The sequence below is a fragment of the Nelumbo lutea genome, chromosome 2, assembly GCF_056320005.1.
Source record: "Nelumbo lutea isolate HS-2025 chromosome 2, American lotus-T2T, whole genome shotgun sequence".
Lineage (NCBI taxonomy): Eukaryota > Viridiplantae > Streptophyta > Magnoliopsida > Proteales > Nelumbonaceae > Nelumbo > Nelumbo lutea.
The window spans coordinates 99286775-99357148 of NC_142685.1; the positions used below are offsets into that span (position 1 = coordinate 99286775).

The 70374-nt window shown below is 37.6% G+C and overlaps 1 protein-coding gene across 1 annotated transcript; it reads right to left on the reverse strand.

Annotated features, from left to right (window-relative positions):
- Positions 1–6887: 6887 nt before the first annotated feature.
- LOC148872271 (eukaryotic translation initiation factor 3 subunit E-like) lies at positions 6888–28121 on the reverse strand. The gene is made up of 8 exons (XM_088968241.1): positions 27806–28121; positions 27528–27682; positions 26313–26540; positions 26105–26226; positions 24705–24924; positions 15869–16011; positions 7437–7574; positions 6888–7353 (listed from the first exon to the last, which is right to left on the reverse strand). Exons 1-8 carry the CDS (start codon positions 28011–28013, stop codon positions 7254–7256), a joined length of 1314 nt encoding a protein of 437 aa, XP_088824367.1. The 5' UTR covers positions 28014–28121; the 3' UTR covers positions 6888–7253.
- Positions 28122–70374: the final 42253 nt, after the last annotated feature.

A 70374-nucleotide genomic window follows, 5' to 3' on the forward strand; every position in this document is an offset into this window, starting at 1 on the left:
TTTAAACCCTAAATGCTTAAATTTATCAAGTACTTTCTCAATATAATGTGATTGGTTTAATGCATAACCCCAACTATGCTTTTTAACTTTTATTCCCAAGATGGTATCTACATCTCCTAAATCTTTCATCTTGAAGACAGAGGATAAGTAGTATTTAGTTTCATTTATGCCAACCATATTTGTATCTATAATAAGCATATCATCAACATAAAGATATATAATTACTCCATGATTTTCAATGAATTTTGTGTAGATCCATTTATCAGCACTATTATGTTTAAAACCAAAAGCTATAATGCAAAAATCAAATTTCTTATACCACTGTTTAGGTGTTTGTTTTAATCTATATAATGATTTAACCACTTTACAAATTTTTTCTCATTTCCAAGAAAAACAAATCATTCTGATTGTTCCATATAAACATCCATTTGATGAACAGATAAGTGATAAATGGATGCTAATGCTATGAGTGTTCTAATAGAAGTTGTTCTAGCCACTAGTGCATAGGTGTCAAAGTTATAAATCCCTTCATTTTGACTAAATCCTTTAACTATCAATCTAGCATTAAAAGTTTGTACAGTTTCATCAGTGTTGTATTTTCTTCTAAACACCCATTTACATTTTATTGGTTTTGATTCTAGGGGCAGGTCTACTAGTACCTATGTGTTATTTGAAATTATTGAATTCGTTTAATCATTTATAGCTTCCTTCCAAAAGGCATCATCTCTAGAGGTCATGGCCTCACTGTAGGTTTTTGGATCATTTTTAATATTCAGGACAATGGGTATCTTATTTAAAATCTTCTCTCTATCTGCCTCAACCAAAAATACGATTGACTGAGTAGAGATAAAATCTGAACCTAAGTGTTCCTCTGTTCTTTGTCTTTGACTTCTTCTAGGTTCCTATTTTAGAAGTTATAGTTGTGTCATTTCTTCTTTCAATCTCATTATTATCAACAGGTATTGAGATCTAAGTTTCTCTTTCAGGTTCTCTGTAATTTTCTATGAATTCATTTTCTGTATATTCAGAACACAATTTATTTTCAAAGAATTCAACATCTCTAGTTTCAATTATTATGTTGAACTCTAAGTCTATAAGCCTATAGGCCTTGATATGTTCTGCATATCCAACAAACATGCTTCTCTTAGCTTTGAATCATAATTTGGTTCTTTTAGGATCTAGAACTCTATAATATGCTAAGCGCCCTCACACTTTTAGATATGCTAAATTAGGCTTTCTTCCTGTCCATAATTCATATGGGCATTTGTTATTAACTCTATAAACAATTATGTTATGTAAATGGCAAGCTGTTATGAGTGCTTCCCCTCACAAGTTTACGGGGTGCATTAGCTTTTAACAACATGCAGTTTATCATTTCTATAAGTATTCTATTTTTCTTTTCGGCTAGGCCATTCTTTTGAGGGGTATAGGGAGCAGAACACTGATGTATTATTCTAAATTCTTCACAGAAAGAATTAAATTCATTTTTAAATTATTCAACACCCCTATCACTTCTAAGGATTTTAATTTTCTTTTCTAGTTGATTTTCAACTTCAGTCTTGTACAGTTTAAGCATGTCAAAGGTTTCATCCTTAGTTCTCATAAGGTAGACATAGGTGTACCTAGAAAAGTCATATATAAATGTTATGAAGTATCTTTTACATCCTCTAATTAATACACCATTCAATTCACAGATGTCAAAATGAATTAGTTCTAAAAGTTGAGAATTTCTCTCAATGCTAAGGAAATGTTTCTTAGCCATTTTAGATTTTACACATATCTCACATTTTTCAGTTGATTCATTACTATAAGCAATTATACCAAGTTTGCTCATATTCTTTATGGATTTAAAATTCAAGTGTGCTAATCTATCATGCCATAAAGAGACAAATAAAAAATATAAGCAGAAATTTTTCTTTCATTAATACTTAATTTGAACATACCATTACAACCATATCCCTTTCCAACAAACATCCCATTCTTGGGTAGGATTAGTTTGTCGGATTCAAAGACAACTTTGAACTCCCTCTTACAGACAAAATTTACTGAGACCAAGTTCTTTCTAATGTCAGGAACATTGATAACATTCAGGAGAGTCAGTGTCTTTCCGGATGTGAAGTTCAACTCTACGTTGCTTCTTCCAGCAACTTTGGCACATGTTTAGTTTTCCATCTATACCTCCTGGCCATCAGTCACTTCTTCGTATGTCTTGAATAAGGACTTGTCCTTGCAAACATGGATTGTGGCGCATGAATCAAACCACCATCCAAAAGACGATTCCACCATGTTGATTTCAGTAATCATGGCCACTAGATTGTCTTCTACCATGTTTGCAGACTTGGTTTCGCCTTTCTGATGTCAGCAGACTCTGGCATAATGCCCCTTCTTTCCACAAACATAGCAAGATCCTTTCTTATTGTTGCTCTTCTTGAATTTCGCATGCTTCTTCTTTACTTGTAATGTAGGGTTAGTCTTCTTCGATCCGTTTTCCACAAAATTGACCTTAGAGTTCAGCATACTGGCCAGGGTCTTATCCTTACTGTCTCTAATCTGGGACTCTTCTTCAATACTAAGGTGTTGCTAAATTTGCTCCAAGGTAAGTTCTTCAGCCTTGTGCAAAAGCTTCTTCCTGTAATCCTTCCTAGATAGTGGAAATTTGGCAATGATTGCTCCCACTTGGAAAGATTCAAGAATGATCAAAGGATCAAATTTTGCTGACTATCACCTGTAGTTCATGAACTTGCTCCAGTATGGGTTTATGGTCGTTCATGGTGAAGTCAAAATATTCTGCAATAAGATACATATTCGTACCTACTTCTTGCACCTTGTATTTGAATTCCAAGACCTTCCAGATTTCTTTTGGAGATGTAAGTTTCTTGTAGAATTTGTAGAGCCAGTCTGATAAGGCATTTAGTATGTATCATCGGCACAGAAGTGAGTTCTCTTCTCATTTTTCTCTTTTCTTCTTTAATTTTTCTAATCTTTGTTAGTGGGTTTAGGAAGTGATTGCAGATTTGGGTCCAGCAAATAGTATAGTTAGTGTGGTCAGAAAGAATATCATCTTGTCTTGCCATTGGCTGAAGTTTGTTCCATCGAACTGGTTCAGTCGAACAAGATCTTGGTTCATCATCTTGATCGAAGTCATGCTTGCTTCTGCCTCCATTGCAGAATAACGTTCTAAAATTGTTGGGAAATGGGGTCACTGTAACTTTGGAGGAGAAGCTCTGAAGCGCATCTGAAGACACTGTCTTTAGAACGTTATTTGCCCCCACTCAGTTTCACTGAATTTTCTGTTGGGTTACAGGCAAATCCGTTCCCATGATACAACAGAGCCTTGGGCGAGAATCTACAACCAGCAAAGTTGAAGAATCTCCGAAGAAACCTTCTGTGAGACTGTAGCGGACTGGACTGAGAGAGAGAGAAAGAGAGAGAAAGTGGATTTTGAAAATGTGTGTTTTTGAAGTATGATTCATGCTCCTTAAATAGTTTATGAAGAGGTATGAAGAAAATGTAGGTGCTAATTCAGATAAGACACCTTGAACAGTTACAATTTCAAACATTGTGACCGTTTAAAAAATAGTTAACAGTTAATGACTGTTAACTTTGAATTGTGCCTCTTGATCACACCGATTGAATCGTGGCCATGGTCAACATTGCACCAAAAACCAAAGCCGCCCTTCGCGAGCCACGCAGGTGCGAGCAAAGTACACCCCTAAAGCACCTCATTGTGCTGCACACACGTGCGCATGCATTCCGCAGTATCAAACCCCCATACTCTCCTCTACTATTTTCTAAGGAGTGTAAATCAGCTCCTATTAAAATACTGAAAACAAAGTTTATAATTTTCCAATGTGGGACAAGTTCAAATCTGGGTTTTGTAAGAGAAAAACCAATTTTTCAATCAAGTGTGCAGGTGCAGTTTCTCATGTAATTGACCAATCAAACCCATTGAAATTAATCTCTTATGAGATTAAAATCCAACAAGGGGGAGTATTATCATTCACGTAGTATGCATGCACCATGCACGCATCAACTAGAGTCCGAATAGGACTCTCCCACTATTGTAACTAGAGTCCAAGTAGGACTCTCCCTCTGTTGTAACTGATGCATCTCTATCCCTTTTCCCTCTCTTTATCTCTTATCTCTATTTCTACTCTTCTCTATCTTGTATGACAGCTCTTGTATTTATTTTCTTTCCCTCCTGTACAGAATTCACAACAAGAATTATTCTTTTGTTTCACCTTTCTTCCTGCTAGAGTTTCTCTAATGCCATACAATGATTTAATCCGAAATAAATTTCTCTATTCCGCTCTCAAATTTTAATCCGAAATTACCCAATTTTCTTGCTTTACAACTCACCAAAATAAAATTTCAGGGTTTTTTTTATGTTCTATACATGTCTTCCTACAAATGAGCTTGAATATCCATGCATCAGGCTCAATTTTTCTTTGGGTCATTTTAGCCTTGGTTCAATGGAAAAAAAAAAAATCTAAGAACATACATGGAGAGTTTCAGTTATCTAACATACCTAGCAATGAAAAATAAAATAAAACTTAAAAACAATCATTAGTAGTGCATCAAAATTGCACGATGGGGTAAAGCCCTGTTTTCACGATGGGACGGACACTGTTTTGGATGCCAATGGGATTTAATGATGTCATTGCTCACTATGTCCATCAAAACTAACCCACATAGGTCAGGAAGAATTACCTAGGATAGTGCAAAAATGCAGTGCTCTACCTTCTCTGTAGAATGCCATGAAAACAGGGAAGAGGGAGGTGCTTCGTGGTGAGTTGCTCTGCCCTGTTTTTTCGTCCAAAATGTGAGGGACAATGGGAATGAGAATTAAAAAAAGAATGAGGAAGAGTAGAGAGAGACAACGTTATACCTATTTTGCCTCTTCTCTATAGAATGTGAGAAAATTGGGATCCGCCTCTTCTATCGGTTCTTTGTAGAATGTCATGAAAAGAGGGAAGTATGTGATGAAAAGAGAGAGGTGTGTGAACGGTTAGGAACTTAGAATATAGTTCGATAAGGATGTGTGAATGGTTAGTTTCCTATTATATCACAATTCACAATTGTGACAGATTTTATTTTTGTTTCTTTGGGGCCAAAAAAGGGAGATTGTCATGCTGAATGGCAACTTCAAAAGCTTGGAAAGGGAATAATGCACCCCTTGGATTGCATGGTTGGGGTAATGGAGAATGGAGACCATCTGACGTGGCCAGTCCTATTTTAATATATAGTATTATAGTAATAGACTTTGAAAGCTTTTGCTAGTTTTGATGATTTATCTTTCCATTATTTACATAGGTTGTGCTTTCTCACACATTGGGTACAATATAAGGGAGGGGCAGTTCACCATATTTAGTTTTGCTTACTCCCCTCCCAATGAACTCGTTGACTTCTTTAGTAATTAATATTTGATTTCAGCAAAAAAAATGGAATATATAAATTAGAAATATTAAAGGGATTAATAAAGACCTTTTGCATTGTAATCAACAAGAGGGTGTTTGGGACTTTGGGTTATGGTCATTGTGGTGTTGCAATGTTTTTAGGTTTTGATTGATTAGGGGTTCAACTATGATGCGAGAAAACCAAAAATACTCAGCCAATCAACCGGGATCATAACAAGGAAACTAACCAATTGGGTGGGTTTTCAATCTTGACGACCAGGAGGGGGTGTTTGGTATTGCCATTATGTAATGAACTTATGATGTTTGATGTTTCATTTCTTTTTAAGTATTACAAATGTAAAAAAGAAACAGGTTCAATGATAATATATAATGTTATATTTGTTTATTACTGTTTAATACATAAGCACCACTAGACACCCGAAATGCCCCCCATAAGACGATGGTGTTTCTTAGATCCCGTTCGTTTTCTAGGAAGCAGAGGCGAATAAGTTAGTGAGTCCCATAGAAAATAACAAACATGCATTCGTATTTTGGTATTAGGTCATGCTGATGATAAGTTTTTTTTTTTTTTTTTGAAAATGAGGTCATGCTGGTAAGTGATTTACCCATCTTTGGCACAACTTTACCTGTACAAAAGAACAATTTTCGAGCAATTCATTTATCTAAACAAGTAATACGAATACCCTCCTAAGACTTAGATAATCACTTCCAAAAATATATACAAAAAATCGTAATACGTAATAGAAAAAATGACCATTTTTGGATAAAATGGTCATTTGAACAAATTTACCTTACCTGGTAAATAAAAGAAAACTGCTAAGTACACTTACTTGGGTTATATTTACCCAGGTAAGTGACTTTCCGAGACATGAACGAGGCCTTAAAAATAACATTTTCACATGACCTGAAATAGCGCAATACGAACGGTTGTACTCAAACCAGCCAACCAAACAGAAATATGTTTTGGTGAAATCATAGTGCATGTGGCACTTAAATGGGAATGAAATGGCTCTGCAACACCAAGACAACAAATACCTTGTGTTAGGCATGATAAAATGTGGGTAAAGTTGTGGCAAAAAGCTAGCAAGGCATTGTCGTCTTGATCTTGATGGCAAGAATTGAAGCATCTCCCATTTCCTATTCTCCTACAGACTGATGAATACAACCGTCCAGCCTTCTCCAAGAAGCGGTTTGGCCTTGGCTAATGGCAAGAAAATCCACATCTATTCATAAATTAACCAGTAACCTATAATAAGATGGACGTTCTGCTAACAGCTTTAAACGCATACAGGCATATGAATATGATTAGCAAGCTTGCATCCTATGACTAGTTTTGTATAGCTTAGAGTTGTCTGTGTCAAGATGGATTCCCTGAAGCACCGAGTTCAAAAAAATACATTCAGTATCTATGTTCTGTTCTGCAAATCATGTCTAATGCACAGATCCACATGTACCACCTGTTCACGCATCTTTTCAATCCCAATAAAATGAAGTATGAAACTAACAATGAAATAAAACGGAGAATCATTACAGGGCTCAATGTTATGCTTCTGGCACCTACGGGATTCAAAACAAACAGAACTAAATAGTAAAAACAAACTCGGTTTCTTTTGACAATATTTTTAGAAGCATCGCCTTGCAAAATTTTTCTTTTCTCCGGACTGGTGAGAACAAAAAGATTTCACCAGTATGCTCTCTCAAGATCCTCAACTCAGAACAACCAAAATCTTTTAAAAACCAGCCTAGAAAAGATAATGAAACTTCTAGGTTTGCTCAAAACAGGAAAGGATAACATCCAAGCAACTGCAAAACCACCATAGTCCAACTTCTTACCCCTCATCGAGCAGCTTGACTGTGTGTAGCTTCAAGAAACTGATTTGCCAATTTGTATGTACGCATGGAGAGTGCCTTCGTGTTCTCTATGATTTGTTCATACCTGAAAGACAATGAGTGGCAAGAAAGTGGTTTTTTGAAGTACAATATTGGTGGAATTCTCACATCTAACAAATTTCAACTTACACATTTAAATGGTTGGGTTCCATAACAACAGTTCCTGACTTGGAATTAATCTTAGCATCAAGCTTTGCATTACGAATAAGATTCACAATCCATCTCTCAGCCTCGTCATAGTTTAAATTCAACTTCTCAGCAAGCATCCTGTAAAAAGCAGGAGACATTACATTACATCAAGCTTTCTAGCAAACTTCAGTTCAACCAAGATCTACAAGAGATAATGAAGATTAAAGCATGCATTTCACATTTGGTACAAAATAGTCACAGAAACAATATACACATTCGAGGGCACCTTATGACTTTGAGTGGACATGGATTCTAGTATGCTTTTTTATTTGTCTTGTATTCTCAGCGCATATATGCACTGGTTCAGTTTTGCAGGTGTTAGGTAAAAATGTATGTGTATTCATAATGACAGAAAACATGGATTCCGAGACATGTTTGCATTCAAATCAGAGATAAAGTTTGCATCTGCACTCAAGTTGACCAATGTAAAAAAGATGGGTTCCAGTCTTAGGATTCATGTACATGTTGTACTATTGCCAAGTTTGCAGTTTTCTGAACCAGACATTGACCCAATCATTTTTTCATTTGTACTCTTCCTTCCCTCCCTCCCTCCCTCCCTCACCCCCCCCCCCTCTCTCTCTCTCTCTCTCTCTCTCTCAACTAAACCTATTTGGATAGACTTCTACAGTACTTTTGTACATAAAATACTTTACTTTGGTATATTTGCTTTGAAGCGTTTGGGTAAAAAATTTTAAGAAGCATGCTTTCCAAAACAGAAGTACCATTTTCTGTTCCTCACAAGCACACCCCATTCGTACTTCTGGTGACAGTTTCCAGTGGTTATGCAGTTTGAGACCGGCAACAGCGGTCCAACTCTAGCAGTGACGAGTAGAGGTAGGGTTAAGAATTTTAACGAAGGGTGGTTACATGTGACCCACCATTCGCACAAAACGAAAGCACTATTTCACCAAAAGCACGAAGTATGAAAAGCCAAATTCATGCTTTTGGTGTTTTTCATACTTTCAAAAAGTATGAAAGCAAAAGTAAAAAGTATATGAAACAAACACTATATTGCGTTTTTTTATAAAAGTCTATCCAAACAGGGCCTAAAACTTTATAGCGGTATCAAAGCAAGATAACTATGCTATAATGGCCACCATGGAAACAAAGAACTTCACCATACTCTCTTAAAAGTTTTCATCAAATGGCTAGTTTTTTTGGTATTGAATCACACACCTTGGACCCCCATAGAGGCCGTAATTCATTTTCCATGGGCATAGTACAGCACTTTTTTTTCTTTTTTTCGAACAATCTAAATACTCTTCTCCAAAGTCGGTGGGAGTGATAGCATGACTCGAATCCACATCTCTTTTGGGACAAATCCATTTACAAACCAACTGAGCCACCATTCAGTGAGCATCAAATGGCTAGTTTGGTTTCAATCAAACTAAGCAAAGCGAACTTACACATAATTGACCCACTAACCCATTTCCCACCCATGTTCGGGGGTCAGAGTCGGTCACAACTCAGTCTGACCCTAACCCACCCATTTGACACTATTTTAAATTACATTCTTTTCTCTTTTTTTTTCTCTATTCTAATTGCATAAAAACATAGAACTATATATTTCAACTAAAAAACATAAAATACCAACTGATGGTGGCTCAGTTGGTAGGTTCTCTGACTCGTCGGAGTAGAGACCTAGGATCAAATCCAGCTGCCACCAGGGGCTGGGGAGGGGGGAAGGGTTAAGGGAAAGGGGATGGGCTAGAAATTGATTATATTTCAGTTATTCAGTAAGCATAAAACAGAAGTAAATTTTGAAGAAAATATATAAAACAATAGAAATTGATTATATATATATATATATATATATATATATATATATATATATATATATATATATATTCGAGGCAAATAAAAACAAAAATTATAGAAAAAGATGTTTTTCAGAAAAATAAGAAGCCAATTATATATTTTAGAAAAAAAAATGAATAAACCGAAAAATTATAAAAATCATCAAAACGATAAAAACAGTTTCAATTTTTTTCCAGACTAAAATCTCCATCAAGTGAAGGAGAGGCAGAGAGAGAGAGAGAGAGAGAGAGATTCTAATGATTTTCCAGAAGAAAAATTGGATAAACGGTCTACATTCTGGATCAAGCACAAGAGAGCCCCTGTTTTTTAAGAAACCAAAGAAGAAAAAGAAGAGAGAGGCTACCCTAAGCCCCTTTTCCCATGGAAGAAAATAAACGTTGTAGACAAACCTTTGAAGTTGAAACCCTAACTAGAACGAAGAAGAAGAAGAAGTCAAATGTCGTAGACAAACCTTTGAAGTTCAAACCTTAACTAGAACGATGGAGAGGCTACCCTCACTAGAACGGCAGAAAGGAAGGAGTGTAGAGAACCTCCAAGTCTATGAATGGAAAAAGGGAATCCTTTGAACCCAAAAATGGTTATCCTCTCTACGACCCAACCCCACCCTGAACCTTTTCCACTGACTCTAATGGGTCACTCAACCCATATTGACCCACCAATAGAATGGGTGGCCATGGGTGGCCTTCAAGTGGGTGGATTGGGTAGGTCAGATGGGTTGGGGTCAGAATTGCCAGCCGTAACTGAAGTCATCACCCTTGTTATAGGATGCAGCACAGCCAAGCAAATCTAGAAACACCTGGAAGAATATTTTCTGGCTGCTAGAGAGAGACAAAGAGATGCCTCTCAAAGATAAGTTTAGAACTCTTCAAAAGGCTCCTTGTCACTTGATTATACGAGTAAGTTCAAGAATTTGTGTGACAGTCTGATGCTATTCAACAACCTGTTCCTGAACAAGAAAAGTTTTCAGTGCTTTTTTTATCAGCAGAAAAAGTTTGTCAATGTTACTCGAGAACCAAGTATAACATGTTTTTTTTATGATTTTTTTCTTTTATGTTTTGATTCTCTAACAATGTTTGACCTGTATCTGTCCACAGACCCCACACAGTAGGTCTCTTACTGTGCAGTCATCAAAAGTCATAGAATCAATCTAGGAGCATAAACTATGGCAGCATCCACATTTAGGAGAACCAAGTATAACATGTTGGACATTGCAATGTTTAAAAGGTTTTTTTTTTTTTTTGAATGTTTAAAAGTTGAGGAGCAGTTGAAGATACAGGAGGAAGAATGTAGCAAGCTCGTGAACCATGAAAATGTCTTCTTTATTTAAAGAGGGCAAGGAGGAGATCGTAGCAACAGTAATGGAGGGACAAGGTAGAGGTCAAACTTATAATTCTCAAGGAGGGGGTTTCATACCAACACCATGAAAAGTCATGATATATGTGGCTAGTTTACTCACACAACTTCAAGTACTGGTACAAGTTTGATGATGACCGTCAAAGTGAGGAATGAGGATCTTCCTTGACTTTTCACTACTGTAAATGTTAATGATTACAATGATACCACTTCCTATGCTAACACTGGTGCCACTTCACATATGACCCCAGAACTAGGTATTTTTGTCTAATATTAAATCATATCATGGTCACTCTACTATTTATGTTGAAAATGGGTCTGCCCTTCCTATCACTCATAATGGTAATGCTATTATTGGAACAATAGAATTTGCATGGTGTTCAGGTAGTTCCAGATCCAAAGAAAAATCTTTTATTTGTTTCTCAATTTACAAGTAACAACTTCTGGTCATCTGAATTTCTGCCTCATGGTTTTGTGATCAAGGATTTTCATACCAACAAGGTAGTGGCCACAGGAAAGGTGTGGACAACAACATGCACTAGATGCAAGAATCATGCAAACTCTTTCAGCTATCAAATCCGTGATTTCTATTCATACTATTTGTCTGCCAATGGGTTGGCAGACAAACTAGCAAAACAAGGGGTATCAAGGGATCAATGGCACTGGGGAAAAATTAGTTAAGTTTTTCTTCTTTTTCAGAGGTTAGCGGAGGCTGGCCTCCTTAGTTGGAATTTTACTGTCATGATGAACTTATAGTTCACTTTATAATTAGAAAAATTCAGTGCTATTACTCATAAAAAAAGATAAAGATTTTCTAAGAATTTCATCTTGGATCAAGGAACCTCATTTTGTGTTAGTTGCCAGATGGTAAAGAGTGGTAATATTTGTGGATGATTTCACTCAGTTTACTTGGTTTTTCCCACGCAAACACAAATCAACTTCTTTTAGTATTTTCTCAAATTTCAAAGTATGATTTGAAATCAATTTGGATGGGAAACCAAAATCTTTTAGTGAATTCCAGTCAACTAAATTCATTGAATGCTTAGGCAACTGCCATATTGTTCAGCATATTGCTTGTTTCAGCACACCTGAGCAAAATAGTGTTGCCAAGAAAAACATAGACATATAGTAGAGATGGGACCTCCCAAGATGATCAAATAAAGTGGTGCATGGACTAATGAATTTCCTGCACTTGATGGTTCCAATTCTAAGTAGAGATTATCTTTTGCACAATTTGGGTATAATATTTAAGAATTTTCTGAGTGAAACTCAAGGCCCTTATACCCAATTAAGAAATCAGTACCAGTTCTAGACTTTGTTCATGTAGCCTTCTACTTCATAAATCTCCTACATTGGTTATTTCACATTAGAGAAAGTTGGAGAATAGCTTTGGCTAGGGATGAAAATGGATAGGATTGGATTTGAATCAGGTTATATACGAATCCGATCTGATATTATAAACAGTAGATCCAATCCGATCGGATCTCGCAAACATTGATCTGAATTCGAATCCGATGAGGATGTCAAACATTCAGATCCGATCTGATTTAATTTAAAAAATAATGATATTAAATTATTAAAAGAAAATAAAATATAACGATTTAAATAAAGAAAAACAAAAAAATACAAGTATTTTTTCAACTATTTTCATCAAATACATACATGTTTTTATAAAAAATAAATAACATAGAAAATTTACATAAATGCAATATAAATAACATATTTATAAATAAATAAATAAATAGCATACATATGTGTCATATATATTTATATAAATAAATAATTAACATATATCAAATCAGATAGGAGGTGATCCAAATTCGACAAAATAGGATTGGACCAAGATCTGATCCATTGGCACCCCTAGCTTTGGCCTGAAATCAATTCCAGATCAGGCTCTTGATCTTGCAAAGTTAACTGTGAGACAACCAATCCTTGACTAAGCTAGACACCAATAATATCAAAATGACAACTTAGCATAATGGATAAACTAATCCTACAACCCCTAGCTTTATTCACATGAACATTCACACGAATGCGCGCACACCCACACACACCAGAGAGAGGGAGAAGTCAAGACTCAATAGCTACTTCAAATTTAAATTTTTCAAAATTTTGGAATTTGAGATTATTTTTTTGCAATAATTTCTTATTATTTTTATTAATAATTTATATTTAATTATTTAGACTAATGGTTTTTAAATTTTTAATATTACATCTAAATTTAGAGTTGAATAAGTAGCCAACATAAATTTTCAAAATTTTAGATGAAATAAATCTGCCCAATGTGCTCATATTTTATTAACATTTAGAACCATCAACCAAGGCTACCAAAGAAAGATTCTTCTTCCAAGTAATACATTGAGATCAAGTAGGTAACTCACTGTTGTCATGGAAAGTAAAAGCTATACCAATGAGAAGAGCAAGGGAGAATCTTGCCACAGATGCACTCATCAAAAAAAATGTCTAGCCACAAATTCCTAAAAATAGTCTTGCATTTATAATCCTAGGAGGTTAGGGTCCTTACTGAGGCAGACTGAGTTGCATTTTGGTCATTAGTTCATTCTGTTTTAAGGTTAAGTATCAGAGATCAGTTAGGTTATTGTTGCTTTACTGGAAATTTTGATATCTAATATTATATCCACAATATGTAGGGACTAGGGGTATTCAAAAGGTCTTCATATTTGTTTCTTCTAAATGTTAATAGGCCACTGCTAGTGTACAAACAACAATGAAAGTGGTATTGCTTGGGTTCTAGCAAGGCACGTCTTAAAATGCGTCTTTCCATCCATTCTACAGTGTAAAATTTCCTGCCGGGTGTTTAAATAGAAACTGGAGGATGATTGCAGGGTCCTCCTCCTCCAAGAAAGAACTTTGCATCAGCGGGATCCACCATCCACTGATTTCCTCAAGCTGAATGTTGATGAGAGCAGTGTTGGTAACCCAGGCCCTTCTGGAATAGAAGTGTTAAGAAATGAGAAGGGAGAAATCTTGGGGTTGTTCTCGGGACCAATTGGGGAAGAGAACTCTATAAGAGCTGATCTGGAGGCAGTTCTGTTTGGTCTACAAAAAGCAATGGAGTTATCAAAGGGGACTCTAAAGTGATCCTAAGCTGGTTGAGCAGAGAGGATAAGAGTCCTTGGTGGTTCAGAAATGAGATCAAAAAAATCAGAAATCTGTCCAAAGATATGCAGATTTCAATCTGGTAGGTTCCAAGATTGGCAAACAAGTTAGCAGATCAATTAGCAAAACAAGGGGTTAAAGAGAACAGACTTTCTGGGCATGGTTGTAATTTAAATAGCTTTTTCTGGGTTTGTCTTTCTGTTTTTCTCCTGTCTGTGGCCGAGGCTACTCTCCATTCTAAATTTCTTCTATATTAATAAAGTTTCTCTGCTTTTACTGATAAAATAAAGTATCCACAACTTTCAATTTAAAAACAAAGGAGAATGGTGCAGATATTAAAATACAAAGAATTCAAATGGAAAATGAGTCAGATACCATTCAAACTGGTATCCAACAAACAAGTATATATCATACAATGGAAGAATATAATTTTAAGTGTATACATCATAATTTTATTTTTTTTTTAGCAAAGGTAAAGTATCATTGTATTGATGTAAAGGTCCTTTGTACAATGAGAAGCTGTAGACATCAAAACAGAAGGACCTCAAAGAAAGTCCATCCTCAAAAAATTACAATCAGAAGTATCCCCTTTAATTTCAGTAAGTATAGACAACTAACTTCTAACAAAACCTACATCCGAATTGGTGACTTCATCTGCAATAGAGGTTTTAAGATCGAAGACCCTGCTGCTATTCCTTTCTAACCACACCGCCCACATTATTGCTAAGGGAATGGAAGACCAGCAATTTTTTCCTTTCTTAGTCATCCCTCGGATCTGCCAAGCCTCCATACAGGCATTAACTGAGGCTAGCATACACCAACTTAACTTCAGACTTCTTAAGAAATGGCTCCAGATCTCTGAGGCAAAAATGCAGTGTAAAAACAGATGGTTTACTGGTTCTGTTTCCCCACCACAGAGACTACATCTCTGGTCACTGCAGTTAAAACCTTTTCTTACCAGCATCTCTTTCGTGAGACATTTCTCTAGCGCTGCCCCCCATACAAAAAACTTTACTTTAGAGGGAACCACTCTCCCCCAAATGGCCCAGCTTGGGAAAGGGGTTTCAAAGCCTCCCCTTTTGGCATTGTAGAAGGATTTAACTAAGAACTCCCCACTTTTGTTCCCATTCCATACTAGAGCATCCACAGATTGCATATTTAACACCTGGGACTGAAGCAAAACCAAGAGATTCCCCACCTGCTGAATCTCCCAATCATTGAAGTCCCTTCTAAAGGTAGGGGCCCAGCAAAAAACATCCTACCTTAATACAAATGTATCTGCTACCACTGCTTCTTTATCTTCAGCCGCATTGAACAGTGTAGGAAACATATCCTTCAGGGAATTCTCCCTTGTCCAGGCGTCAAACCAGAACTTAATCCTTCTCCCATTCCCAGCTTTAAATCTGACTTCCCTCTGAACAGGTTGGAAGCTTTGCTTATCCCTTTCCATAGACTGCAGCCATAGGTTGACATGGGTGGACCACTGCCCCAACCCCTTTCATCCAGCCCATATTTTTCTACTATGAAGTGTATACTTCATAATACCACCATCTAAAATGTACATTAAAATTCCACTATTTCCAGCCAGTTTAATAACTCATTCTAAGCAGTCTTCTGAAAATAAATGTCAAATATGTATTATATATCAAACAGTGAAATGGCATATATGCAGTGTACTAAAATCACTATCAACAATCCTACCAATAGAAAAAAGAACAAAGAGAAATGACAGAAAAATAAAGCAAATGCAAAATCTAAAGAACATGATTGAGAAACATTAGTGCAGCCCAAGTCTCATTTTCCTTTATATGTATTTCATCATTATATCTCTATATCTGAGGTTCATCCTAAATAAATTATTTACATAAACATATCAAGGAAATGCACAATAAGACATTCCTAGCCTCAGTTGAGACGATTTAAATCAAGACGTCAAAGCTGCACTACATAAGTACATCTATAACAGAAAAATAAATAACAACCAACTGAAACCAAAAGAGTCCACAGATCGAAATTGGAAGGCAACAATGATCTCATACAAAATTTAATTGCACAAGATTGAGGAAGCAAATACAGACCCCATATCAATGCACTGATGTATTCTGCAATACGTCTCAAAGATAAAGAGACGTGCATTTTCAAGAAATTCGTCCCGCAATGGTACTGTGGAAAAATTTCCTTCTTCTACCCGTTTGCCAAGGAAGGGATCATTCAATATCACCTGCAGAATAATTCAACATGCATCTGAACTTAAATCATGATGGTAACTTATCATGAAGAAATTCTGTACAATGCAAACAAATAAACAGAATATGCTGAGAACACAGTAAATGATACATGCAAGACTGAGTAATGACTAGACCGCAAGCAACCCTTAATCCATCTACACCACAGATCTCTAAAACCACAAATTCTTTTTTTTTTTTGAGAAAATTTAACCAAAACACATTCTCATAATATCAATTAAAAAATTCCAATCCACCAAATCATAGGCTTTCTCCAAGTCCAATTTGAACGCCACTCCCTTTCCCTTTAATCTTTTTTGAGCCTCCACACAATCATTAGAAATAAGAATTTGACCAATGATCGGCCTATCCTGGACAAAGGCCCCTTGAGACTGAAATCAGAGGGGAGATCACTTTCTTAATCCTCAAAGACAACACTTTTGCTATAATCTTGTAAATACTGGTGACTAGGCTGATGGGTTTAAAGACACCAGGCTGAATAGCATTGTTCTTCTTTGGGATCAATGCTGAAAAGGTAGAATTCATCCCCGGGCTGATTACCCCTCTTCTGTAGAATTCACTAAACACTCCGAGGAGATCTCCTTTAATTATGTCCCAACAATCTTGATAAAATGCCATTGTGAATCCATGCAGCCCTGGAGCTTTTCATCTATTCATAGAGAAAATTGCTTCCTTGATCTCATCCTCTTCAAACCTTCTCTCCAAAAATTGCACTTGCGCCTCCCCCAAAGTATCCCAATCCAACCCTTTAGCCGACCACCTTTCACTTAGAGGCCTTCTATAAATAGACCCGAAATGCTCCGAAAAAGCCTTAGCAATCTATATCTGCCCTATAACCTCATTTTCCCCCACCATTAGAAAATTACTCAAGTTCTTCCTTCTCCTTCCATTTGCAATGGCATGGAAAAATTTTGTGTTACCATCCTCTTCTTTGATCCACCTCTCTCTTGATTTTTGCTTCCAACTTATTTCCTCTCTTAGCAAAGTTTCCCCAGGCTCCTTCTTCAAAGACCACCTCAGTTCCCTATCACCCTCACCAAGAGAACCCACCACTTCCTTGCTGTCAGTTACCTAAATTTTTTAAACCAATTCAGCTTTTTTCTCCTCCAATCTTCCAAACTTCTTCCTACTCCACTCTCTAATTTCCTTTTTCAGCAACTGAAGCTTTTTTTAGGAATTTTTGGCCCTCCCACAATGATGTTTGTTCTAGGCTATTCCACCAAACCTTAACCTTCTCTTTGAAATCTGAATAACTGAGCCACATGTTTTCAAACCTAAAAGGGATTGGGCCGCCCTCATTGTTCCTCTGAAACAGACAAATGGGCCAGTGGTCTGAGGTGATTCTATGTAGAGTTCTCCCAGCTAGACTTGTCCAATGTTCTTCCCAATCTAGAGAAACTAGAAACTTGTCCAACTTGGACAAAATGGGGTTTTCTTGGAGGTTTGACCAAGTAAAACAAGATTGTCCCCCAATTGAAAATCTCTCAACTCGAATTCCTCAATAAAAGAATTAAACTTCCCCATGCTTGATGTAACCCTTTGCCTTCCTCCAATTGAATCACCCACACATCTTATAACATTGAAGTCTCCCCCAATACACCAATAAAAGAATTAAACTTCCTCATGCTTGATGTAATCCTTTGCCTTCCTCCAATTGAATCACCCACAAATCTTATAACATTGAAGTCTCCCCCAATACACCAAGGCCCTTCCTATAAACCCCTAATGTCCCCTAGCTCTTCCCATGGTTTACTCCTTTCTCTATAAGAAGTTGGCTCATAGACATTTGTGAGAACCCATTCAAACCCATCTTGCAAGTTCCTTAACTTGATAGACACTGAGAATTTACCCATTAATTCTTCCATACACTGAACTGCCTCTTCTTTCCAGATTGTTATTATTCCCCCCAAAGCACCCCAAGAAGCAGCAAAACTCCAATATATATTCCTCTCTCCCCAAATGCTTCTTATCCCTTTCCTATCAACTACCTGAATTTTTTACTCTTGGATCAGCACAAAATCCGGTCGTTCCTTCCCCAACACCTCTTTAACTGCTCCCCTTTTTTGTGAAACTCCCTAGCCCCCTTACATTCCAATTGATGATCTTCATAATCACAGCAAGAACTGAACCTAATTACTCCCCCCCATAATCCCCACTTTCTCCTACCTCCTCTAGCACTGAACTTCTTATCTTTTTTTGATAGATAATGATAATGAAAATTTTATTAAATAAAGAACTAAGTATTCATCATACAATTCCCCACAAAGAGGCGCGAAGTGCAGCCTCCAAACTACATCATAAAGCTTACAATTGAGCCCAAAAGAGTTGATTCCTATGTACTCCTTGTTTAGCTAGAAGGTCTGCCAGCCCATTTGCCGATCTTCTTTCCCATTGAACTGTGACTGAAATATTTGAAGTCAGCCACTTAAACCTTCTCAAAGCCCCCCTGTACGGCCAGGCTGCCGTCTCTTGTTCTTTTAGCCATCCAATAACCAATTTGCAATCACCTTCAATCATTAAATGTTCCACTGCCTACTCTCTTGCATATTCTGCTCCTTGGAACACAGCTTGGAATTCTGCATTTACAGAGTCTCCCCACCCTATAGGACCAGAAAATAGAGCTACAATCTGACCCTCATCATTTCTGAAGACTCCCCCCATTCCAGATGGCCCCGGGTTGCCCAAACTACTGCCATCAAAATTTAGTTTAATGACGCCTGCATCAGGAGGCTTCCAATCCACCACCAGCTTGTTTCTGATTGCAAAACTTTTAGCTAGTTATTCCCAATTTCTTCTTATGTCATCGAACATGTAAGTGGAAAACAGATCCAAGGATTTTACCCAACTTATGGCCCTACATAAGATACTTTCTAACACACATGTTTGATCCCTCTCCTTGTCATTAAAGATTCTAGCATTTCGTTCCTCCCACACAGTCCACACCAAAGCAGTCTAACACACCTCCACAAAACTCTTCCTCTTTTCTTTGGCCACCTGAAAGTTGCAGGATCAGAAAGATTGCAAATCTGCCCTGGTTCTGCCCACCTGCACCCAAAAAGATCAAAAAGCTTTTCCCAAAGGCCTACAACAAAAGGACAAGTGATTAGTATATGGTAGCAACTTTCCTCATTAGCTTTGCATAGGGTGCACCAGTTAGGAGAGATACAAAGACTAGGTCTTCTTTTTTGCAAAACATCCAAAGTGTTGATTTTCTCGAGGGAGACTTCCCAACAAAGGGCTCCAACTTTAGGAGGGACAGGTTTGGACCAAACTTCCTTATTATGAAAAGGTTGAGGCAATGGAGAGGAGCACAAGGAAGCAAAGGAGGCACAAGAAAAGGAACCCGAAGGTAATGGCTTCCAGATACGGGAGTCTACAGAAGGAGGGTCCAAGCAAACAGAATCAATAGTTTTGAGGAGAAAAGCAGCCTGGTCAAGCTCAGAATCTCTCAAACCTCTTCTAAAACCCAAATTCCAGCTTATGCCAAAAGAAAATGATGATGATACAAACCTTTGAATTGGCTCGTTTTTAAAACACGAGATGGAATACAAGGAGGGAAAGAGGTCCTTGAGGGCACAATCACCAATCCAAACATCCTACCAAAACAAAACCCTATCTCCAGTACTAACATCATACCTGATCAGGTTCAAGAAAACAGGAAGAATATTATGAATAGCCTTCCATGGGGATTTCAGCGTAGCACGCCAAGATACACCATCATCCCATCCATTGTCTGCAACACCATGCACACTCCTTACCACTTTATGCCAAAGCCTCTCCCTTTCTAGAGGCCACCTCCATAGCCATTTACCTAATAATGTTGTATTTTTCTTCCTTAGATTGCCTAATCCCAATCCCCCCTGCTCCTTCCTCCTACACACTATTTCCCACCTAACCACATGATCCTTCCTCTCTTCCCCCGACTCCCACAAGAAATCCCTCATGAGTTACTCTACCTTCAAAATCACCTTTTGTGGCATTCTAAAGACAGATAGAAGGTAAGTTGGCAAGTTCGCAAGAGTAGCACTAATTAAAGTGATCCAACCTCCAAGGGAAATGTAGTTTCTCTTCCAAACTGCCAGTTTCTTTGTGCATTTTTCTACGATTGAATTCCAAAATCTTCCTTCACTTGGATTATCTCCTAGAGGCATACCCAAGTACTTCAAGGGCCAGCTAGATGTAAGGCAACCTGAGGACTCTGCTACCTCAGTCAATTCCTCCATCTCCAAATTTACCCCCACTACACAACTCTTTTCAAATTTGACCTTCATCTTCGACACGCATTCAAACAACTTTATTACTCCTTTCAAGTTTCTAGCCTTTGAGGGATCTCCAGACTCGCAAAAAATGAATGTGTCATCCGCAAATTGCAAGTGACACCACAATACCCTCTTTTCCTACCCTCCATCCTCTAAACATATCCAACCCATCAGCTCTCGAAATGAGCCTATTAAATACATTGGCTACCAAGGTGAAAAGGAAATGAGCAAGAGGATTCCCTTGTCTCAACCCTCTAGAGGCTGGAAAGAAGTCTCTAACCACTTCGTTAACTAAAACTGAAAAATGGCAAGTTTTTAAACAAGCCTCAATCCAGCCACACCATTTCCCTCCAAACCCAAAATTCCTCAAGGCTTCCAACAGAAAAGACCAATCAACCATGTCATACGCTTTCTCGAAATCCAGTTTACATACGAAACCTTTCTTCCCCCTTCTCTTGAAGTCACCACACATTCATTTGCTATCAAGATTGATCTATGATCTGTCTACCTTGAATAAAGGCCCCTTGTGATTGGCTTATTAAAGTTGGCAGGGCTGATTTTAACCTTAACAACAACACTTTGTCCAAAATTTTATAAATGCTAGTCACTAGACTGATGGGTCTAAAGTCTTTCGGTTGAACAGCCTCTCCCTTTCTAGGGATCAAAGCCAGGAAGGTGGAGTTGACCCCTGGACTTATAAAGTGAGTCTTCGCAAACTCCTCAAATACTGCCAACAGATCTAACTTGATGATATCCCAACAATCCTGAAAGAAAGCCATAGTGAAACCGTCAGGTCCAGGAGCGTTAGATTTATCCACTGAAAACACAACTCCCTTTATTTCTTCCAATTCAAACTCCTTTTCCAACTGATTTGCCACCTCTAAGTCCAATCTAGGCAACTCTAACCCATCCACTCTAAGCCTCACATCCTCCTGTCTTTTGTAAACAGCCTTGAAATGATTCGTGAAAACATTAGCAACCCCCTCTTGATCATCCACTACTTCGGCATTAATCTCTAACTTTTCCACGAAGTTTTTTCTCCTTCTTCCATTAGCGATTGCATGGAAAAAATTAGTATTACCATCCCCTTCCTTAATCCATTGGTGCCTTGATTTTTGTCTCCAACACATCTCTTTCCTTAGCACTATCTATCTCTTCCAATTCCTTCTTCAGATTCCATCTTAAGGTCCTTTCTTCTTCTGAGAGAGAGTTGTGTCCTTTTTCATCCAAAAGTTCAATCTGGGAAATAACACTTAATTTCTTATCCTCCACTCTCCCGAAATGCTCCCTATTCCACTCTTTAATTTTACATTTTAACCTTCCACATCATTTATAAGTTTCTCCACTTCATTCAATTTTCTTCTCCACTTGCCTCCCTTATCTTTGGCCATTTTATTTCGAGGTTTCCCTTCCTTAACTTTCTCCTTTTTCAAACCCATCTTGTCAGCCAGATCCATCACTGAGTCCTTTACATTCTGGGTTTCCCCACTTCCTGTATTCTTTTCAGCCTCATTGGTTTCGTCCTTCTCTCTGACTAGTTCTTTCCCCAACTCCTCCCCTCTCGGTGTTCCCTCAGACTGATTCTCTCTTGCAGGCCCTAATTCCCCATGCAAACCCAAACCTGTAGTTACTTTGGTTTCCTACAACCTATTCTCCCTAGTCTCCAAAACAACCAACCCTCCTTCCTTGTCTCCCATAGTCCCACTGGTACCTTATCAGCATGTTCTTCTCCTAAACCTTCACCCAATTCCTTTTCTATAAGCACTTCCAAAATCACATCATTGTCATGGATGGGAGCTGAAATATCTGTGGAACAAAAGGAAGAGGGATTAGTACCAAAACCTAAACCCATAGAGTTACAGAGGTTACCAGAGTTTGATAGAGGGACAGACAAAGCAAGCATCAGAGTAAATGAACCTTCAATATCCCAGTTTTGTTGTTGACTCACCACACTCCTTTTCTCAATTCTAACATCTTGGGAAGGTAAAAAAGTTGTAGCCGAATTAACCAAATCTAGTGATTTGCCCTCCGCCAGCAAATTCTCTACAATTTCCTAGTTCCCCTACCAACACACCAACTGCTCGTCTTGTCTTTGTCGCTTGTTTGGCCTGGAATCCTTATCGCTTTGGAAATCTCTATTCCTCTCCTGACTCTTAGGAAGGTTCTTTAACCGCTCCCTGAGAATAGCCGCACTTCGCCTTCTAAATCTTTTGTTGCGTGGAGTTGACCCCCACTTTGTAGGCCCGAGTTGAAATCAGCAGCCTTTCCTTCATCAAAAAGAGGAGCTAACTAAAGGTCGTCCTCGTTCTCCAAACAGATCTGAACTGTGCATTCAACGCTACCAATGCTTGACTCATCTTCAAAGGATAGATTACCACCAGAATCTTCGCAATCAACCCACAAGTCATCCTCTTTCACTTCCTTCCATTCCGTTTTGGTCCTGTCATAGCAAGAATTAGGTTTGTCTCACTTCACCCAACTTATCTTGGAGGATGACACTTCTATTTGACTGTCAGAGTTCAAAGGGGACAATGATAGACTGAAACTATCGTCCCCCATCCACTCACAAGCACGCCTGCACGTGCCCGATAAGACAGCACGTAGGGTGTTCTTAGCAAGTGAATGAATTTGGCAATTCGAAGCCAGTTCAGCCGTTGGCACTTCTTTAGACCCTTGCCTTAATGCTTCTACGTAGAATGACCCACCTCTCAGTTCAGCCGGCTTCTTAAATTCAAAAAATTAAAAAATCAAAAGACCCAACTTTAAAAGCAAGTTGGAGGCGAGTGAAATGCCATTTGACGGTCCTTCTTCCAAAAAAGGGGCGACATGTGGTTTAAAATAATCCCCTATGGTTAGTCCACTTGGCACCTCATCATCATCTTCTTCCTCTCTACTTTTCTCCCAAAGCAATGATTCAGCTTCCAGCACTAACCAAGTTCTTTGCCATCACCTTTCAGAGAAGATCTCCATTGACCTTGGAATCTGATCTAGTTTATGACATTTCACTTTGATCCTGGTCACTCTGAGGGACGAGGTGTTTGTCGCTACCAGGGATCCCCCGCAGAGAGCCGCCAATTGGGAGAAAATCTCCTGCTTCCATAGATTGAATGGAAGCCCTACCAGCTTTATTTGCAGCACTTCTTCCTCCCATTCGAGCTCATTGCAAGACGGATTCCAGTTCTCTAGCATCACCCAACCCCAACCTTTGCGAGTTTGTGCTCTGGTTACTTCCTCAAACCTGCAACCAAGGTCAAGAATAGCTTCCATCCCACTGTTCTATCTTTGAACTGAAATTTTTGGAGGGTCCCCTGCACTCCCCACTGCAGGCTTGCTGCTTGTAACAACAATTAACCTTCCCATCTCCCCAAATATTTCAGAATACTTCTGCATCCATCTTCTCCAGCTTCAGCTCCTACAATAAAACTATATCCACCCTCCAAAAGATTTTAAGCATTTCACTATGGATAACATCCTCCAGAATTGGGTGGTGCAGCTGGTGCTATAGGAAAGTGATCAGCATATTTGAGGTGTAGGTTCAATTCTTTGCACTTTTCAGGAGGCAATGGATTATCTGCCATCTATGACTTTCTCCTGTCCAGTAAGAGGCCTCCAGAGGACCCCCCCCCCACTCAATATGCTAGAGTCTACAGAAGGAACAAAAAAAATGCATTTTCAAAAGGAAATCAAGCTCAATCACATACGTGATAGGGAAGATTGGGAAGCAATTGGTATTGTGGGTATCAATCTGGAAAGATTTACATGGTTTCCAATATGAACACTTTTGTTCACAAAGGGACAAAATCAATTTTCATTCTTCTTTTGAGTTTTGATGTATAAATGACCATACCCGTATATCTTGTATATGGTTTACAGCTCACGCTCATCATCCATGTAGCGTCCATGTATATGGACTATGTCTATTGCTCATTATAATACATATTGCTTCAAAAAAAATATGCACTATCATTCTTTATTATATTAAACAAAAATGGAGAAATCCCGCATTGGGAATTGAGAATATTTCAAACCAATTCCAGAAACCCCATGTTGTAGAGTTGGTATTAAGTGATACTAAACAGTTCAAATCTCAGAAATCACTGAAACTAGAACGTGTTTTCTAGGACCACCGTAGTTATATGATACCTTTTTTTTGCAAAAAAAAAAAAAAAAAAAAAAACACCTTAGTTATATTATATTATACATTATGCAGTCTTACGAACAATTTCTTCTTTGTTGTTTAATAATGCACAACATTCCAAGTACTCATACCCAACTTGCAATCAATCTTAGGCAAGTAAACATGTCCAAAGATTTTCAGCTTAAAAGCACTCAAAACCTTGTCCCAAATCCATGTATTGTACTATCACAAACAAGCATAAAGCACAACATCTTGAGGCCAGGAAGCTCACATCCTCACACTCCTGCAACTTCTTTTGAGCACCATCTAAGTCGTAATGCACGTATAAACATTCTAAGAATTCTGTGATGGGATCTTTATAAGAGTACTGCTCTTGCTGGATAACTTTGATAAACTCTTTCAACTGGGGCCGTCTTCTTTTGTTAACAACAAAAGCAGTTGCCAAGTAACGTAAAAGATGAGGTGCATTAGTCTGAATGGCATTTATATACCTGTAGAAATAAGCATTCATATGATTCTTAATATATTTATAGGCTAACCTACAAGGTGCAAAATAACATTCATCACCATCATCGAAGCCTTATCCCAAGGCAATGGTGCAAAATAGCATTGACAACATAAATTATATCTTCATGTTGGTCTGTAGGAATATCTAAGAAAAGTGGCTATATGCATAAAGTCTGAAATACATCATTTAAGGATTTGGGCTTGAAACAACAACATTATGTGAAAGCAGCATATCAAAAAGTTCAAACAAAATTATAAATGGACAAAGTAATTGATTTTAGTAGTTGGATTTAGGATAATTTTGATAAGAAGATGAGTAAAAAAGAGAAAAAAAAAGGGAAGAAAAAGAATGAGTGGCAGAAGAACTTGGGGCCTATGCCCATCTCATTATACTTTATAATAAGGTACATAGATTACAAAGATAACCCTCATTAATGAATGACAAATATACTCCTACACCTACAGAAACAATTGGAGCATCTCAACAGACTAAAATATGACTCTTCACAATGCAACAAATATGATGCAAACAACATCACAATGTAATAAAATCTTACAAAGTTAGTTGGCTTAACAATGCACAGCTGTGGAAATTGAATATATTTGAATATAAAGACCAGCAAACATTTATGCATACACACTATCCAAAGAAAGGTTAAATAGTGATCAACTATTTTCAAGAAGGTTGGAAACTGAAAAATGTAATCTAGAAAAGCTAGTTTAGGTATCAATTACCAGCCTAAATTGGGGCTGATTGGTGGCTTCTACATAAACCATTATATATTCTTTTTAGTAAATTTACGCATAAACCATCAAAAAAAGTTGCATAAAGATCCCCTATAACAACTTTCCTCCCAATTGCACTCATATGAGTCAAAAATATACACATGGTGAGAGAGAATTTGTTTTCCCATTATATAAGGAAAAGAAAACAAAGCCATCAATCATAAATAAAAGAAAAGATTCGAACATACAAAAACTGGTTGTGGGAAAGAAAGGGTCCAGGCTACCTAAGGGCTTGGGTCGGGCTAACAACTACAAATATAAATAAGAACAATGTTATGTATCTTCAGGTCTGAAAAAAGAAGTTTTGTACAAGACATAGAAAAACAACAAAGCAAAAAGAGGAAGAGAAAACAGGATTGAAGTATTCATATGGTAGACCTGTCGTAGAAAAAAAGATCAATGAGCCCAGATTTTCCACCGTCATGGTTGAAAAATATGAAAAGACTCCAATGCATTAGCCATATTCTGCTTTGCAACTGACTCAACGGTGATACAAAATTCTGCAGAAATACCAAAAGAAATAAACAGGATCAAACAATGCACTATCACTAAATTCTTGTCCATATAAGAAGGTACTGGCACAAACCCTTGAGTCAATTATCTCCCTTAATTGGTTAAGCTCTTCAAGAGCAATATCCCAGTTTTGCATAAGTATCTCAGCTGCTAGTTTTCCCCATAATGCACTTAAACTCCTCTCACTATTTGTGCACAATGCCCTATACTGATACAGATAGTCGGCGGCACCAGAGTAGTTACCACACTCAAACTGAAATTTTGAGTACTGATACAAAGCCTCTATCTGATCTGGACCAATCTGCCAATGAAGTATTTACGTCATGAGTAAAATTGTATATAATAAAAATCAATCTTCCAAAATAATGCTAATGAGACAAACAAGTAACTACAATGTGGAGAAAACATGTCAAAAAAAAATTAAAGAAGCCTTGTCAATCAAAGATAACATAGTAGATGCTGGTACACCCATATAAAAAAATAATAGATTTGAAAAGAATAATAGACAATATATCCGACCTCAAGTTCCTTAATGACAATAAGTGTTATCATGCTCATTTCCTTCCGCCTTCAAGTTTCCGTAGGCTCGGTTTGGAAACAGTACAAATACAAATATGCACAGTGCAAATGCATACAAAATAATACAAAATACAAGGTTTTGCACTCTAAATTTTGTATTTGTACTCCTTCCAAACTGATCCTTAATGACAATAAGTGTTGTCATGTTCGTTTCTATCCACCTTACAATGCAGCTAATTCAACATCTTTTTTTTTCCTTTTGGGAGACGATAAAGGATTACGTACAGTTGAACTTACGAAAGTAAAAAGTTAAACTTGTGTCACACAGAGAAAACACCATAGCTCAAAATGCAAACTACGAAGGCAATAGGATATGCTTTCTCCTTTTAATAGCAAACACGTTCAAGCATCATCTCTCTTTTCAGCTGCTGATAATAATTCTTTCCATGATCAGTAATGCCTCAGTGTTAGACTTTAGAGAAGCAAGCGGTAATGTCTTGCCAAAGCTGGAAATTTCACAAACTAAAGCCCAAAAAAGGCATGTTGTAAAGTCTTCTTTTCCTTCTCCTTTTACATTCGTTTTGTTTTTGTTGCATAAGTCATTAACAGAGGTAGCAGGATGTACTTTAAGGATGAAACATTTGAAAGTAATCGTAATAAAAAATAAGAAATAAAAGACGCTTTGTTCTGTTATTCCAAAACGGCAAATCGATAATAAAGAAAGTTCAATGTGAAAAAGAAGAAACCGAAAATAAAAGAGATTACGAACCTGGTACCTATCGTTCAGCATCTGGAGATTGTACTGTTTATCAGGACGGAGTTCCTGAACCGAGTTAGGATTCTGAAGAAACGAAATGAGCAGCGCAGCAGACTCCTCAAGAGATTTCAATCTCGCGACGACCTCTACTCGCCTATCAACCATATCTGCCACAAGAAACCCAATTAAAAATCCTAAAACAGGGGAGAGAATAGCAATTCGGAGAAGCTGCAAATAGCAATAACAACAACAGTAAAGAGCTCAACCACGTTGATAGAAAAAGGTCGAACCTTGAGGAACTTCTTCAGTATGGTAGAGGCTCTTGTGGATGTCCATAGCGTAATCGACCATGTTCGTCTTGTTAAGGAGCTCGATCTTTGCTTTCAGGATCTCGTCGTCGGGATAAAGCTGACGCTCTTGCAGAAATTCGAGTAGAGGGAAGACGAGATGACGGTCCAGATGAGCAGCAATTCTTCGAGTGAGATCGTAGTTCGCCATGGCTTCAGCCGCAGAAACCTACTAGACCTTAGCGAAACGTCTCTCTGTAAAAGAGAGGGACAGTATGTATGTGTTTGGCATCGATGCTGCGTAGACAGCACCGTTTTCTCAACAGGAAACGGTGTCTTTTTTTTATTTGGAAATTAGATCGGGTTGGATTGGGTCATGGGTTAACCCGTTGACCCGATTATTATGTCTAATTAGGGTTATTTATGTATTGTTAGAAGTTTCTACTCTTTAATTTTTAAAATTTAGTCTTTACTCTTTATTGTTTACCTAAATTGTTAAATGTTCAAGTTTTTGCATTTTATATTTAGAATTTTAAAGTTAATTCATTTCATTTTGGTAATTTTCAAGTATTTATTCTTTATTTTTAAAATTTTAATTTTTTTTTTATATGGGTCAATCCTAACCTGAACATTTAGGGTTAGGGTCTAGCATTTGGCAACTCAACCCGAAATCAACCCGAAGTGTCTTAACCCAACCCAATTGCCACCTCTAACACCAACACCTTCTATTTGGTATGGCTGCTCTATAACTATTTTCAGCACTAGTACCCATTATTGCTTCTACTATGTATATATTATCTTACATGCAAGATGAAAAAAAAAAACACCTATTTCATCCAATGGTCCCAATTGTTGAATAGAGTATTAAAAAAAAAGAAATTCAATAAATTGAGGAAAATGACGTAAAATCTAAAAATTACATGAAAAATTTAGAAAAATGCATATATTAATATAGAAAAATTCTATACAAATGAAAAAATATAGAATGCCTTAAAAATGACATAAAAATGGAGTAAATTGCTGAAAAATGTAATAATTTAAAGATAGCACAATTTCACAAAAAAAAATGAACAACAATTAATAGACGTTGCATGGATTAATAACATTAGTTATATAACATATAAGTCTAATAATATTCAATTGAATAAATATAAAACAAAAAGTATATCCAATTATAAATGCACATAAATGTCACTAATAACACACGGACAACCAATAATGATTAAACACCTAAGATAAAACACTAGCTAGATCATCTTTTATTTGGAAACATTGATGCCAAGTAGGGCGTTTCTTGAAACAACCGCAACACCTTCTATTTGGTATCAGTGCTCCATATCTTTTTTAAGCACTAGTACCCATTATTGCTTCTATTATGTATATATTATCTTACAACGGTGGAAAAAAAAACATTTCATCCTATGGTCCCAATTGTTGAATAGAATATAAAAAAAAAAAAGAAATTCAAGAAATCATGAAAAAATGGCAAAAAATCTAAAATTTGCATGGAAAAATAGGAAAAAACATTCATTAATATAGAAAAAATCTAGAAAAATGGAAAAATATAGAACAAGGTATAAAAATAAAAAAAAATTGAGTGAAATGCATGGAAAAGGCTAAAATAGAATGTCATAAAAATGACAAAAAGTGGAATAATTTGTTGAAAATGTAATAATTTAAAATTAATATAATTTCACAAAAAAAATTGAACAACAATTAATAGATATTGCATGGATTAATAACATTGGTCATATCACATAGAAGTCCAATAATATTCAATTGAATAAATATAAAAGAAAAAATATATCCGATTGTAAATGCGCATAAAATGTCACTAATAACACACGGACAACCAATAATGATTAAACACCTAAGATAAAACACTAGCTAAGTTATCAGTGATTCCTTTGATATCGCTCCTATAATGCATTTGCAATATTGTCTTTAATAACATTCATATCAGTATTAGAGGTGGAAGAGCTTGCAATTTGTTGTCCAGCTCTATGACCATCATTATCATTAGTTGATGTCATGCCCTCGTTGGCCCAACAATTGATGTCTACATCTTCACATGCTTCTCTTTTTATAAAGTTGTATGTTATAAAACATGTTGCTATGATGTATGGTTGAATGTCTAAATCATAGCATGGCATGTTTTTCAAAATTGGAAATTTACCCTTCAATATCCCGAAACATCATTCAATGACATTGCACAAAGAAGAGTGGGTGTAGTTAAAAAGATCCTCATTGGATTGAAACCTACCATCGTGTCCATGAAACTCACTAACATGACACCACTCTCCAATATATGGAGTTAAGAATCTTGGTGCATTAGGAAAGCCAGTATCAACGAGATAATATTTACCTACATTTTTAGTATGTAGTTAGTTCGGGGAAAAATAGAGCAAATGTGTAATATATGTAAATTTTTATTTTGAATCACTTGGAGAAGGTATTGGAAACCCAATATTCGGCCTAGTCATGGCTTCTAAAAGTATCATCGAGTCATGTGCAGATCCTTCCTAACCCGTGTATACAAAGGTGAAAAGTATATCAAAGTCACATATTGCTAAGACATTTAATGTACAGACCTTCTTCCTACCCATATAAGATTTTCTCAGCTTGCAACACACCAGCATAAACATGTGTGCCATCTATAGCACCAATGCATTCTTAATGGTATAAAACAACTCAGTAGGGAATCGTAAACAATAACATAACAGTAATGTATTTAGTATTGCAATTATCATGAACATCGGGTAAAATCTATTTGACTCCCTAATATATGTTGAAACATGGTCGAAGGAAGACAAAGTCACTAGTTCTCTTCCTACTTGACATATTGCCATAACAACCTTCTTGAAGTGTGCATTAATTGTCCAATAAGAATGTTGAAAACGCTTTGCCATCAAGCGATTTCTATCATTCTGGCAACTATTATAATAAAAAAAAATGCAAAGGCTTCCTCCACAATGATATTCCTCATGTCTTTTAGATTTCCCCTTTACCTAAGTAGATTTGCAAAATTCTTGAATACATGTCGTTCCATCCTAAATGATTTATAGCATCTATCCAAATTCTCTTAGTCATTTAGGATTTTATGCCATATATATGTATGTCCCTTAGAGTTGATGTCCTACATGGTTGCTTTGGTTTTCGCGTATTATACGCATTCAACACCAAAGGTACTACAACACCCCCATCATCATCATGTCATCTGATGATGACAAATCACCATCATTCGCACGCTTCTTACACCAAATGTCGCCACAATGATATGTTCCACTGTTATTGACAATATTTACCCTATAATGGCTTCCATAAGCAAGAATGAAACATAAAATGAAATAGAAAATAAAGTAATAGAATGAAATCTAACATGGTCAATATATAGTTGCCCAAAAAATTATCAAATTCATTACTAATCATTCTCACATATTTGCCCCAAAAATAAAACATAGAACAAAACCTAACATAATTGATACAAGTGTTCCAAAAAAGTAGCATAGGAAGCATATCAAAATGTCAACAAAACTAAACTACGAATTCCAAAATAACAGTGAATGCTAGAAAATGTCAATTCTATCTCAGTGGTCTATTCCCGTCTATGAGAGCAACAAGCCAAGGTCTCCTAAGATCAAATCTCATTGTCATGAAAGATTTCCTCCATTTTGCATCATGGAACAGTTCCATCGCCTTGAAGTAACAGTAGTATGGGGAATGCAAAACGATGCATCATACATGTCATTAAGAATGTTAATGCATTGTTGTATTTTTGCCATCTCTTTCATTTCCTTTTTTTCCATCTCCCTTAGCCTTTCCTCTTTGTCATTTTCTCTTGCTACTTCCCTTTCGTACATTCCTACATCTTATTCCATTCATTTTTTCTTCGTCTCCACCTAAGTGTGAATGGCACGCTCAATCCCTTGAAGGTTTTGAATTTTCCCCTTCTTTGTGGTGCTTGGAGGATCCCCAACTCTTGTATAGCGTTTAGTGGTCTCCATTGGAATTTCCTTGTCAAGATCATCGATGTTGGGAGTTGACAGTGATTCTCTAATGAATGGGGTTCCTTTGTCATTGAGATCAACTACTAGTATAGAATTAGACGACTATTGGGACTCAGTAAGGTGATTTGGATCCATGTTGGTTGAATAATTCCTATTTCCAATTGCTTGTGTCCCCTCAAAGATGTATTCTAAATCATCACAGTTTTGATATGTCTTTGTCCTATATTTTTTTGCCCAATTGTATATTTGCATGTGTTTATGTATAATCAGTATTTGCAACTTTTAAACCATGTCAAGTTTGGTGATTCACTGACCTTGTAAACATTTTGCCAAACATCTTCATTGGCAACCGACGTCTTGTTGATGGGATCCATCGTGAACCCAGTATGATTTATGAGTTTGTTGTAATGTTGGTGGTGTCTCCTAAGTATGTTGTTTTTGTTCATGAATTGCACATGCACTTAATTCTTGTTGTGGATTTGATTAAAATGATTCCTAATATAGTTCCACCCTATGTTATTAAAACTTGATGTAGGTCTATTCTCGTCCATCACCATCTTAACCATAAGCTTGATGAATGTCTCTTCTTCTACATCAGTCCATGTGGCGGATTGGTCGATTATCCTACAATCATCATTAATTGACGTACTTGCATCCATCCTACTTGTCACATGCTTGTGCATTAGAATCCTAACTTCGGTCAAAGCAGTAGTACTTGAAACTAAGTTTCAAATCCTTGTCAATGTGCAAAATAGAACCACATGTATTTAAGTACATAGTTTGCAACAAATATGAAGGAGCAGCTAGGGGTTGTTATTTCAAATGGGTTAGGGTGTGGCTATTTCCAATTATTTTGAGGAAAGAGTCTTAATGGAGGATACAAGTACTCAACTAATCTATACACAAGGGCACACTTCTCGTGAAAGAGAGGACAAGTGGTTGATGGTCATTGAGTATACACTATACTACAATGACGACAGTTTTTTGGCCATAGTAAATCAAGACTCATTGGAGTGGTTTGGTGACCTGGATTAACAACTAGACTAATACATCTATTAGTTTAGGAATTTGAATTGTCTCAAATGATGTGTTGATTAATGTCTTAACTTCACATGGACTAATGGATCTTATCATTGTTGTTACCACTAGTCGCCATCTAAGGTCCTTAATTGTATCAATCATACCATGTATGATGCTCAAGGTTTTAAATGGAGTAGAAGACACAAGGAACATTAGTAGATCCACCATATGGAGTAGAAATAACATGGTTTTAAATGTTAAATTTTCAACATCTATAAGACTAAAACATATCTTAAGTTTCCAACATTTGATTTAAACATACCCTAATGCTTTAAATGGACTTAAAAAAATGGTGTATCGACACACCTATGAATATCAATCTTCTTGGGATTATTTATTGTAATGGCATTATTTATAATTTTTAACATGAATAGGCCCAAAACTACTATGTTATATGGTCCTTATCTTATATTTAACCATTATAACATTTTTATACTTTTTTTATTAAAATTACCTATGTTCTAGTAATATTTAGTCATATTTTGTAAAATAGTAATATAAACTTTATTAGCGGGGTTGAACATGTTTCCCACTTATTAAATCCATTTTTATTATTTAATTAATAAAAACCTGCATTTTAGTGGAATTGATCAAACATGTTCTCTGATTCAGGTTTAAAATGCTATTTTCATTTGCATAATAAAAACATTAATGGCATAAAGTATGTAATATACCCATTAAATATGCTGATAATACCCATCCAATCAGACCAATTCTACTTGCCAAAAGAACTAGTTGGCCTAGCTCAGAATCTTCTAGTTTTGAAATCATGTTTAGTTCTAATGGATATGATTTCTATTTTCCTATGGTGTCCTTAAAATTGCCTTCTATTACATTAAGGATCGTGCCCTATCAAGGGCAATCCTTATTTACTTTTGCTTTAATGTTAGATTTTGAAGTGGACAAGGGTGTTGGTGGGAAGAAACCCATGTCTTCAAGGGATGGGGAACCTTCTCTAAGTGAATTGAGTGGCTATAATCCCAAAAGGTAGGAGTCTGATCCTGAATATAATAATGATGTTGTGCAATCCCTGGCAGATATGGAATTCAAGGATGAACCACTAGTTCTATCCCAAAACCCAGTTCTTTTATCAATTAGTTTCTATGTCGGACCAACATCCTTAAATGGATGAACCACTAGTCCTTTACTTATTTTGTGCATTTTATAGATCTATGCCATTAGATATCATACTATTTTTTCCTGTTTCCAGTTGAAATATGTCGTGCTTATTCTTGTATGAAATAATTATTTCTTCTATTTTTCTGAAATCTTCTTCTTAAATCTATGCTTCCTATATTTTAAGGTTCATGGAATCCTGTGCTTTGTAACTCTTTGAGATTTGGGTTCTCATACCAAAAAATTTCTAACATTAGTACTAATAGAATGCAGCTTCTTGTGGCTGCAATAAATATATCCTCAACCTTGGTTAATGAACTATTTTAATTTCTCAATGTATTTTTTATTGAACTTCTATCTTCGTGCATTATGGTTATTTTAGACCAACTTCTATCTTCTTGAGGTTTATTGTCCGGTCCCTGATTCATGCTCCAAAATTCCTATTTGTGTTCTCTTCCTTTTATATTAAAAAACATGTCTACATTATTGATCCCCATGGGATGAAAAATCAATCAGGATATAAAGTTTCTTTTTCTTTTCTTTTTTTTTCTTTCCATAGTAAACATATTTTAGTCTTCTTTGCATCCTTGATGGGAGGAAACGTAGGAAGGATTTTCTACTAGAAAGAAATTCACTTTGTCCTAATCGACCAAAGTAAATGCTTGATGAGAGGAAATGTAGGAAGCAAACACCGCACTGTTTTTCTAAGTGAAAGAGAAAAGTAAATGTTTTAACAAAATATCACACTAATCAACCAAAACATGATGATTAGAATACAACAAAAACTAGAAAAAAATAACTCGGAATGCTCGAAGAATACAGACCTAGTATCCAAGAATTTACTCTTCCAATGAATGAAGAAAAGAACTCTAGACCTTCGATGAGCGAATAGATGATAGAACTCTAGATCTCCGTCAATGAGATTGAATCTCTGGTGATTGGATGCATAGGTAGACCTCTGTTGATTGGTTGCGCATGAGACCTCTAATGAATGGGAAAAAAGACACTATACTCGACCTCCAACAAATGAAAAAAAACACAAAAGAATAATAGGATTCGTTAAAAGGAGCGGAGAAGCATTTTACAATATGGTGCATTGCGAAGGACCATATCAATTCACATAACATCCATGTTGGATGCCACATCATGTCCCCATTGGTAGCAACGAGCTCTAAATTGAGAAAATGTTGAATTCGGCATTTCCCAGACCACGCCTTCTCGATTTTCAAGGAATGGTTTAGAGCACCAAATTTTATGGAAAAAAACGGTTCCAAACATGTTACCATTTTCTAGAGCACCGATTCTTCCAACGTGGCGCTGATGTGTCACCGTTTTCAACGTTTGTACTTTATTTGTTTGTAAAATCGAGAAAGGTAATAATTGCTACTGTTTATGTCAACTAGGCACCACATCAACATAACAGTGAAAAAATGCCTAACTATTGGGAACATCTCCTATACTTGTCATGGAGAGATATCCCGAAAACATGCTTGGGATGTGTTGTGGGGCATGTTTTATGAGGCACCCATGCGATTGTGATAGTTTTTTGTTTTCAAAAACAAAAATACAAAACCAAACATATAGGGAAGAAAAAGGACAAAAAGAATGCATAGAAACGCCAAAGACATGAATGGACCTAAAACATATTTAAATGGATTTACAAACAACATAACCATGTTTCTTGAGAAAAAATAGGATCATATGATTAAGTTCAAGGCAACTTTGGGAAAACCCACAATTTAATGATTGGAAAAGGTACAAGGGTGGTATTTGTCCACCTTGCCCCTATTTTTTCTCAAGAAAAATGGTTATGTTGTTTGTAAATCCATTTAGATATGTTTTAGGTCCATTCATGTGTATGGCGTTTCTATGAAGTGGTATACGGAAGGAGCCCTGAAAATTCAAAAAATAGAATCTTTAGGCTCTTCTCTATTAACCTTCACATGCTCAAGACATGCGAGCACCAATAACCCGATCCACTCCTATTGCACGTGGACAAAAGGCTATTTTAGTCGTTTAACCATCCAAGCCATTAAACATTCAAATGCATTGGTCATTATGATTTTTATTGGTTTCTAACTCATTCTCATGTGATTAGATTGTATGTGCGATACATGTCACCAACTGTCCTTAACATTTTTTGTCATTTTCTCTCTCATCTTCTCTTTTAATTAATGGATGACACATGAATGAAAAGAAGAAAAGAAGAAATTTTTATTGTCATCTAATTGAGATTTGAGATATAGAAAAATAAATAAAGCAGCTAGAAACTTTGGCATGATTTGGTGGTTATAATGCTGCCTTCAGAGAGAGAAAAAAGAGTAGTTGGTACTCACATGCCTGTCTAGGAGCGGCACATGTAAAAACCCATCAAGTAATGCCATCAACCAATAAGTTTTTGCTTTAATTTTTAAATGTTTGTAAAGGTGATCTAACTTACAAAAGGTGAATTGAGAGGGAGTGGACAATAAAAGTGAAGTATAAAAAAGCTTATGATTTTTCTTGTGTAAATAAAAATTTTAGATCTGAATAGTACACTACGTAATTTTCCTCCCATTTTTAAATGTTTATCATTAAAGATGATTTGATTTATGATTTCTCATTTCTTTTTTTTTTCTTTTGATAAATCAATAAGATAGGTTATACAAGACAGGGGTAGCACGTCCCCAAAAGTCACACAAGATAAAATGCTTAATGATATGTTTGGTTGTTGTGAAAGGGATGAGAAGGGAAGAATCTTTGAAGAATATTCAATTTTCCAATTGTTTGTTCTGAAGGAAAAACTAGGATGGGAAGAGAAAGACTTGGGACAGGGTTTCCCGAAAACCAATATGTGGGGTCGCACCAAAATTGTGAGACATTAAGAAAGGAAAATAGAGGCCTTTTGTGAGAAAATTTTGTCAATCCAGCAACCCAGAGAGTGTCATCTTCTTCTCAGACACCGTCCAACGATCATCTCATTTACATCATCTTCAGTGATTTTTTCGAAAGGTAAGCTCAGATTTGGCATCCTCTCGTGACTTCTTCCCATTTTTATACCATTTGTCTTCTTTCATTGAATGAATCCCCATTCAAATCGCACTTTTGTTTACCACCATCCTAGTCTTCTAGACCAGTTTCCATTCACAGAAAAATGGCATATCTATTGTTAGAGATGTCATTCTTCCTTGTTGACAGCCATTTCCATTCATTTTAACATCTAAGCTCCAAATTTGGCTTCCGGTGTCTAAGTCTTCCAGATCTGGCGGTTTTATTAGCACTAAACATTAAAATGAACTCAGATCCACCAATTTTTTGTGTTACTTTTCTTTTTTATTTGTTTTAGGTTTGGCATTTTGTTGGGTTGATAATGTTGATTGATCTCAGACATGCCTTATTTTCTATTGTTTTTAATTCTTGATTTGTTTTAGGTCATCCCAAGCAAACCAAGTACGTGATTTTTAGACTGAGGTGTTGAATAGACTAAGGTATCACTTTTGCATTTTTTTTGTTTTGTTTCATTTTTCATTTATTTGTTGCTTTGGAGTTCGATCGATAAACAAACAAAACAATGTTTATCATTTGTTTCCTCATTGATTCTTCATCTTAGGAAGTCAACCAAGAAATTGTTGAATGTCTATAGATCCCTCGAGTCTTGTACAAAACATATTTGGAACATTTTTTTTATTAATTTTTAGGGTATTGTATATTAATTTTAAAAGGTACACAAGTTGGACTTGGATCAAGTTTATAACAAGAGTATGAGTTCGATTGATTAAATTTTTGAGAGGTTGTGTTCTCTTTTAATACTCCACAAAACACAAAAGGTTAATTTATTTATATATTTCCTTTTCATTTATCACATGATCCATGGTCATCTTAGGATAATAGAAATTTTATGTTTCTTTGATTTTTTTCTTTTTCCTTTCATTTTTTCCCTATTTCATATTGAAGGAGAAACTTGGCCTATCTGTAGAGTGCAGTATATGGTTTGCTTGAAGTCAATAACTTCAACTTGGATACTGTTGTAGGATTTCATTGAGTTCCTCAAACTCAAAATCCTAAGCCCAAACCCCACCTCAGGGTATTTGATGAATCCTAATACATTGTCTATCAGTCAAAGCAGCTATTAATTTATTATCATCATTGTCTCCATTATTCTTCACAGTCTTTCACACTTCACCATTGCCATAGACGGTGGATAACTCTATAATTTGATGCCTTAAAAGCATCATTTTAGGGGTATTTTAGGCCTTAAAATAGTCAAAATGCCTACTTTTCCAATTAAATTCAATATTGTGACCTCTGAGGGTCTCTATACAAATCTTGTGGAAAAGAGGGAAAGTTTCATGGCTCAAATGCAGTTTTTGGGAAACTGGTTGGAATTCAACCGAGAGATGGGTGTTTTTGTGAAAAACTGAGCACAAAAGGGTGCCTCCTATCTGCTAAACCCAAAATGGCACCCATCTTACTGTATGTATTAGCATACTCCCCTCTTCTTAGAAAAACCCTAGGGCACCTTTCAAAACATTCTTTTCATCTCTAACAAACCCTAGCCGCCCCTAACTGCTAAATCTCCACCATTCCTTCTAGGGCACTCTCTTTTTAGCATTTTAACCCTAGGATGCCACCTAACATCTAATCCTCACCATTCAGCCTTTAGCCACTAGATCTCAGCCTTCTATTCCATTCTTTATCTCAACCATCCACTCTAGCACGCCACCCACTCCTTTTAATCTCCACCTTTCAGCCCTATGCGCCCAAATCTCCACCATCCAAATCTGGGCCTCCAAATCTCAACCCTACAAAATATTGGGTGCCCCCTCCTTCTCTTCTCAACCTTAGGATCACCTTAAACAATCCTGGCCCTCCATTCTAAACCCTAGAGCGCCCATATTTTTTCTAAAACCCAATTGTCGCCCCCCCTCTTTCTCTCTAATCTCAGTTTGATCCAAACTTCTCTATAAAAATGACCCAAGGGTCCCTGACAAAGGATTGGATTCTGCCCCTCGGTAAAACAGAAGGATGATCTTGAGAAGTTCAAGGATAGAGGAAGAGGAGAACGCCTAGGCAAGAGGAGGGTTTCCTGCTTGCACTTTGCCAAAGCCACTACTGCAACCTCAAGAATAAGATCCCAACCATTTCAATTTAGTTTTAGATTTAACTTCTATTCTTTAATTTTCAGTTTGATTTTTTCCTTCCTGCAAATTTACTTTTGTTCAGTTTAATTTTTGCTTTATTTCTTTTCTACAGATCTGGAATTTGGCCAGGTAACACAGAAGGCCTAGCTTGAGAAGTTTGAGGGTTAAAGGAGAGATACGAAGACTGCTACATCTGATAAGATTACAAACTTTTTCATTTAATTTCTTTTATTTATTAATTTTTATGCGCTTTCCACTTTCAATAGTGTTCGAATCTTATTTTTAAAGAATTCCAATTTAATTAATTAAAGTTATGTGATTCTACAACTACCATTTGTATTCTTTTATCTGGATTAAAGTTCATAATGGTTTTCTCTCGCTTCCTTGTGGATATGACCCGTTCTCACCATTTACTGCATTTGTAATTGTTATGAGCAATGGAGAAATTTATAACCATTAAAACTGGTGTTTCAAAGTAGTTAACGACACGCTTTCGAACACACCAAGTTTTTGGCGCCATTGTCAGAGAAACAACGGAGAAAAAATTTTTATTTGTTTTGTTTAGATCTATTTTATTATTTATTATTTATTTTTTGTTTGATTACTTGATCTGTAAACTTATTTTAATTCTTTTTTCTCGTGATTTTGCAGGACGTAATAGCGAAAGGTGGGGTATCAGAGCATTGTAGGACTACAGAAGAAAAAGAGAAGAGAAGAGAAATCAGATTGCGTTCCAAGTGTAGTCGCCCCATTTTATTTTTGTTTATTTTTGTTTTTATTTTTGAATTCTTTTTTTTTTATGGTAAAGTAATGATTTTCGAATTTTTAGTTACTTTTTTTATATAGATCCGATTTTTTTATTATTTTTTAGCATTATTTTTCTTTATTTTAATTTCATGAGCGAATTTTTGTTTTATTACGTTTGTTTAAAAAAACATTTCATTTATTTTATTTCATTTTATTTGCAGCATAAACTTCTTTTTCTTATTTTCTATTTAATCCTTTGAGTAGCAATTTTTCTTATTAGATTTTATTTTTGAAGTTGTTAATTTTTTTTAGCATAATTAATCCTTTTATTTTCTATTTGCTATAATTATTTGTTGCTTTATTTAATTGCCCTTTAATTAGTTAATTAGTTAATTAATTAAATAATTAATTGTTAATAGGAAATTATTCAAATTTTTTAATTTGAATTTAAATTTCAAATTTCAAATTTTAATTTTAATTCGAATCTGAATTAGAATTAGAATTTCAAAATTTAAATTTTGAATTTTGAATTAAAAAAATAAAAATTAATTAAAAAAAAACTATTTAATATTTTAGAACTTTTGCATTTGCATTCCAACATTTAGGGTTTGATATGCAAGAACATGCATCATATAGGACTCTTTAATTGTTGAAATTATCTTGATACTTGTGAATGTGTTAGATTTTCTTTTTTTTTTTATTATTATTATTTTAATTGCTTCTTTTGCTTAGTTTATCTTATTATTTTATGTTAAATTTCTGTGTTACAAATTAGAAATAATTGTTTGTGCATTGTAATTAGTTGCATTTATTTTTGTTTATTGTGTTTTCTTTCGTTAATCCATTGAAGGGCAATCCAATTTAAATAAGATAAGGTGGAGATTTCATCACCCTTCCTTGCCCCCAAAACCACCATCATTTCATGTGCAGTTCACCCTAAATCCTAATTTAAAATTTGGATAGCAAAATATTTTAGGGAGCCTCACATTTGGTTCAAAAGAGTGTTGAATTTTAAGGAAGCTTGTAATTACTTTTCAAAACCGGCGATTGGTATATATGGAAAGAGGTTAAATGACTAAGCCTAAGTTGGTTTTGTGGTTACTTAATTAGGTCCTTGTGAGAGCAAGGGGAGCCTCCCACATCCCCACCTCCTACCTAGCTAACCAAAGGAAGTAGTGTAATTCCAAGTGGACCTAAGAGGATTCACATTGGTTGAACCACTAGCTTAGGAAACCTTTGGTCAGCCCGTAGGTCGTGTGTTTGAGTTTATTGCATTTTTTGTTAAAATTTTAAAATTCAAATTTGAATTTAAATTTCAAAATCTAAATTTGAATATAAATTTCAAATTTCAAAATAAATTCAAATTAAAAACAAAATGAAATAAATGGTCGGAGTTTATGGAGTGAGAAACTACTTCCAACCTAAGCCACAGATAGATTCGAACCATGTGTCTTGACAACTGGACAAGATTAATGGGATGGCCCAAAGACTTGACCTAGTCTATGCATGTTGTCAACAATTTAGCCCATTCTCAACCTTGTCATCCTGCCCAACATGTTCCATCTGTGCAATTCCAGCCCATCATGTTAGTTAGTGCCCTGTTGTGGGCCCATGTCAACCAGTCATTCCAGAGTAAGTACATGCAATTAATGTATTTCTCCAACCCAATGCTTACCCATCCTTTAGTCCATATAACCCTGGGTGGGAAAATCAACCCAATTTTTCTTATTGGGCCCAAACCCAAGAACCCACCTAGCCAGATGTGCACTTTCAATGGTCTAAAGCCCAAACTCACTATGAGTACAATAATTACCCTGGGACTCAACCGACTCAGCCATGTCAAACCTCCCCTTAACCTTATAAAACTGATTCACTCGATGATAGGTTTATGCAACTCCAACAGCTGATCTTAGCTTAGCAACAGTCAATCCTAAGATTAGAGAGCCAAGTAATTCACCTCGTGGAAGCAAACCTACAATTGGAAAATGATTCAATGCTTAGTCAGCAGGTTATGAACCCCAGAAACAAATCTCTTGGTCTTCCCTTGTACCAAGATCTTACAACCTCTAATGTTCCATACTTAGAAAGTGCTGCAGAAATCTTAGCTCTTCAAAGGGAGGGAAAGTGTGAAGACCTAAATGAGTATGGAAGTCCTTCTGCCTACCTAGACCAAGATTGTTGTACAATAAATACAAATAGAAACCCAAGAGAAACCAAACCAGTCATAGCGGATGACCCGATGAAGGAAGCTAATGTTTTAACAAAGTCCCCACACCCATTACGGCCTTGGCCTACAGTCGAACCACTCCCAGAGCTAAAGAGTGAACCACTCATGCCTTCTCTTGAATTTCCTCTGCGACTAGAATTAAAACCCTTGTCGGACTCCCTTAAGTATGTGTTTCTAGGACCCGACCAAACACTGCCAATAATTATAGCAACCAACTTAACCCCTATACAAGAAGAGAAACTGATTAATATGTTAAAAAGAGTATAGGGGTGCCATTGGTTGGTCTGACCTGAAAGGGATTAATCTGTCCATTTGTATGCATCATATTTATATGGAGGAAGGTGCCAAACCAAGTAGGGAAATGAAAATGCGGTTGAACCCAAATATGAGAGAAGTGGTCAAGTAAGAAGTAGTCAATGGGTTGGATGCAGGTATTATCTATCCAATTTCAAATAGCAGTTGGGTATGTCCTACGCAAGTGGTGCCTAAGCAGGGTGGACTCACTGTGGTCATCAGTGATCAAGGTGAAGTGATCCCCACCCGACTTACCACGAGATGGCAAGTATTCATCGACTTCAGGAAACTTAATTCCGTCACAAATAAAGACAACTTCCCTCAACCCTTTATTGACCAGCATCTAGAAAAACTTGCAGGGCAGAAATATTTCTGCTTCTTATATGGGTATTATGGGTATAACCAAGTAGCCATTTACCTTGAAGACCAAGAGAAAACTACTTTCACCTATCCATATGGCACATTTGCTTTGTGAAGAATGTCGTTTGGATTATGTAATGCACCAGCAACCTTCTAGGGTTGTATGATGGTAATTTTCTTGAAAATGGTAGGTGACTTTCTAGAAATATTTATGGATTATTTCTCTATCTTCGAGGATTCCTTTGAAAGTTGTCTCGAACACTTATGAAAAGTTCTTCAATGATGCATCAAGATAAACTTGGTACTTAGTTGGGAGAAGAGTCACTTAATGGTCCAAAAGGGTATTGTCTTATGCCACATAGTTTCCAAACGAGGGATCGAGGTAGATAAGGCAAAAGTTGACCTAATCTCTATACTCCCACCACCAACCTCTGTCAAGCAAATCTGCTCATTTCTCGGACACGTTGGTTTCTATCGTAGGTTCATTAAGGACTTTTCCAAGATCTCTAGGCCTTTGTGTAATCTTTTGGCAAAGGATGTCCCATTTAATTTCGATAAGGCTTGTCTTAAGGCTTTCGATTATCTGAAAGAGGCATTGACCAAAGCCCCAATTCTTCAACCTCCCGATAGGTCATTGCCCTTTAAAATAATCTGTGATGCCTCTAACTATGCCATCAAAGTTGTTTTGGGACAAAAGCTGAATAAATTTCCTATGGTAGTATATTATGCTAGTTGCACCCTATCTGAGGCTCAATTGAATTACACCACTACCGAGAAAGAATTGCTAGCTATAGTGTTTGCTTTGGAAAAGTTTCGCCCATACCTATTGGGCACCAAAGTGGTTGTCTACTCTAATCACTCGGCCTTAAGACATTTGTTGTCTAAGAAAGAGGTCAAATCTAAGCTCATCAGATGGATCATTCTTTTGCAAGAATTTGACCTTGAGATTTAGGATAAAAATGACTCTGAAAATGTAGTAGTTAGTCATCTATCCCGAATTCAAATTGAAATGAGCGAGCCCGTCCACGACTATTCCTTCCCAGATGAGCACCCCTTAGTTGTTTCTCATAATACTCTCCCGTGGTACACTCATATTGTCAATTACTTAGCAGTAGGTAAATTCTCGAGGGGTGGTCTAAGAATGAGAAGGACAAATTCTTTTCTCAACTCAAATACTACTTCTGGGAAGATTCTGAGCTATTTCGTATATGTTCGGATCAAGTGATTCGATGTTGTGTCCCCTAGTCTGAACATCAAAGCATCCTCAATTTTTGTAATGCTCTCATTTGTGGGGGTGCTTTTTAGGAAAGAAAACTGCGGCCAAGGTCTTGTAGAGTTGTTTTTACTAGCCGAGTTTATTTAAGGATGCCCATATCATTAGCCAAAATTGCCTAAGATGCCAATCTGTCGGGAATATGACCCGTAGAGACATGATTCCACTTAGCCCTATTCTAGTTGTAGAAATCTTTGATGTTTGGGGCATTGATTTCATGGAACCGTTTCTACCATTATCCAGTCACGAATACATCTCCGTGGCCGCTGATTATGTGTTGAAATGGATTGAGGCAGTAGCAACCTGGACAAATGACCACAAAGTTATAATGAAATTTGTTCAAACGAACATTTTCTCTAGATTTGGGTGTCTGTGAGTGATCATAAGTGATGGGGGGTCACACTTTACTAATGCGCAATTCCGTACTTTGCTTCACAAATACGGAATCACCCATAAAATAGCAACTCCCTACCATCCCCAAACTAATGGTCAAGTGAAAAATTAAAAGTATTCTGTAAAAGTCCATTAGGCCCGATTGAAAAGATTGGTCCGATAGACTGGACGACACACTCTGGGCTTACCGGACTGTCTACAAAACTCCCAATGGAATGTCTCCTTATAGGCTGGTTTTTTGTAAAACATGTCACATTCCCGTCGAATTAGAACATCAGGCTTATTAGGCCATCAAAAAGTTCAATCTATATTTAGGCCAAGCTGGATTCCACCGAGCCTTGCAATTAAGTAAACTAGAGGAATTGCGCAGTGAGGCATACGAAAGCTCACGCATTTATAAAGCGAAAACAAAAGCCTTCCATGATAAAAGCATTTCAAGAAAAACTTTTGAAAAAAATCAAAAGGTCTAGCTTTTTAATTATAGGCTGTATTTGTTCCCTAGTAAATTAAGGTCTAGGTGGGACGGGCCGTTTATTGTGGAAAAAGTGTTTCCATATGGTGTAGTGAAAATTGTTGATCCAAATAATGGAAGCACATTCACAGTCAATGGTCAAAGACTTAAACCATATGTGGAAGGAGTCTTTGAGAGCGGAAAGATTGACAAGATAGGCTTAAGTGATACAGAGAGAAGTGAGTCAATGGGTCTGGGTGAAGACATTTAACATGGTGCTGGTTGGGAGGCAACCCAATGTATTGTTTTTTGGATTATAGTTTTTCTTTTCTTGATTCGATACCAGTTGGCAGACCATGAACCCCTCGGAAAAACCCTATTGATTGTTCCCTTTGGCCCAAGACCCTTTGCATCAATCTAGTCATGCCATTGGGGACAATGGTACTTAAGTTGGGGGCTAAGAAAAGAGAGAAAAATAGAAAAAAAATGATGCTAAGCCTTTAAAAATGCAGAACTAAAAATTTAAGAAAAAATCCATTAAAAGAGATTCTTAAATAGAAAAAGTTCAGGAAACTGATAAAAAAATATTGAATTTTGTAGAAATTGGTAGCAAGTGATATGAGTGAAAATCAATCTTATTTGAATATTGTAGGAACCATTTAGAAATTGGAAAATACTCCCAAATTTGCTTTTGTCAGGATAAGAAGAGAAAGATTAAGAAATTAGACAAAAATTCTTTAAATTGTTGGAGACTGTGGGCTATCCTGAACAGTGTTTCTGCAAAAAAAAAGAGGGTCAATGGACACCCTAAACATAGTAACTGGGTCTCTTCACCTAAGTTAAGTGTCGAGATTCGCGTCAAACGGTAAAGGGAATGCCGAAGACAATCACCTAACACTTAGTAATCGGGTCTCTTCACATAAGGCAACTATCGAGATTCGTATCAAACGGTGGAGGGTAGCAATATAAATAAGTGTACACATCAAGTTCATGGTAGAAATCCACTGTCAGAAATGATAAGAAGAATACTCGCATTATTTTAAAAACCAATCTCAGCTTATCAAGACAGTTTGCAAATGGAAGGGTATATAAGATTTTTTAGCAAGATAGTTTTACCCCTGAAACCAATACTGATATTTACAAAGTTTTGAGAATTCTAAAATCAAGATACTGGGCTAATTTTTTTAAGGATGACCTTGCAATGGGAATGACTTCTTCACCGAGAGAAATTTTAATGCTGCATTGCTAAGGGACTAGCAATGGTTAAATTGGGGGTGTGATAATTCTATAATTTGATGCGTTATGGGCATCATTTCAGGGGTATTTTAGGCCTTAGAAGAGTCAAAATGCCCCATTTTCCCAATTAAATTCAATATTGTGACCAATGAGGGTCTTTGTGCAAATCTTGTGGAAAATTGGGGAAGTTTCATGGCTGAAATGCATTTTTTGGGAAGCTTGTGTGAAGTCTAGCTGAGAGAGGGGTGTTTTTGTAAAAAACTGAGCATATGAGGGCGCCTCCTATTTGCTAAACCCAGAATGGCGCCCATCCTACTGTATTAGCATACTCCCATCTCCTTAGAAAACCTTAGGGCGCCTTTGCACTCATTATTTTCATCTCTAACAAACCCTATCTGCCCCAAACTGCTAAATCTCCGCCTTCCATCCCTTATAATCTCCACCATTCATTATTGGGCACTCTCTTTTTAGCATTTTAACCCTAGGGCGCCACCTAACTTTTAATCCTCACAATTCAGCCTTTAGCCACTAGATCTCGTCCCTCTATTTTATTCTCTATCTCAGCCATCCACTCTAGGGCGCCACCCGCTCCTATTAATCTCCACCTTTCAGCCCTAGGCACCTAAATCTCCACCATCCAATTCTGGGCGCCCAAATCTTATCCCTACAAAATATTGGGCACCCCCTCATTCTCTTCTCAGCCTTAGGGCTACCTTAGGACAATCTTGACCCTCCATTCTAAACCCTAGGACACCCATATTTCCGCTAAAACCCAACTACCACCCCCATCTTTCTCTCTAAGCCTAGTTTTATCCACCATTCTCTATAAAAAGGACCCAAGAGGCCCTAAGAAGGGCTGGATTCTGTCCACAGGTAAGACGAAAGACTGATTTTGAGAAGTTCAAGGGTAGAGAAAGAGGAGAACGCCCAAGAAAGAGGAGGCGTTCCTGCTTGCAGTTCGCCAAAGCCACCAGTGCCAACTCTAGAATCGGATCCCAACCATTTTAATTATGTTTTAGATTTAACTTTTGTTCTTTAATTTCCACTATGATTTTTCCTTCTTACAAATTTACTTTTATTCAGTTTAATTTTTGCTTTGTTTCTTTTTTGCTGATCTGGAATTCGGCCAGGTAAGACGGAAGGCCAAACTCGAGAAGTTCGAGGGTTGAAGGAGAGATATGGAGATTGCTACCTCTGTTCGGATTATAGACTTTTTCATTTAATTTCTTTTATTTATTTATTTCTCTTATTTATTTATTTTATGCACTTTCCACTTTCAGTAATGTTGAATCTTGTTTTTAATGAATTCCAATGTAATTAATTAAAGATTTATGATTCTACAACTTCCCTTTGTGTTCTTTTATCCGAATAAAAGTTCATAACAATTTTTCCCTCACTTCCCTAGGGATACGATCCGTTCTTACCATTTGTTGTGTTTATAATTGTTATGAGAAACATATAAATTTATAAATATTAAAACTACTATTCTAAATTGGTTAACGACACGCTTCCAGACACACCAACTATTCAAAGAAGAATAGCCATACAATCCTTATCTTCCACCCCATGGATTTGGGGAACTAACATATTTGGGAGGGTTATACAATACAAGGCTCAATACATCTAAATTGGAAGATATTCTTTTAGGTATGGCCCAATCAGCAAAACCCTCTACAGATCCTAACCATCCAATTTGATAAACCACCTCCTTTGATAGCTGTTCCCCTCTACTTCTTGACCCAACCATATATACTAAGGGGGGTTATTTTGGTTGAATCTTTATATGTTCATAAAAAGGGTTTATCTTCTATTTAACTTTAAAGGGTTAGGTGAAGAATCAAGGAATATTGCTTGAGCAAGTTGCTCATATTGACTTAGGCTTCCAACTCAATATTCTAATTGAATTTCTCATCTAATGCCTCATTCTAACTTCTACTATTACTTAATGAAACCAGGGCTAGACTCTAGACACTGTTACAGAAGGACATCATCTTAGAGAGGAGATAGTAAACCAAATGTGGGCAAACTACCAAGTGGTTCGGCTGAATGGAAGGGGTTAGGGAAGAGAAAGTCATACGTAGTTGCATTTGTTGAGTAAGTTATGACTTTGAGAGCTACTGTTTCTAACTTAAATACTACAAATATGCTATATTTTCAATGCTCATGTTGTTTTTAATATTGCCAGGGCAGCATACCTTGTGTCAAGGTTCAAATATGCCATGCCACCCCATAAATAGGGTTGTGTTGTGGAGTTGGAGAAAACATGGATTTATCCAAGTGGGCTAAAATCAAACATGCTGCAAAATTTTCTCATCAACCAAACACTGGAAGCAGTTTTTGTTGGATATAGGTCTCAACAAATGAACATGGGAAACAAAAAATGAGAAAATAAAATTTCCTTTCTCATCACATCCCTTCTCATCCCACTGTTTCTCAACAACCAAATGAACCATAAGGAAAAGGGAAGAGAAGGAATGGATACATCGTTGAAGTGAGCAAAATTTGCAAGCCAATCGACCACTTGATTACCATCCCAGTAGCTGTGATAGTATGAAACATCACCATCAATCCTCTCAATCAAACTTCTACAACCTTCAATGATCATTCTTAGTCTCCATGGGGGTTCTACTCGGTTTTTCAAGCCGTCAATAACCAACTTAGAATCTCCTTCAATTTTGATGGGATTCCTGTTGAAGTTGAAGGAAAAATTATGGCCTTCCCAAGCAGTCCAAGTTTCAACAAGATTAATAATTGTGCATCCAATTTCATATGCTTTGAAGTATAAAATCTGGCCCAAGTGATTTTTGACCACACAAGCAATAGAACATTGGTTGTTTCTGAAGAAGCATCAAAGTTAATTTTGATTTCATCCACTTTTGGACTTATCCACTTGCTTAGGATATACTGCTTAGTAGGTTCATTATTTGGATCACTGATTAGGATATACAGCCATAATAAAATAGCAGTCTTTTCTCTTAATAATGGATCCTTTGAATTTCTAGTGTTGCACTCCAAAGAAATCACCAATTGAGAACCGAGTTGATGTTCTTAGGATGAGTCGGTATGGAATATCCTGTTATGAGACAAATTGTATAGCAAAATGGCACTTTATAAAGATATGAACTTCATCCTCCTCTTCGCCACAATAACTACAATTGCCATCAATATCAAATTCTCTATTCCGAAGGGCCAATTTGGACGACAGTTTGTTGTTTAGTAAAAGATATAAGAAGATTTATCATTTCTTTTTAATATAGACCTGATATTATGATTTGATAATCTAATTTTCCCATAATACGAGACCTTGGATTCCGGCCCTAAAACGTGAATCCAGGAACAAGCCGCCTACACGGGTTGGGCCTGATTATGTGCTTATTGTCTTTCGTAAAAAAATGTTTAATATATGAAATATTCTATATTTTGTCATAATGGTGCATAAAATGTATTTTAAATCCCTTGAAATCTCTCTCCTAAATCTCACAAATTTCCATTGTTTTCTATATGTTTAATATTCTTTAAAATTTCCATTCTTTTTAACTATTTTCTATATTTTTAATATTATAGTAAGAAAATTCCTAAGCATATTTTTAATTTCATTTTTATTTTTTGAGATAGAACTAATATATATATATATATATATATATATATATATATATTCGAAAACTATTGAAAAAGCAACTCGGAACTGGAACTGTTCTAGCCACTGCTTTATGGGTCGATGGTTCGATTGTCCAATTCAAACGGATGACCCGTTCTGACAAAAAAAAGTTAAAAAATTAAAAAAATAGTTAAAATAAAAAATGACAAAAAAACGTTAAATAGGTCAATGGTTCGACCTCCTGAATCAACAACCCATTAATCAATTCAATGGTTTTTGACCAAGGACTGGGTTTTGGGAAAAAATAGAGCTGATTGCCAAGACGATTACCGGGCCAACAATGGTTAGAAAACCATGTTGATAATGTTAATTTTTCTGTTTTTAAAGAAAACTAAAGTTTTTTTTTCTGTTTTGTATTGTTTAGACTTTAATGTCCTTATTTAGCATAGGCACAAAAGCCCCGTTCTAGTTGAATGACACATTGGTCAAAATGGAGTAGGAGAGATAGAGAGAGGGAGTGGTAGAGGTGTGTGGGACCCAATGTCATAAGTAGGGGAGAGACCGAGAGAGGGTGTGTGTGGGATATGGTTAAGCTCAATATCAAGAGAGAGGGGGTTGTATGCTGGATGCAGTGGGCCTAATGTCAAGAGAGAGATGGGGGTTGTGTGGGACATGGCGAGGCCCAATATTAAGAGAGAGATAAAGGGGGTTGTGTGGGACCTTATGTCATAAGGGGGTGGAAGAGAGAAGGGAAGAGGGGGATAGAAGGGTTTATGTGGGATCTAATAGGATCCCATGTTAGGAGAGAAAGAGATAGAGAGATGGTGTGAGTGTTATTTTTTAAAAAGTTTTAATTTAATAAAAATAATTTATTTTTCTTTCTTTCAAAAGGACAACTTCTTTTCTTTGACAAATTATTTTTCTTTTTTTAGTGATTTTCAATCTTGCAGATCCCTCAATAAAATTAGTAAAAACTATATTGCACTCTACCTTACAATTCTAAATTCCATCCCAAACCTACAACAATTCAAAATTTCAAATACCGATAACACCAATACCTGCATGTGTATTGGCATAAATTCCGAGTTGACACCTACCCCAACTGTGCCGGTGGATCTAAGGTTTGTTGGGGTGGATTGAACAATAAAAACCCCATAAAATTATTTATTTAAAGACTTTTTGTCTCCTCATAGCCCCTGCAGCACAGGGGTCCTCTGGTAGTTAATAATAAAAAGAAAACACCACCATTGTGAAGAGTGCAAATCTGAGGTTTTGTATTGTACATATTTGTATTTTCACCTCTCAATTTGAGCTTTTGGGAAAATTGCAAATACAAAGCTTAGAAATAATGTATACAAGTTTTTGCATTGAACATGTTTGCATTGGCAAATTGCCAAACTAAGCCTTGAAAATGTTAATAACCAACGTTGGTGTTCATTCAAATTCAAGTGGGTTTCTAGTTGGTTAAACCAAGACTAGGGGTGATCATTCTCACCCAAGCTCAGCCCAACTAATTTTTGGGTTTGAGCCTTGTTTTTTGTGTCGATTGGTTCCAACCCGGCTTAGACCCACATTAGGACTAAAAATTTTAGGGCCTAGGCCCAAATACTCCAACCCGGCTTATTTATATATTGAATATATACTTATATATGTTATACATTATATTTTTTTGTCGATTACATGTTATATATTATATGCCATATAATATAAAATACTACAAACTTTTATAAAATTTAATTTATGGCTTATGCCCAAAGCTCTATACAACTTACCCCGGCCCATGCACTCCCCTAACTATGACCCACACCCTTGGAACCTTAATTAGTCTTCTCGTTTGCTCCGGCAAAGATTCTAAAGACAATAATGATAAGGACAATATATTGGGAAGCTTTTGCCCTCTTTTAGCACCTAAAAAATTGCACTTTTTGTAGAAACTTCTTGAGTTATTAGCTTTTGATGTCCATGGTTTCTAATTTTTGTTCAACAAGCTTAGTCTAACGTTTTGAAGTTAAGTCATAGTGCTTCTTTCGCTTAGGAAAGCTACAATGCTTTTTTTGCTTGATGTGATGAAGCTTTGTTTTTTTTTTTCTTCACTTTTTTCTTGGTTTCAAGTCTCAATGTAGCTTCATTGGAAAATGAGCTCATCAAATAGTGATAGTGTGCAATCTGGTCACTCCTAACTGGCAAGGGGTCACATTCCAACCTGGCGACGGACGGTACATGAGAAGAAGAAGAGATTGAAGGGTTTCCGGGGAGCTCTCCCGGAGGGAACACTTTGATTCTTAAGTTAGACCTTTGAGAGAGAAGATGAAGAAAGCTGGAGTGCAGATAGCGCGAATGCAAAAAATTACATTTGACCTATGGAAGTTGGAGTTCTTATATAATGGTGCTCTGTCAAATCTGGCATAACCGCCTCTGGTTCTCTATCGCAGCCGTTACTTGCTAGGGCTGCACAGGTCACTGTTGCAGGGTATGACTCTATCAAGCGAGGGACACCTCTCAGGTTTGACAGGCACGACGCCGCTTGGCGAGAGACATGGGTGTAGGGCTCCAAGTTTGGCAGGTACGGTTGTCAGGGGAGATCTTCTTGTGATACGCCGAGCTATCTTCCTACGAGCTACCTTGTGCCGAGCTGGAGGTGCCACACCAAGGTTATTCTACCCGAGGCAGCCTACTTAGGCCTGTCGGAGCAAATTTATTAGAAGGCTCCCAAGCTCACCCCAAAGTGCCTTAAGCTTGGGAGATCCCTGTCTTGCAGTACCCTAGCATGGGATGCCTGCGGAAGAATCTTAGCCCGGGGTGTTCCCTTCTTGAGGAGGAGCTTGCGGCTCCCTTCTTTGGAGGAGTTCAGGGGATCCTTTACTTGGGAGGAGCTCAGGATAATCGGAGTGTCATCCGGTGCCGAGCTGCCATGCTGGACCTTGACGGACTAGTCGCGTTGAGCTGTCACTTATGCTGAGTCATGCCCACGTGTCCCCCTATGATGAGGTCGGGGCAAATCACCCTCCATCAATTGCCCCCCACTCCTCAAGTAAAGAGCTCCGACCTGGTGCGGGGAGTTCACGATGTAACGGGTGGATTTAGCCCAAGGTCTAGGCTGCCTCGTCAAATTTCGTCAGTCGGACTAGTTCATCGTTCGACTCAACCAAGAATAACCCAAATCGCGTACAGTTCACGCGTGGACGTGATGCGATTTATAGACTCCGCAGACGCCAAAAATGGCACTAAACCAATTTCACCTCAAGGGTCGCGCACCCGGTTTTCTTGAGGGCCGTTAGATCGCCTTGATCTCAACCATTGAATCTCAGGCATACCGGTTATAAATAGGGGGGACCCCCGCCATTTTCTCCGCAATAAGCTCACTAGCACTTGTCTTGAGGTCACGTCTAAGGTCTTCAGCTCGGGTTCTCTAGTTTGTCTTTTTTCCTGTTGTTGCATTTTCTTAGGTAAGTCTCCCTAGCTCCTTTCAGTTCATTTCCAGATTTTTAATTTCAGTTTCGTAGATAGTCTTCTCTAGCCCATTTCCCAGTTCGTAGCTATGTTAGACTAGATGCGCCCGAGGTGGGTACCTCAGCTCAAGTTGGTGCCTCCAAAGCAAATTCCACCTACGAGGTGCCTAAGACCTCGGGTAACCCGGCATCCACCTCTAATCGAGGTCGGATACAAGAGAAGTTTGGTCCTTCTACCATGACGGTAGACAGGCTGAGGAGCCTGATAGCCCGGTACAACCTTCCTAGGGAGTACTCCTACCATCTTCCCACAGACGACTTTCCCTGGGAGCACGGTCGTGATGAGATCATGATTTTCGGGGAACAACTCACGGTTAGGCTCCGCCTTCCACTACACCCTCTCATTGTTGAAGTGTTGAATCACTTTGGCGTAACTATAGATCAGCTCCACTCGAACTGAGTCTGGAATGTGGTCGATACAATTTCCCTCTGTTTTGACTACGCCCTTCTCCTTGATCTTGACATTTTCTCTTTCATCTTATCGATAAAGAAGAATGCATCCAATGTTCTCCCTGAGCACAGGCGGACCTTCAACCTGTCCCCCCGCCCAGGCTTTAAGTTGTTGCACAAACTTCCTAATAAAGTTCTAGCCTAGAAATGAGACTACTTTGTAGTTCGTAACACTGCGGGGTGGCCCTTCCCTATTCACTGGAGGGTGGCCATTCAAGACCCTGGCATTAGCTTGGACAAGAAAACAAGTGGGATGCTTCAATCTTGGGCGGAGCTCGGCTTCGACTACAAGGACTATCTTGCTGAGAACAAGCTCATTGAGGTCGGTTTGAGTCCCGGTAGGTCGCATTGTTTAGAGTTAGTATTTTTCTTTGGCAGCCAGTTTCTTCTTGGTACCATTATTGACGTGGAACTCTGCTGTAGGTCCTATGGAGCGACTTAGTGCAGAGAAGCTCTTCGGGAAGATGAAGGGGAGAAAGAGGTGAGCTACAAAGAGAGCTCGTGTTGAATCTCCGTGGGCCCCTACTCCTGAGCCCGAGCCACCTACGGATGCTCCAGTGATTGACCTGGAGGAACCAGAGAACCTTCCACCTCGGGGGCCTGAGGCGACAGCAGAGCCCGTTCCTGAGATTGGGGAGCCCGCTTCCGAGGCTACTGCAAAGCGGGCTTCTGTCTCTACCTTGGTAAGTCAGGGAGAAACTTGGAGCATACTGAATCCACAATGCAGCCTTCGGAAGAGCAAGGGGGTTGCGCACCCTAAAAAAGTCTCTGAATGGGCCGAGCTAACGCCTGCTCAGCTCGGAGCTCGTGCGGCTACCCACTCCATGGTGGTAAGTCTCTTTGTTTTTATAACTTCTGTACTTGTTGCTTTACTAGTACTAATTGGCATTCATTTGGTAGGTGAACTCCGCCGCTCATCCCCTGACCCTAAAGTCCGAGAGCTGGAGCTAGTTTGTGGCCAAATCCATGGGCTGGAGGGTGATGTGTCAGCTCTGAGGTCAAAGAAAGAGGAATAGCTATGCGAAAGGGAGGAGTTGTTGCACGAAAGGGAGGAGTTATTGTGCGAGAAGGCTACTTTGAAGTGACAGGTCGAGAATCTCAAAGCTGACATTAAGGAGCGAACTGAAACCCTTCTTGATGCCATGGAGGAGGCCAAAGTCAAGGCCATTCAAGAGTACGTTATGTCTGAGGAGTTTGACGGGGTGATGGTGGATGCCTACCACAAAGGCTTCAAGCTCAGTCGATGGTTGATCAAGCGCGAGTTCCCACAGCACGATGTGAGCGCCATCACCACCTCGCAAGTCACGGGAGAGGTAGCCCGTGAAGTAGTCAAAGACCCAGGCTCGGAAGAGGAGGGAGACGAAAACATCGGGGAGGTTGGTGCTACAGAGTGCGGCACTGTTCCTTGCAGCCGAGGGAGAGGTCCTCTCTTGTCGGGCAGTGCTTGATCATTAAGGGCTGAGAGGTTAAGTGTAAGACCATTGAGGATAATACCTTATGGTCTAATCTTGCACCTGCCCACTGTCCCTGGGTTTTTATAAGACGGCTTGGCCCAAGGACCACTTAATGTAAGTGTTGGGCCCATAGGGTCCATATGATGGACTCAAGGGGTTCATTGAGTTTTTCAGTGAATTCGGCTGGGCCTTGTATTAAAGGTTGGGCCAAACCCATGTGGCTACTGTGTAGATCAATGCTTGGGTCCCACGCCATACAAAGAAGCCCAACTGGGCAGCAGATTGGAAAGTAATTAGACACTGAACACTTAATGGGCCGGAAGCCCATTTCGAGGTGGGATGATATGATCACCCATCCTTGGGGCAAATATGAGATTAATGTTAGTAAAAGGATTGGGCTTTTAGCTTTATCCACTCTTGGAGACCAAATTCAAATTAGATTTGAATCTGGTAACCTCCTGATAAGATTAGGAGTAAGTTAACTTTATCTGCAGATAGGATTAAGATTATCCCCTATCCAAATACTGATTTGGATTGGGATAACTCCTAATTAGGAGGTTTCTTAATCAAGAAGAAAGGAGGAGAAACCTTAACAAAAAAAAAGGAGAGAAATACAACAGATTTCGAATCAAGAAAAATTGCAAGAAAGGTTCCTGCGAGTTGAGATCAGATCTCATACTCCAGAAAAAGAAAGAAGAAGCAGTTCAGCTTTTTCGCCTTTGGAGTCTCCACCTGCCGCCGCCATCTGTTTTTGCAAGATTAGATCTTTGCAGAAAAAGAAAGTCAAGAAATATGTTCTTGACATCAGTCTTGCAAGAAAGACTGAAAAAGATTAAGTGTTTAGTACTCCAGAGGATTTTGGTGAAGGATCCAATGTGTAGGATGCACCCTGCTAGTTCTGTTCCATCCACAGCTGTGTCATCTTCAGCAGGAACGGATCTTGGAGCATTTTTTGGGCGTGAACACCAACTTTGGGAGATAGTGCTTCTCCGGATCAGGTATATTCCTCCCATTTGTCTTTTGGTATAGACTGGTTTGATTATGGTTCAAGTAGGATCCTTGAATATTGTATTTTAAATTTAGGGAATATGATTCCCAGTTGGGGGAAGGTAGGAAAATTTTTGAAGTTCGCCCACCCATTCCGCAACCTTTATGGCATCCATTAGATGGATCCTACCATTCTTTCAGGGGGCTAGTACGTCCCCGAAAGTCAACAAAACAAATAAGAAGAAGAGAAGAGGGAAGAGATGAGATGCTAAAATCTAGAGAAGAAGAAGAAGAAGAAGAAGAAGAAAGAACCTCCCGAGCCAGCTAGGCGGCTGCCTGATTTGCTTCTCGTAAAACATGTTGATAATGAAGACCTCCTTCGAATAGATCTCTCTTTCGTAAGCAGTTTAAGATAATGCCTTTCAGCGTCCAAGGAATATCCACCTTTCTTTTGATGTTGTAGCTTGGACATGGGTTTCTCATGCAGCCCAAGCTTCATGACCAACCCAAGCCTGACTCGAGCTTGAGCCCAACCCGAGTGCATCATATTATAATGCAGGTTGGGCTCGGGTTGGGAAAATCGGGCTTAACCTCGGGCAAGGGCCTTAAGCCCAAATTTTAGGGTCAGGCCCGGGTTGACCAAAAACCTGGCCCAACCCGCCTGACTTGCACCCCTACTTGATTCTTTATTTATTTTAGCTTTTAGCATTTGACACTAGTTTCAGGTCCTTAGCCAATTCGATCATTACCCCTAATCCTATTTTCTCCATGGTTTTAAAAATTGACCTAGGACCTAAACTTCTTTGGCCAATGGTTTTCAGGTAAGTGGTTCAATTGTTCGGGCCAAACATATTGGATTGTGACAATTCAATAATAACAAAATTAAAAAATAACTAAAATAAAAAATGGCCCAAAACTATTGTCTTGGTTGAATGGGTCAATAGTACATCTGCTTGGATCAACGGGCCACCAACCTAATCAATGATTTTAGGCAAAATTCCGGTTTGGGGTCAAAACAAAACCCATACCCTAACCGATTTCCAAGCCAAACAATTTGACCATTTAAGTCAACGACCCTTCGAAAACCATTATATTATATATTATATATATAATTATTATAATATGATATTTATAATATATATATATATATATATTGTAAAATATATAGTATAAATTTATATGCATATTCAATGTTTTAAAAGCTAACCTGAAGGCCAAACCATGCTTACCTATGGGTTGCGAGTCATCGGTTCAATTGTCCGAGTTGAACGGGTTAGACCATGCCATGCCAATGTCTATCTATGTATAGATGAATCTTATTGACAAAATAATGTATAATAATATTTTACTTGTAATATATGTATATAAGTATTAATTTATGCTATTTTATATTTAAATTCATTTTTTTATTTGTAAAAAATTCTAAAAATTACAATTTGAGGACAAAAATGAGACACATAAATATCTAAAAATTACCTAAATAATTAAAAAAATTACCTTAATCAGACACTCGAGCACAAAAAGTTATGTCCTTCAAAACTTTAATATACATTTAATAAGTCGAATGGTTCAACAGAATTTGGCTCTTTTTTTTACCAAGTAAATGCTTTTTGATTGATTACTAGGTGTTCTGAGAATTATACCAGAATTGTGATGAGATGAAGATTTGGATGGTTCAATCAACAATAGATTAAAAACATTGTATATATTATATGCCATTTAATATGAAATATTGAAAATTTTATATATAGATGTGGGCCCGGAATCAGGCCCACCCTGCCCCAGGTTAGTTTTTAAAATATTGATTTATATAATGGTTGAAACACTATCCCGCGACACAAAAATAGCTCGGCCTTCAAGTGCGTAGTTGATTTTTTTTGGTACAATGCGCAGTTGAAATTTTGATAGATATATTTCGCTCCTCTCCTCCTCTTTCTCATTCTTCCTTTATTTCTTGCTCATTCGCTCGCAGCAATCGAACCAATTTCACCATTCTCTTTGGATTCCAACCAGCACCAAGCTAAATCTATGGTGGAGCACCATCTAACCTGCAATGGTGAACCTATTCTCTATCAGGTATTTGGAGGTTTGGTCAAGCAATGAAAGCCTTGCTTCTATTTTTTCCTTTCCTTTTCTAATCAAGAGTAGATTTTAAGCATTTCCCTCTACTCTGGATCATCCATTAGCCCTAACACAAATTAATTTAATCTTCTTTGTCCTCAAGTACCTCAACGAACAACAAAGTTTAGTCAAGAGTAGGTTTTAATATTCTTTGTGTTTGTTTTATAAAAGCAAGGTCGAATTCAGCTCTAAGCTTCGGAAGGCAATGGATCATAATATCAACATCAAGTTTCTCTTCCTCCATTTTTCTCATTCAACTTCCCGTTAGTCCCTTTCTATCTCTTTCCATCATTTTAATACTAGAGGTGTATAGTTCTACCATTTGCTTTTAATGTCCAATGCTTGGAGATATTCATCCCACTTGAGTTCAACTTTTGCTAACTATAGTAGATATTGGCACTGATTAAGGAAGCCCTGTGAGATGGACAAAGAATGTTCCCAAAATATTGAGCAAATCCCATCTACTTGAAATTGTGTAATAAAGTGACTATTTCATAAAGGAATTCCATGTGGTGATATATTTTTAGTCTTCCATACTTCCATACTTAAGGTTTAGATGTAAAGTAGAGGTGGTGGAAAACACCAATTAATGACATATTAAACTACCCCATTAAATATTTTATTATATTTAAAAGTAAAGTAATTGTTAGAATGTAAGAATGAAGTCTCTTTGTATGAGTGTTCAGCTGATAAGAGTCTTATTAGCCCATACTTAAGTTAAATTATCCTATAACTGGGCCTAGGTTAATGGGCCCAAGCTCGTTTAATGTTTTTAAGTTAATTGGGTGTCCCATCACTAATCAGGGGCATTCCAGTAAATTCTTGTACCATTGTACTACATTCAAATATAAATAACAGCTGGTCAACTGGGCTGTTCAGTTTGACATTTTCCAGCATACCGGTGGTTTTCTTCTTCACTTCTCTACTTTGAATACAACATTCAGCTCACATGGTATCAAAGCTAATTCGAACCTAGAGTTTCAGCCAGCACACCAGCTTCTACTCTCTCTTCTTTTGCTGCTCTTTTCTCATTTCTTCTTCTTCTCTGGGTTGCTAAAAAAAATAGGGTTGTAAGAGAACAAGGTAGATTCGAACCTAGGGTTTCCCTTGGTTGTAGGGCTCAAGGGAGGTAAGGCCCAGAAGTGGATGTCCTACTAGCTTCTTCTTCAACAAGATAGTAGCTATTTGGCTACTAAGTAAGGTCTGTATAGGACAGACCTAGTTGAGGACTGATTTCAGCAGTCCTAGTGCTAGCCAAAAGGGGGAGAGCTTCCCTACAACAGCAGCTTCGAAGCCCCAGCAAAACCAGCACAACAAAGTGGTAAACAACTCCAAGTTCAGGTTGGTTATTAGTCCGAAACCCCTCACCACTATTGTACCCGAGCTCCTTCAGCTCAAGTGAAGTTACCTAGGGGGCTGCCAGCTCTAGATTGCCCAGCACTGAACTCTTTGACAAGTTAAGACTGAAGTCAGTATGTCTTCACTATCTAGAGAAGTTTCCTCTAGGGATATCAGACCTGCCGCAAGGTCACCCAACCTGGAAAACCCTAATCTGCACAGTTTGCAAATCACTAACGTGTTGTTGGATGAACCATCTCAGCAAGGTTGTTCATTACCTCTCGTGACATCATAGGTTATTTGGATGGAGACAAGAAAGAACCAGAAGTTGGTAGTCTTGAACACACCGTGTGGCGCAAGGAAAATGCCACAATCATGTCTTAGTTGCTGGCCTTCATAACTCCTCGGGTGGCCAGAACTGATCATCATTTCATTACAGCTGCTAAGATTTGGGAGAAAGTATCCAATACATATGGCCAAAAAAAGAATAATGCTATAATCTATAGGCTGAACCAAGACATTGCAGCCCTAAGGCAAGGAGACATGTCCGTAGTAACATACTTTGCAACACTGGAAGGCCTCTGGGAAGAGCTTGACCATCACTTGATTTTGGACTGGGAAAATGCCAGGGATAAGGAGAGGCATGACAAGCAGATTGAGGAGAGCAAGGCCTTCAAGTTTCTGGCTGGACTAGACCCAGTATATGAAGGTATAAGGTCACAGATTCTAGGGAGAGATGAATTACCCGAGATTCACCATGTCTACTACCTGGTGAGGAATGAAGAAGTAAGGAAAAGGGAGATGCAAGTTGACTCCCAAACATAGTCAACAAAACTATCTGGAGAACATTCAGCCCTAATCTCCACTAAGGGAAATAGACTCCAGACAAAAAGTCCCTCAAGTGTACTCATTGTGGTGGTGAGAAACACACAAAGAAAAAATGTTGGGTCTTGTATCCTCATCTGAAGCCAGCTGCTTTCAAAAAGGACAAAAGACAACATAGGGGCATACAACAAGCGGGAATCTTGCCACCAACAACAGCAGTGACAAGTCACAGAATACTCCAATAGTGTCCTCTTCCATCACAGAGCATGTCACAGACTCCTCTGGATCAAGTACCTTGGACTTCTCGGCTAGTGAGATAGAGATTCTCAACCGGACATTAGCCCGTCTGAAGAATAACCCTTTAGTTTCCACCTCTCTTTCCAAATCAGGTACAGTCTCTGCCTTCAGTGCAACTAATTCCATTGATTCCTCCTCATGGGTGATTGATTCTAGAGCAACTGACCATATGACACATATGTCCTCCTTATTCTCTTCATACCATTTGTTGTCTGGGCAGGATAAGTTGAGAGTGGCTGATGGGTCTCTCTCCACCATCTCTGGAAAAGGGGTGGTTGACTTAAGCAAGGGCCTCTTTCTTAAATCTATCATACATGTTCCTACTCTTACCTTAAATCTTTTGTCTGTTTCAAAACTTACAAAAAATTTGAACTGCAGTATAACATTTTTTCCTCTTATTGTGTCTTTTAGGACAGATTGATGAGGAGAACAATTGGGAGTGGTCGTGAGTATGGGGGCCTCTACTATTTTGATGCAGACATCAGCTCAGCCCTACCAGCTTCTGCTACTACTACTCCAGAATGTGTGGAGTCAATAGCTAGGCTGCACCTGTGGCATGTTAGGATAGGTCATGTGTTTTTTTCTTCTTTAGCAATGTTGTTACCCAAATTGTTTAAGGGAATTCCAAGTCAGAGTCTAATTGGTGATGTGTGTCAGATGTCAAAACAATGTAGAAGTGTGTATCCAACTTCTACTAATGAAATTCAAGCTCCGCTTGATTTAGTGCATTTTGATGTTTGAGGTCTTTCACCCATTGTCTCCATTGATGGCTTTTGTTACTTTATCAGTTTTATTGATCATTACTCTCGGTGTACATGGATTTATCTGTTAAAAGGCCGAGATGAATGGCCATGGATAAATATGGCCTTTTGCAAGATGATTGAAACACAATTTGAGAAGATGATTAAGCAATTCCAATTAGACATTGCGCCTGAATACTTTGAAAGTTCTTTGAACTCATTCATGGAAGATGTAGGCATGTTACACCAATCTTCTTGTGCTAACACCCCTCAACAAAATGGGGTTGCTAAGCGCAAGAACAAACATCTCTTGGAAACAGCTCGAGTTCTTCTCTTTCAGCACAAAGTGCCCAAGCAATATTGGTTTCAAACTATACTCACTGCATCATACCTGATAAATCGAATGCCATCTAAGGTATTGGGTATGAAGACCCCTTTCTCTGTTTTATGTCTCACTCTTCCAGAATTTCTTCTTCCCCCACGGATTTTTGGTTGTACATGCTTCATACATGTGAAGGATCCAAAGAAAACCAATCTGAATCCCAAGGCTACAAAGGGAATATTTCTAGGGCACTCTCCTACATAAAGGGTACAAGTGTTATGATCTTGTTTCTAAGAGAAAGTATGTCACTAAGGATGTAGTTTTTTTTTAGTCTCAAGCTTATTTCCAGTCTTCTTAGAATCCTCTTCTGGGGGAGACAAGTGGGGTGGAAGAGGACTCTCATCCTCATTTCTTTTTTGTTCCCCTTTCATCACCTTCCACTATTCCTAGCTGTGACATTTCGGGTCAACCTAGTTAGGCTCCCACTGTGCTAGTTACATATCTTGATACAACAGATGCTCATGAAGGCTCTAGCAGGCAAGAGAAAGAGATACTTACATACAGCAGAAGAAAGAAGGGCCATCAATCTCATGATTACAACCAATTGAACTCAAATCAATATGTCTCTGCAATCCAAGGTAATTTTGACCCTCACACTTCAGATTTGGATTTTTCTATTGCTCTCCGTAAGCCTGTTCGTTATTGTACTACCCGACATCCCATAGCTGATTTTGTTTCTCACTTACACTTATCTCCTACCTATCACCCTTTTATGTTTGCTCTTTCCTTTGTTCGTGTTCCTTCCAGGTACTCAAAGGCAGCATCTGATCTAAGGTGGAAAGAAGCCATCAATGAAGAGATGAAAGCCCTAATGAAAGCAAGAACGTGGAAATTGGTTGACCTGCCAGAGGGGAAAGGCACTGTTGGGTGCAAGTGGGTATTCACAGTAAAGCACAGGGAAGATGGGACAATCGAAAAGTATAAGCTTGACTTGTGGCAAAGGGATTTACACAAAAGAAAGGAATTGACTACAAAGAAACCTTTGCCCCAGTAGCAAAACTCAACACAATCTTGGTCCTGCTATCACTAGCAGTAAATTTATCTTGGGAACTTCATCAGCTAGATGTGAACAATGCCTTCATAAATGGTGATTTTCATGAAAAGGTATTCATTGGAATCCCCACCAGGCTATGATGTTGAAAAGAATGTATGTAAACTAAAGAAAGCATTATATGGTTTGAAGCAGTCTCCCCGGGCATGGTTTGAGAGACTTTGTATGGATATGAAGAAAGTGGGAAAGACTCAAAGTAATGCATACCACACATTGTTTTCAAGGAGACAGGATGACAAACTTATAGTACTCATTGTTTATGTGGATGAAATGGTGATCACCGGAAATGACTTGGAAGAGATGAAGAGGCCGAAAGAGTTCTTAGCTTTAGAATTTGAGATCAAAGACCTCAGAAATCTGAGATATTTTCTTGGATTGAATTTGCTAGATCAAGAGAAGGAATCTACATGTGTCAGCGGAAATATGTGTTAGATCTCCTACAGGAAACAAGCATGATGGGATGCAGGCCAGCAGACACCCCAATAGAACCAAACCACAGACTACAAGAATCAATGGGTGAGGAATACAGTGATAAAGAGAGGTACCAAAAGTTGTGTTGTCAGTCAATTCATGCACTCGCCAAAGACCCCTCATATGAGAGCAGTGGAAAGAATTTTCAGGTATTTAAAGACTTGCCCAAGGAAAGGAATCCTATTTAGAAAAAGCAACAAATTTGAAATTGAAGCATACACCGATTCAGATTGGGCTGGTCCTATTGGAGACAGGAAATCAACCTCAAGTTAATGTACATTCTTAGGAGGGAACCTGGTAACATGGTGCAGTAATAAGCAGAATGTGGTGGCTAGATCAAATGCAGAAATAGAATACCGAGCTATGGCACACGGGGTTGTTGAACACTTATGGCTCAGAACTCTTCTTAACGAGCTTGGAATTAAGGCTGAGGGCCCTCTCAAGTTGTATTGTGATAATAAAGCAGCTATCAACATTGCCAACAATCCCGTGCAGCATGACCGGATCGTGGACTTAAGTAGGATATAGTCAATCAGATAAACAGCCCTAAATGGTCTCTTGTACCTAACCTTTCTACCCTTAATGATCAAACACTGCCCAACATGGAATGACCTCTCCCCTTGCTGCAAGGTGCAGTGTTGCACTCTCTGCTCGGATGGGTCCCTGGAATTAAAACATTTTGCAAACACTTTTTTCTTAAAACATTATATATATAAATATATTTTGTAAAACAAATCTCAAACACGATTGAAATCGATTGCCAATAATTTTGGTTTCCATTAGAGAGAAAGCAGTCCCGATCATTCACTTTGTCCGACAAAGGGGCTGATCCTGTCACTATGATCACCCACTCGAGTGAATTCTTAAACTGCCCCAACATACCCAGGTTTTAATCCCCAAAGGATCTCACTGATTGGCATATCAAAGACAACCCAATCCGACACCCAGTGCAGTACCATAATCGAATCTAGGGGTTATGTGTACTTTTAATTTTGCCCAACAGTCTCTAAGGTTCAGGGCATAACTGGAAATTGGTCCGGGTTTAGTGTTTCAAACAAACACACACTACATGTGCTTCAGGTCCAACCCTGGCAGCTGAGACAAGCTGCCCCAACCTTCTTGGCAGCACATCAGTGTCAGTTGTGGCAGGATAAAATTTCTCAAATATATCCAATGATTGAGAACATTCTAAACAAACACGGGTCTCATAAGTATCCAGTTTAAGGGTAATTCCATAGAAACACACCAGTTATAACATGAAACAATTATGCACTTTTATTTAGTTACAATAAATGTATTAGTACATCGATCTGATTGGAGCTATGAGCATACATTGTCTAACAGATATCACATTTGTTGTTTGTTGATAATACTATTGTTTGGGAAAGCCAAGAGGGAAGAGGTGGCTGATTTTGTTGACATTTTACAAGAGTTTCAATGCATTTTTGGGTTGGAAATTCATTTTAAAAATTTTGGGTTGTGGTTTAGTAGGAAGACCCCTCCTAAGGGTCAAAAGCTTGTAAAGAGGCTACCAAAAATTCCTCCCTTAAAACAAACTATAATTATTTGGGTATTCCACTTTTGTGGAGAAAGAGGAAACTTGAATCCATAGAATTCATTCTTGAAAAGATGAAAGGCTGACCATCCCAAAGGAAAGCTTGTAACTTGTCGTATGCTAGTAGGAAAAACTTTGATCTAGTCTACTTTACTACATGTGTGTCACCCAATTCCCAAAACAAACCCTAAAGGAAATGGAAATAATCTAGAGAGTTTTGATGGATGGGTAGGAGGATAAAGCATGGAATTAGATGGACATGCGGGGTAACTCTTGGTTCCAAGAAAAGAGGGGGATTAGGGTTTAAAAGATTGGAGATCCTAAATAATGCTTTATTATGTAAGGTAGCTTGGAGATTCATTACTGAACCTAATGCCCTTTGGGTCAAAGTTTTGATACATTACTGTGTTAGATAGTGTATGCCCTTAGCTCCAATTCGATTGATGTACTTTTTGACATTTATTGTAAATGAATGAAGTGAATAATTGATTTGTGTTATTATGATGTGTTTCTGTGTAATACCCTTAAACTGAACACTTAAGAGACTCGTGTTAGTTTAGAAACTTCACAACCGTTGGATAGACTTGGGGAGGTTTATCCTGTCAAGGCTGACACTAATATGCTACCAAGTCGATTGGGGTGGTTTGTCTCAACTGTCAGGGTAAGATCTGAAGCACATGTAGTGTGGGTTTGTCTGAAACCCTGAATTGGACCATTTTCCAGTTATGCCCTGGACCTTGGAGATAGATGGGCAAAACTAGAAAGTTACACCTAACCCCTAGACTCAATTATGGTACTGCACTAGGTGTTGGATTGGACTGTCTTTGATATGCCAATCAGTGAGATCCTTAGCGGGGATCAAAACTGGGGTATGTTGGGGCAATCTGAGAATTCACCTGAGTAGGTGATCATAGTGATAGAATCAACCCCTTTGTCGGACAAAGTGAATGATCGGGGAATGCATTTTCTTTGATGGAAACCTAAACTATCATCAGTTGATTTCAAACTTGTTGAGATTTATTTTGAAAAATATATTTATATAGAGATATACATATATATTATGGTTTCACAAAAAGTTTGCAAAAATGTTTGAATTCTCGGGATCCATGTGAGCAGAGAGTGCAACACTGTACTTTGCAGCCGAGGCCTTATCTTGTCGGACAGTGTTTGATCATTATGGGCTAAGAGGTTAATTGTAAGGCCATTTAGGGCTTTTACTTGATGGGCTAATCTTACTTAAGTCCATAGTCCTTGGGCCTTTATAAGGTGGCTGGACCCAAGGACCATTTATTGTAAATGTTGGGCCTGCTAAGAACCCACACTGATGGGCTTAGGGGTTCACTTTCTTCAACAGTAAATTCAATCAGGCCTTGTAATGGAGGCTAGGCTGAACCCATATGGCTTTTGTAAAGATCAATGTTAGGATCCCACGCCATACAAAGAGAGCCAAGCTAGACAACAGTTAAAAGGGAAGTGACCTAGAAGACTTAATGGGCTTGAATCCCATTTCTAACTAGGTTTAATTAGATTAATTAAAAAGGGGTGAATCTAGTCTATAATTTGATTAGGACTAACAATAGGATAAGATAAGTCTTATCCACTTAAGAGTCCACATCCAAATACAGATTTGGGTCGATCAAGAAACTCCTTCCTAATTGGATTAGGAAACTGATCCTAAAAGGGCTATAATTAAGGGGGTGAATTCTTTAGTAGGTGAATTCTTCTTCTATAGTTTTTCTCCCTCTACTCTTGATGCCCCTACCCTGTTCAATCTTCAGTTCTTGGAAGTGATCAAGATTGATTTTTTATATTGTTTCTTGTTAGAAGAAACAATCTTGAAGTCGTGCTCACACCCCTAACGTGATTCTTGCTGAATAATTGGGGTTTTTGTTAAAAAACCTCTTTGTTGATCCTGCCTCACCCTAAGTTGTGTCATCTTCAGTGGAGGACGGATTTGGTGAACTCTTTAGGCGTGAATACCTATGCTAGGAACTACTGTTGATTCCGTATTAGATATATCCCTCCGCTCGGTTTGTTTCAAGAATGAACCTTGAAAAATGCAGTTTTTTTAATCAAGGAATAGGATTCCTGGAAGGGAGAAAGAAAATTTTTGAAATTTCGCCCAGCCACCCTGCATGGTTTAGCCATCCATATGATGGATCTCCCTTCCATTCAACCAACAATGAAATAATCCCCCTCAATGTGTCCTAATTCCAGATTAGTTATTTGGAAAATGCTCTACAAATCGCTATGGACTTTATCCTTAGAGTCAGGGATTAAAGTTTGTAAGAATTCTGGTATTAATATCTGAAGCTTTCGTTTGGGATGACGACAAGTTTCAAGCCCTAGTTAGGCCTCTAGCTAGGTGCGACCAACATTTAACAATCCAAGATTGGTTAAACCCATCCAAAACTTGGGATCTGGATAAATTGGGTTAATTGTTTGATGCAAATACCTATTAGAAAATAAGGAACACCCATGCTTTCAGTAATGTGAATGAGAATAAGTTCATTTGGTTAAGGTTCCCTAAATGAATCTTCATAGTCAAGGACATTTACTGGAATCAATGGTGGGATGCCAATACCAAATTGTAAGGAAATCAACCAAGTCTATTAGAAAGATTTGGAAGCTGAAAATACAACCTCAATACTAGATTTTCTTGTGGCAATTGGTTATGAATTTTATTGTTTCAAAAGTTCAATTGTTCGAGTTGGGTGTGCACATAAAGACCACCTGCTCTTTGTGTGAGTCTTAAGAAGAATATGTTTTCCACATATTCTGTGGATGTCCCTTTTCCATAATGGTTCTATTTGCCTCCTAGTGGGGTGCTAGGCTATTTAATGTTGTTGTAAATTTGGTGAGTGAATTTTCCCTATCAATCTTATGAGGAGGGGATGCAAGTTTAGGAAAAGATAGAGAGAATTTCTTATCTTGGTTGACTATAGCTTATTATTCCATTTGGTTAGTTAGAAATGGTGCCATTTTCAATCATATTAGCAAACATGTGGACATATAAAATTTCTTATCCTAGTTGGCAATTGCTTACTTTTCCATTTGGTCAATTAGAAATGATGTTATTTTCAATAATATTAGCAAACTTGTGCATGCTATTATCAACTCTATAAATCTCTTGGTGTAGGAACAAAAGCTTTCTTCCACTTCCCCCCTTACAACGTCGGGGAGGGCTCTTGTCAATCTATCTCTTATAGTTCTCTCCCTGATCTTACTTATTTTGATGTTATTATAAAATGTGATGGTAGATATTATGAGAACAAAGGTATCTCATTTGTTTTTTCTTGCTATGATAGTAATAAATATTTTTTTGGTTTGCAGCAGGGGTTATAAAGAATATGATGGATGAAGTTTGGGCAATCATGAAAGTGCTGGAAGTGGCTAAGTAGAGTTAACTAGAATAAAGTTTTGATTCTTTCTTATGCTAAAAATGTTACTGATTTTCCATCTTTTAGAGGCCCAATGTTGCCTTACACTATAAGTATTTTTTGGACACAATTTGCTCTTTAAAGTTAGTATTGGATGATGTCGTTTTTTATTGTATTCCTAGATATGTCAATAGGGCAGCTCATTATTTAGCTCTTACTGAAATCTTCTTTGTTGATATGTTTGTATGATTGTATGGGCTAGCCCGCCCCTTGATGTGGACCTTGCTAATTTATCTTTTGAGTAGACATGTTCATGGGTCGGGCCGAGCTTTCACTCTTCATTAATAGAACTTTTTTCAGAATCCAGCCTGAGCCCGATCCTCATAAAAAGCTCGATGCTCGACCTGACAACAATGAGAAAAGAAAATTCTTGCTTGTTTCTATAAGAAAAGAAATCATTTTAGCCTGCTGTTTGGTTGTTTCTATACAAAAAAAAAAAATCTCTGTTTTGTATTCAAAATCAAATGAACCTACAAATTAAGAGAACAAAACTAATAGAAACTCAAAATGAAATGATCTAAAAGAATACATAGAGAAAAGGAAGGGAACAACAAAATGAAATGAGAAAAGGAACAACAAAAACTCAAAAAAAGAAAAAAGATTCATTAAGAGAGAGAGAGTGTGTGTGCGTGTGAGAGATAGAGAGAACCTAGTCGCTACAACCTGAGATCACCGAATGTGGCTGCTAGCCTAGTTTATTGCCGCCTCACTGGAGAATGATAAAAACAATGAAAGATGACTGACAAGAGGACCTGGTCGTTGGTTCGTTGCTAACTGAGTTCATCGGAGAAGGAAAGAATGGTTGTTGCTTGTTATTGCTAGCCTATGTTCGTCGCCAACTCACTAGAGATCATTGGTTTGTTAGTGTTGGTGGTTGCTAGCTTGAACTTCTTAGAGTGAGAAGTGAGAACAAGGTAATACGATGAAGAGGGGGTAAAGGGTAAGTCAGGTTAGGGTTTAGAAATATTACAAAATAATTATATATTTTATATTATATAAAAAGTTGGGTCAAGTGGGGCGTTTTTGACAAATCCCAATCCTGCCCTGAAAAAATAATTAGGCTTAATGTTTTGGGCCCAAGGTCAAGCTTGTGGGCTTAAAAACAAGTCCAAGCTTATCTAGAGACTGGGTTGGGCCATTGGGCTACCTGACCCATGAACATGTCTATTTTTGAGTAATTTTATTGTATGGGCCGACCCATTAATAGGTTTAATTTTGGGTAATTTTATTGTATGTTATAAAAGAACAATTTTTTTCTTCCTAGTTGTGAAGTTACCCCCAAACAGAGAGAGGCGAAGTGTTAGATTTTGAAAATTCACGTGATCTTTGACTAAATAAAAGTTTAGGGGGCTAAATGTCACCGCCCCAAAGTACAGGGGCAATTTATAATTTACTCAATTCATTAATTAATGAGGAAATTTCTTAAAGTACCCTTATGGGTTAACTAATTGACTAACTCTACCCTTATTGTTTACATATTGTTTTAAAGTACCCTCAAGTTTTTTGACAATTGACATCGTGGTTAAATACTAATGGAAAAAATACAATGTCGAATTTGCCTATCACTATTCTTCAAATTTTCAAAATATAATCCAACTTATCAAAAATTTCATGAAGACTAGGAAGTAAATCGATGCTTCGTCTCTGTTTCCGTCTTTGCCTCTGTCTCCTTCTTCGTCTTCGATGCTTTATGTGGTGATCTCTTATCCCGTTCATGTTCTCACTTTATTCTCTTTGTTGAATTGTTTATCTAGGTTTCATCCCTATCTCTTATTCAGAACCACACTAAGTTCAATAAGAACGACAGTGAAACATTTCAGTCTCAATAGTGTTAATCAATAAAGTCTAAAACATTAAGAGCAACAGCACATGCCAATCCACTCTCATTTTGGTAGTGAGGAAGCCAAAGCCTTCCTTCCTCTCTCTATTACTCTTTGCTGCTTCCTCTATCATTGTTCCTTGGAATTCTAGTCTAGTTTTTTTTTTTTTTTTCTTTCTAGATTTACTTTTTTTTTTAAGTTAAATAAAAGAAAAAAGGGCAAATTGACCC

Excerpts from the sequence above, each read along its gene's own strand:
- LOC148872271 (XM_088968241.1), bottom strand. The coding sequence starts at position 28,013 with ATGGCGAACTACGATCTCACTCGAAGAATTGCTGCTCATCTGGACCGT. Across the intron at positions 26,541-27,527 it reads TGCTGAACGATAGGTACCAG|ATTGGTCCAGATCAGATAGA; the intron begins GTTCGTAATCTC and ends CTTCATTGGCAG. Across the intron at positions 16,012-24,704 it reads AGTTGCAGGAGTGTGAGGAT|GTGATATTGAATGATCCCTT; the intron begins GTGAGCTTCCTG and ends ATTATTCTGCAG.